General features: G+C 43.8%; 2 protein-coding genes and 1 pseudogene across 2 annotated transcripts; 2 read left to right on the top strand and 1 right to left on the bottom strand.

Moving 5' to 3' along the window:
• The first annotated feature begins 33,706 nt into the window (after positions 1-33,706).
• On the top strand, positions 33,707-39,641 carry LOC123398999 (annotated as a pseudogene).
• A 1,605-nt stretch (positions 39,642-41,246) lies between these two features.
• LOC123434384 lies at positions 41,247-42,707 on the top strand. Its single transcript, XM_045115510.1, has one exon. It carries the CDS (start codon positions 41,649-41,651, stop codon positions 42,687-42,689), a length of 1,041 nt encoding a protein of 346 aa, XP_044971445.1. The 5' UTR covers positions 41,247-41,648; the 3' UTR covers positions 42,690-42,707.
• Positions 42,708-44,003: 1,296 nt separating this feature from the next.
• LOC123434368 (protein ROOT PRIMORDIUM DEFECTIVE 1) lies at positions 44,004-45,664 on the bottom strand. The gene has a single exon (XM_045115509.1). The coding sequence runs from the start codon at positions 45,647-45,649 to the stop codon at positions 44,411-44,413; it is 1,239 nt and encodes a 412-aa protein (XP_044971444.1). The 5' UTR covers positions 45,650-45,664; the 3' UTR covers positions 44,004-44,410.
• Positions 45,665-72,089: the final 26,425 nt, after the last annotated feature.

The raw sequence follows: 72,089 nt of genomic DNA, 5'->3' as shown, positions 1-72,089 counted from the left end.
TACCTCCATGGGACGAATCTTGCCAATAGATAAATATTGGATGGCTTTCAAAGATTCCTTATCTCCTACATCATTTGGCAATTGTTCAACTTGCGAATCATTAGTCTCATCAAACTTCACATCTACCGTCCCTTCAACTTTTCGAGTGAAGTTGTTGTAGACACGATAAGTGCGAGAGTTCAATCTGTAACCGAGTAACAAACCTTCATAAGATTTAGGAGCAAATTTAGAGCAACGATGCTTGTGAAGAATGTAGCACTTAGAGCCGCATACTCGAAAATATCCAACTAGGGGTTTGTTACTGGTGAGTAGCTCGGATGATGTTTTACCAAGAAGCTTGTGTAAGTAGAGTTGGTTTATGGCGTGACAAGATGTTTCCACGGCTTCTGCCCAAAAGTGTCTTGGCATCTTGTATTCACCAAGCATCGTTCTGGCCATCTCAATGAGAGTCGGTTCTTCCTCTCAACAACTCCATTTTGTTGACGTGTGTATGTCGCCGAAAACTCATGTGAGATACCTTCTTTGTCAAGAAAAGTATCCACATTTGTGTTCTTGAACTCCGTTCGTTCTCGCTTCAAACTTTTTTTATCTTCCCTTCAAACTAATTTTGAGATTTTGAGCGAAGTTCTTGAGGATCTTTTGTACCTGTGACTTATCATCAAGAAAGAATACCCACGTAAATCTGGAAAAATCATCAACAATGACTAGACCATAAGAATTTCCACCGAGGCTCTTGTAATCATTGGGACCAAAGAGATCCATGTGAAGCACCTCGAGTGGGCTTCTTGTAGTCATGATGTTCTTCACGGGATGACTTCGGCCGACTTGCTTTCGTGCTTGAAAAGCACTACAAAGTCTATCTTTGTCAAAGATAACATCTTTAACACCAAGAATATGATCACCTTTGATAAGTTTGTCAAGATTACGCATACCTACATGTCCTAACCTTCTACGCCACAACCAACCTTTAGAAGATTTTGCAATAAGACATGTGCGGGGTCTGGATTTTTTAGTGAAATCGACAATGTATAGATCACCTCTACGAAAACCATTAAAGACAATGTTATGGTCGCTACAAAACACTCGGCAGTCAACTTTCATAAATAGCACATCGAAACTGAAGTCCGCTAATCTAGGTACGGAAATAAGATTGTAACCAAGGGATTCAACAAGAATGCGATTTTTGATGGAACTATCATGAGATACGGCCACCTTACCAAAATCAAGTACCTTACCCATGGAGTTATCTCCGAAGGTCACATAACTTTGAGGTCCACGGTTTGGTGTGAGCTCATGGAACATGTCTTTAACTCCGGTCATGTGATCAGTGCATCCACTGTCAAGTATTCACTCTTTTCCTCTGACCATGTAGTCTCTAAGGTTCACCATAAGACTAAGGTTCCCCATGGTCTTCTCAGACTCAGTGTCAAACTCCTCATCTTCATCGTAGTAGCCATGATCCACATAGTCATCATCGGATGAAGTTCCCTCGTCATAAGAAACAAGAATTTCATCAGAAATTTGACTATGACAATGTTCATATTTATGCATGGAAATGGCTTGAAGAATGATATTATTAATATTAATGACATCTCCTTTAGCACGCATGAGGTCATGAAGCTCATACAGACATTTATCAAAATTAGGATCATTTGGCTTCACTTTGTGAAATTCAATGCATTTGTGGATAATGATATCAAGATTTTTCAAGGAATTATTTGGATAACTTTCCTCTAAGTCTTTTCACAAAGTATGAACACACTCAAAGTTTTGCAATTGATTAAGCACATATCTTGACAGCCCTCTAATTATTAGATTAACAGTGTTAAGGTTACCAAGCATATCAATTTCATCACCATGATAAGGATGTATAGGATCAATGGGAGGCGCATAAGGATATTCAACATACTTGCACAAATGAAATTCATCAAATATATCAAGCATTTCATATTTCCATTGTCTATAGTACTCACCATTGAGAATGGCCACTCTACAACCAAAAATTCCCGAACTAGTCACATTCATCTTCCTCCAATGGTTATTAAACCCAAGGTTTTGGAGACCTTGGTATGATACCAATTGAGGGATCGATAGAAGGTGTTTCTAGAGGGGCTGAATAGACTACTTGACAGGATTAAAATCGTAGACTTTTCCCGATATTATGGTTGGCACATTTTAGCAATTCTAACGAGTCTAGTGCACCCTACACATGCTAGTCAACAAGTATGACAGCGAAAAAGTAAATACTTTGCACATGTAGTAAGGAGTAGAGTTTAGGAAGATCAAAGGCGAAGAAGTTGACACGGTGATTTTTGGCATGGTTCTGATAGGTGGCGCTATCGTACGTCCATGTTAGTGGAGACTTCAACCCAAGGAGTGTAACGACTGCGAGAGTCCATGGAGGGCTCCACCCACAAGGGGTCCACAAAGCAGCGGACTTGTATATTCCACCACGGCTTCCACCCACGACGGACTAGCCTCACTCATGGCAGATCTTCACGAAGTACGCGATCTCCTTGCCCTTACAAACATCTTGGTTCAACTCCACAACACGAAGTAGGAGGCTCCCAAGCAACACCTAACCAATCTAGGAGGCACCACCCTCCAAAAGGTAATAGATGTGGTAGAATGATGAACTCCTTGCTCTTGTGTTTCTAAATATAGTCTCCTCAACACTCAATCACTCTCTCATAGATTTGTCATGGCTAGGAGAGATTGATTCGGTGGAAAGCAACTTGAGGAGGCTAGAGGTCAAGTTTCAAATGAATGGATTGGAATATCTTGATCTCAACACATGAGTAGTTGGCTTTCTCTCAGAATAATGAATCTGGTGATGAAGTGTGTATTCTGAGTGCTTTCTCTACGAATGAGAGGTAGGTGCAGGGGTATATATAGGTGATAACCCACAAGTGTAGGGGATCGCAACAGTTTTCGAGGATAGAGTATTCGACCCAAATTTTTTGATTCGTCAAAAGGGGAAGCGAAAGAATATTCTCAAGTATTAGTAGCTGAGATTGTCAGATTCAACCACACCTGAAAGATTAGTGTCTGCAAGCAAAGTATCAGTAGCAAAGTAGTATGATAGCAACGGTGTCAGAAAAGATCTGTTGACGGCAGACTATTCCTAACTATTGTATCAATGGCGCCAGTAAGTTGCACGTGGACGGGGAACTATTCTTCCCTGGCAACGGTGTCAGAAAAGGGTCTTGCAACAAGTAATAGCAAAGTAGCAAGGAACAGCATTAGCAGCAGCAGTAGAGTAACAGCAGTAGCAACAGTAGTAGCAAAGTGGCCCAATCCCTTTTGTAGCAAGGGACAAGCCTGGACAAGGTAACGTAGCAAGAACCAGTAGTAAAAGACTCGTAGGCAGTGGATCGGTGATGGATGAGTATGACGGATGTGATTCATCATGTAACAGCTATAACACGGAGCGATAAGTAACTAGCTCTCGTTCGTCAATCTAATGTAGGCATGTATTCTGTATGTAGTCATACATGCTTAGGGAAAAGAACTTGCATGACATCTATTGTCCATCCCTCCCGTGGCAGCGGGGTCCTAATGGAAACTATGGGATATTAAGGTTCTCCTTTTAATAAAGAACCGGACCAACGCATTAACACTTGGTGAATACATGAACTCCTCATACTATGGTCATCTCCGGGAGTGGTTCCGGCTATTGTCACTCCGGGGTTGCCGGATCATAACACATAGTAGGTGACTACAACTTGCAAGATAGGATCTAAAAGACACATATATTGGCGACAACATAATAGGTGCAGATCTGAAATCATGGCACTCGGGCCCTAGTGACAAGCATTAAGCATGGCAAAGTAGTAGCAACATCAATCTCAGAACATAGTGGATACTAGGAATCAATCCCCGTCAAAACTAACTCGATTACATGATAGATCTCATCCAACTCAGCACCATCCAGCAAGCCTACGATGAGATTACTCACGAACCATGAAGAGCATCATGGAATTGGCGATGGAGGAAGGTTGATGACGACGATGGCGACGATTTCCCCTCTCTAGAGCCCAAAACAGACTCCATATCTGCCGTCGAGATGAAGAACGGGAGGTGGCGGCGCCTCCGTATCATAAAACGCGATGAATCCTTCTCTCCGATTTTTTTTCCGGGCGAGACGGAAGATATAGAGCTGAGTTTGGGGGCGGCGGTGCCACGTGGGCCCCACAAGCCCTCACGGTGCGGCCTAGGGGGGTGGCCGCGGCCTGTGGGCCTGTGGCCCACTAGCACGCCCCCTCAAGTGGATCTTTGCGCAGGTATTTTTCTTTTATTCCAGAAAAATTCTCCGTAAATTTTCAGGACATTCCGAGAACTTTTATTTCTGGACAAAAACAACACCATGGCAATTGTGCTGAAAACAGCGTCAGTCCGGGTTAGTTCCATTCAAATCATGCAAATTAGAGTCCAAAACAAGGGAAAAAGAGTTCAGAAAAGTAGATACGACGGAGACGTATCAACTCCCCCAAGCTTAAAGCCTTGTTTGTCCTCAAGCAATTCAGTTGACAAACTGAAAGATACAAAAGAAAAACTTTGATGAACTCTGTTTGATCTTGTTGTTGCAACTATGTCTAACTCATATCCATAGTTTCAGCAAGATCACAAGCAAACCACATAAGCAAATGACATCTAGGTCTCACGGTAAACTCATATCAATGGCATAATCAACTAGCGAGCAAATAATAATAAGCCTCAAATGTCAACACTTCAATCAAAACAACATGAAGTTGTACGAACAGATGGTATCTCGCTAGCTCTTTCTGAGACCGCAAAACATAAATGCACAACACCTTCAAAGACCAATGGTTGACTAAACATTGTAATTCAAGGCAATGAAGATCCAGTCACAGTCATACTCAACACAGTTAAAAGCAAAGCATAAAAATGACAGAGGTGCTCTCTAATTGGTGCTTTTGTAAGAGGAGGATGACTCAACAGGAACATAAATAGACAGGTCCTTCGCAGAGGGAAGCATTGATTTGCATACGTGCCAGAGCTCAAGCTTTGAAAACAGAGATAATAATTTTGGGTGGCATGCTTTCATTGTCAACGCAATGACTAAGAGTTATCAACATCTTCCACGCTACACATGCTATAGGCGGTTCCCAAACAGAAAAGTAAAGTTTTGACTCCCACACCACCAATCAATCACACTCCATGGCTAGTCGAATCCTCGGGTACCGTCCATACCAACATCAATCCTGGGGGAGTTTTGTTTGCAATTATCTTTTCGATTTGAGCATGGAACTGGGAATTCTAATTACCGGCCCCTTTCTCGTGAATGATAGTGAATAAACACATATCCAGGATAACACGCCTAGCATGGAAGATACCAATAGCCCCCTGTCACCACATGAGCGGTTTGGGCATGCAAAACAGATTATTTCTTGAAGATTTAGAGAATGGCACATGCAAATTTACTTGGAACGGTAGGTAGATACTGCACATAGGTAGGTATGGTGGACTCATATGGCACAACTTTGGGTTTATGGAGGTGGATGCCCAAGCAGTATTCCCGCTTAGTACAAGTGAAGGCTAGCAAAAGACTGGGAAGCGACCTACTAGAGAGCGACAACAGTCATCAAAATGCATTGAGATTAACCAACATTGAGTGCAAGCATGAATAGGACATAAATCACCATGAACATGAACATCATAGAGGCTATGTTGATTTTGTTTCAACTACATGCGTGAACATGCGCCAAGTCAAGCTACTTGAATCATTCGAAGGAGGATACCATCCTATCATACTACATCATAGTCATCTCAACATTCATGTGGGCAACCAAGACAAACCATTATAAGCTCCTAGCTAATTAAGCATGGAATCGGCAACTATGATCTCTAAGTTGTCATTGCAAACATGTTCCTCTCACAACAAAGTTGAACTAGGAATAGTGAGCTAGTCATATTTACACAAACAAAATAGATCGAGTTCATACCAGCTTTTCCAGGCTCAGCCACTTCATGATATATCGTCATTATTGCCTTTCACTTGCACGACCGAACGATGTGAACAATAATAAGAGTGCTCGTGCATTGGACTACGGTGGAATCTGCACGCAAACACAAAGGAGAAGACAAAGTAATATGGCTCTTTGAAAGCTAAACAGGTATGCATGCAAGAGCCACTAAACATTGTAACCATTATCTTCTACCCTGACCCAAAGAAAAAGAAAACTATTTACACGGGAAAGCTCCCAACAAGCAAAAGAAGAAGAAAAAAAGAAAATCTTTTTGGTTTTTCTCAAACTAGACAGACACACAAAAAGAAAGAAAAAAACTAACATGGATGATATAGTGCCAAAGTGTGAACACCGATGAAGAAAGTGAAAGCATAAGCAAGAATGTAAAGTCGGTGAGAACACGTACTCCCCCAAGATTAGGCTTTTGGCCTAAGTTGGTCTACTCCCAAGGATGGTCATCGCGAAACCCAAAATCATAATGGGGGTTATACGGGAGCGCTGCAGCCACTGCCTGAATAGCTGCCTCACGGAGACGAGCAGCCTTTGAATCCCTCTCATACTCCTCTGCCTCTCCTCTGATTATGTAATATCTTCGTTTTACCTGAAAGTCAAAGAAAGCAGGAGCAGGAAGGGTAATATGGAAAACACGCTGCCGGTTAAATATCAGATGGCATAGGAGGGATTCGTCATCCCTCTCAAGGAACTGGTAGCGTGTCAAAGCAAAGCGGTCAAGGAAAGTTGTAAGGAGCGGGGGATCTCCTTCGCGGATGGGTACTCCAAGAAAATTTGCTATGCGAGTGGCATAGATGCCACCAAAGAAATCTCCTTCATTAGCATTCTTATTCAGCCTCCTTGCTATTATAGCTCCCATGTTGAAGCTTTTGTCACCCGTCACTGCGCTCTTAAGGATACTAGGGTCGGGTGCGCAGAGGTGACAATGCTCAATCTTGCCATTAATGCATCTGCCTATGAAGAGGGCAAAATAATGCAAGGCAGGAAAATGAATACTCCCCATGGTAGCTTGCGTAATGTCTCTAGTTTCTCCAACCGTAATACCAGCGCAAAAATCTCTAACCGAAGATTTAGGAGGATCATTGAGGCTACCCCAAATAGGTATTTTGCAAATTCGATTGAAATCCTCTAAATCCATGGTATAAGATTTATCACACAGATCAAACAGTATCGATGTTTCACGGCCAGCTGAATATTTGAATCTACGAACAGAAGAGGCAATGAGAGCAACATACTGTTCACATTTATCGGAGATGAATTCTTCGAGTCCGACGTTGTGAACAAGTGCATCAAACTCATCTTTGAACCCTGCCTCAATATTAGGTTCATTAGAAGGCCATTCAGATGGTTGTACCTGCGCGTCCCTTCGTTGGTAAGGATCAGGCTCCCGAATCGCAAGACGGGGACCTCTCTTGCTTGAGGAACCACCATGAAAGTTTCTCCTGAACATCTTCCTTTTTTGGAATTTTCAGTGACCCAAAGGAAAAGTGAACAAGGCTCAACTAAACTAGTAGCAACTACTCCCACAAGTGCCTAGAGGCCATATTATGCATCAAAACTACTTGGGGCCAGCTAAAATAAGCATGCAAAGCTCAAGAACATGGTCATCAAGGCAGCAAAAATACGCGGAGTATAAGGCACTAGAGCAAAAACTAATTGGACCAATGGAGGAGTAATTTCCCCAAAATAGTTCGGAGAATGGTGATTTGAGCAAAGAGATCAAAAATCCCAGCAAGAGGAGCAAGAACACGGGTTTGAGCTGCGAAACGATTTTTTCTAGAGGTAGGAGAACCAGATGAGAGGAAGAATGAGTGGAGGGGGTGCCTGTGGGCCCCCACAAGCCTGGGTGGCGCGGCCAGGGGGTGCCCGTGCCGTCAGGGCTTGTGGCCCACTGGTACAGCCCCCAGACAAACTCTTCGTCTCAGAATTTTTCAAAAATTCCAGAAAAAATCATACTAGATTTTCAAGACGTTCGGAGAACTTTTATTTTCGGGGTATTGTTCTACCGGACGCTAAGACAAAAAACAGGGAAAACTAAACCAAATCTATTATTTTTCTTCTAAGCAACCTAAATTGAAAGCTTGGAAGAGAGGTTTGTGACTCCTCGATTCATCCATCTCATGGTCATCGAAAGAAAATCCGCCAATGAGGTTGATCAAGTCTCCTTGACAAACCTTTTCGAATCGCAAAAGAGAACGGAGAATTTTCGAATAGTCACTAGGTCACCTCAATGGGGATGTGTATCTCCCCAACAAGCAAATCATACTTCATCTTGACACGAGGAATAGGGCATTCAAAGCTCCCAATAAGAATCGATGAAGTTTTTTCGATAGCATTGATGCAATGTACTCGATATTGTTTCTTTGGAAAGTGCACCATATGCTCATTACCGTTGACATGGAAATTGACATTGCCTTTGTTGCAATCTATAACAGCCCCTGCAGTGTTTAAAAAGTGTCTTCCGAGGATGACAGCCATGGAATCGTCCTCGGGAATATCCAAGATAACAAAGTATGTTAAGATAGTGACGTTAGCAACCACAACAGGCACGTCCTCGCAAATGCTGATAGGGAAAGCAGTTGATTTGTCGGCCATTTGCAGAGAGATTTTAGTGGGTTTCAACTTATCCAGTTCAAGTCTACGATAAAGAGAGAGAGGCATAACACTAACACTGGCTCCAAGATCGTGTAACGCAGTTCTAACTTAGTTGCCTTTAATGGAACAAGGTATAGTGGGCACACCGGGATCACCTAGTTTCTTAGGAGTTCCACGCTTGAAAGTGTAATTGGCAAGCATGGCGGAGATCTCAAGATTAGGTATCCTCCTCTTATTAGTCACAATATCTTTCATGTACTTAGCATACGGAGACATCTTGAGCATATCCATCAAACGCATTTGCAGAAAGACAGGTTGGATCATTTCAATGAATCGCTCAAAATCCTCATCATCCTTTTTCTTGGATGGTTTGGGAGGAAAGGGCATAGGTTTCTGAACCCATGGTTCCCTTTCTTTACCGTGCTTCCTAGCAGTGAATTCGTTCTTATCATATCTCTTAGTCTTAGGATGTGGGTTATCAAGATCAACAGGTTCAATCTCCACATCCTTTTCATTACTAGGTTGAGCATCATCATGAACATCACTATTGATATTATCATTAGGCTCATGTTCATCACCAGATTGCATTTCAGCATCACAGACAGAGGCATCGTTTTGAATCTCAGGTGTAGCAGCAACAGGGTTGCTAGCGTGCAGGTTCCTATCATCTTTCTTCTTCTTTCTAGGATGACTAGGTGTATCAGTGCTAACTCCTCCGGAATCTTGTTAAATTCTCTTAGGATGACCCTCAGGTTACAAAGGTTCCTGAGTCATTCTACCGCCTCTAGTGACGACTCTGACGGAATTGTCATTCAACTCATTGAGCAAGTCATTCTGAGCTTTAAGTACTTGTTGTACCTGAGTAGTAACCATAGAGGCATGTTTACTCAGGAGCTTAAGATCATTGACATTTCTATCCACACAAGCACTTAAATGACTAAGCATACGCGCATTTTGTTCCAATTGTCTGCTAACATAATCATTGAAACTCTGTTGTTTGGCAACGAAGTTATCAAATTCATCCATGCATAAGCTAGCAGGTTTATCAAAAGGAATATCACTCTTATCAAACCTACACAGAGAATTTACTTCTACTACCTGTATCGGGTTGTCGAGACTATGGATATCTTCGATAGCTGGTAGATTTTTGACATCTTCAGATTTAATGCCTTTCTCTCGCACAGATTTCTTAGCTTCTTGCATATCTTCAGGACTGAGGAATAGAATACCTCTTTTCTTCGGAGTTGGCTTACCAGGTGGTTCGGGAATAGTCCAAGCATTCTCATTGCACAAGATGTTATTCAATAGAATTTCAGCTTGTTCTACAGTTCGTTCCCTAAAAACACTACCAGCACAACTATCTAGGTGGTCTTTGGAAGCATCAGTAAGTCCATTATAGAAGATATCAAGTATTTCATTCTTCTCAAGAGGGTGATCACGCAAAGCATTCAGTAGCTGGATGAGCCTCCCCCAAGCTTGTGGGAGACTCTCTTCTTCAGCTTGAGCAAAGTTGTATATTTCCTGCAAGGCAGCATGCTTCTTATGGGCAGGGAAATATTTTTCAGAGAAGTAGTAGACCATATCCTGGGGGCTACGCACACAACCAGGAGCAAGAGAAGTGAACCAGGTCTTAGCATCATCCTTTAGCAAGAAAGGAAACGGCTTGATCATGTAGTAGTGGTGGATCATTTCCTCACTAGTGAATAGGGTGGCTATATCGTGCAATTTGGTAAGATGGGCTACAACCATTTCAGACTCATAACTGTGAAAAGGATCAGATTCGACCAGAGTGATTAACTCAGGGTCGACAGAGAATTCATAATCCTTATCGGTCACAAAGATAGGCGAAGTGGCAAAATTCGGGTCGTATTTCATCCTAGCGTTCAGAGATTTTTCTTTCCACTTGCGCAGTAATTTCTCAACATCATATCTATCCTTACACGCAAGAAAATCCTCAGCTATCTCTCCCTCCATAACATAACGTGTATCAGGCATAACAGGCAATTCAGGCATAGTAGCAGGTTCTACTTCAATAGTATCAGCAGTTTCAGAAGTATCATCACATCTATCAGCAACTCTAGCAATATGTGCATCAAGGAATGCACCTAGTGGCAAAGCAGTATCTAGCATAGCATCATCAGGCATAGTATCAAGCATAGCATCATCAGGCATAGTATCAAGCATAGCATCATCAGGCATAGTATCAAGCATAGCATCATCATAAGCATCATGGGCAGCAGAAGTAGCATCATCAAGCACAGGCGACATATCAAGATTTCTAGCAGGAGGTGATGTCGCAAACTTACTCATAACTGAAGGTGAATGAAGTGCAGAGTTAGATGGCAGTTCCTTACCTGTCCTTGTAGTGGAAGGCAAGATTTCAGTTCTTGGATCTTTTGGATTCTTCATAGTGATCAGCAGACGTAAATCCCAAGTGACTCACAGAATATAGTTGTGCCTCCCCGGCAACGGCGCCAGAAAAGGGTCTTCATAACCCACAAGTGTAGGGGATCGCAACAGTTTTTTAGGGTAGAGTATTCGACCCAAATTTGTTGATTCACCAAAAGGGGAAGCAAAAGAATATTCTCAAGTATTAGCAGCTGAGTTTATCAGATTCAACCACACCTGAAAGATTAGTGTCTGCAAGCAAAGTATCACTAGCAAAGTAGTATGATAGCAACGGTGTCAGAAAAGATCTGTTGACGGCAGACTATTCCTAACTATTGTATCAATGGCGCCAGTAAGTTGCACATGGACGGGGAAATATTCTTCCCCGGCAACGGTGTCGGAAAAGGGTCTTGCAACAAGTAAAATCAAAGTAGCAAGCAACAGCAGTAGCAGCAGAAGCAGAGCAACAGCAGTAGCAAAAGTAGTAGCAAAGTGGCCCAATCCCTTTTGTAGCAAAGGACAAGCCTTGACAAGGTAACGTAGCAAGGATCAGTAGTAAAAGACTTGTAGGCAGTGGATCGGTGATGGATGAGTATGACGGATGTGATTCATCATGTAACATCTATAACACGGAGAGATAAGTAACTAGCTCCCGTTCGTCAATCTAATGTAGGCATGTATTACGTATGTAGTCATACGTGCTTAGGGAAAAGAACTTGCATGACATCTATTGTCCATCCCTCCCGTGGCAGCGGGGTCCTAATGGAAACTACGGGATATTAAGGTTCTCCTTTTAATAAAGAACCGGACCAACGCATTAACACTTGGTGAATACATGAACTCCTCATACTATGGTCATCTCCGGGAGTGGTTCCGGCTATTGTCACTCCGGGGTTGCCGGGTCATAACACATAGTAGGTGACTACAACTTGCAAGATAGGATCTAAAACACACATATATTGGCGACAACATAATAGTTTCAGATCTGAAATCATGGCACTCGGGCCCTAGTGACAAGCATTAAGCATGGCAAAGTAGTAGCAACATCAATCTCAGAACATAGGTAACACTAGGGATCAATCCCCGTCAAAACTAGCTCGATTACATGATAAATCTCATCCAACTCATCACCGTCCAGCAAGCCTACAATGAGATTACTCACGAACGATGAAGAGCATCATGGAATTGGCGATGGAGGAAGGTTGATGATGACGATGGCGACGATTTTACTCTCCGGAGCCCAAAACGGACTCCAGATCTGCCCTCCAGATGAAGAACAGGAGGTGGCGGCGCCTCCGTATCGTAAAACACGATGAATCCTTCTCTCCGATTTTTTCCCGAGCGAGAGGAAGATATAGAGCTGAGTTTGGGGGCGGTGGTGCCACGTGGGCCCCAAAAGCCCTCACGGCGCGGCCTAGGGGGTGGCCGCGGCCTGTGGGCTTGTGGCCCACTGCCACGCCCCCTCCGGTGGATCTTTGCGCAGGTATTTTTCTTTTATTCCAGAAAAATTCTCCGTAAATTTTTAGGACATTCCGAGAACTTTTATTTATGCACAAAAAAAACACCATGGCAATTCTGCTGAAAACAGCGTCAGTCCGGGTTAGTTCCATTCAAATCATGCAAATTAGAGTCCGAAACAAGGGCAAAAGAGTTCGAAAAACTAGATACGACGGAGACGTATCAATAGGCAGCACCCAAAACCCAACCGTTACACCTAAAGTAACAAACTCGGTGACACCGAAGTCATAAACTCGGTGGTACTGACTTGCACAAAAGGGGAAACATTTGAATCTCAGTGAGACCGCTATACACAACTCGGTGGAACCGAAAAGGTGGCTAACGGTCATATGATCCAACTCGGCGACATCGATACTCAAACTCGGAAATTCCGATTTTGTGTACCGAGGCAACAGAATGTTGGTGACCTAAACTCGGTAGCAACGATGCAGAATTGGTTGTACCGAAATGGTAGGTTTGGCTAGGGTTCTGTCTGAGTGTAAAATCGAAATGGCCGGAATGGGAATGTTGGTGGCACTGATTTTTCTTGTGTGGCTTGGGATAGAAATGTTATGTGGTAGAATGACTGAGTATTTTGAGTGGCTATCTCTGAGCACTTGAGGAACCAGTTCATTTTAATACCTCACCCCCTTTTAATAGTATTGGATTTCCTATGGACTCAAAAGTGATTATCACAAATATAAAATGAAGAATCTTCTTGCTTTAAGCTTGAGACAATCTTATTCCTTTCTTGCATCAAGGGGCATCTCCACATAAACTTTTAGCCAATGCTCTCTATGGACTAAACCTGAAATATATTAGATAAAAGTGTTAGTCCAAGAGACAATGTATGTTGTCATGAATTATCAAAACCACCAAGGGAGCATATGTGCTTTCATATCTCTATTGTGCTGCATCTTCCCTCCTCTTTGGGAGAAAATCCCAACGCAGTTTACAAGCAGCACTCACTGTTTCGCTCGATGTCACTCGTCTCACTCCTAGAAACCCGCATGGCTAAGCCATTCGACCTCTTGAGCTAAAATTCCTCCCAATGTTCGTCATGTAGTTGTCTCGGCCTCAGCTCGAATTAGAGTAGTCTTGAGCTCCCTCTCTCCCCATGGCCACCCAGCGCCTCTTCGAGCGACATTGAAGCCCCCCAACACTGCAATTCTTTTCCGGGGATGTCATGCGATCAAGACCAATGGTGGCTGACGGCCTCCTCCATGGTCACCGATGGCATCGGCACAATGGTCCTCCCCGACAGATGTGCAACACTTACGCAGATGCAGCTCATCGCCCCAAGCACGTTGGTGGCGGGATCATTGAAAACGGTGGTCGGTAGCAACGGTAGACGTCGTCGGTGCCTCCCCTTCCCCTGCTCTATTCGAGTGGGAGGTGGGAGAAGGGCCTACCAGCTGGCCCCGCTAGTCGGGCGACCAGCGAGGCTGAGCTGCTGACGGGTGGGCCTTGTCCCCTTAAGTAGATATGTGCATAGCTAAAAGTCGCCTTCGCTCGGAGAAGACATATTTCCCCGAGTGAGCCTTTGACGTAGCCCGACCTCCCGCGCGGCCGAGCAGCTGGGCCGGCCCAGTTATTGTTCCACATCGGTGCGCTGTCCTACGCAGAGATTTCGGCCCATTTAGGTATTATTTTTCTTTTCTTTTTCCAAAGAGATAAAATAATTCCTAGAGAATTCAAATACACTCCATTGATTCAAGTTCCCAGAGACTCCAAAAATCGTGTTCTATCCATTACAGTAGCTTGCATGTATCTCGAATGGGTTCTCATGTACATTTAATTAATTAAACCCGATATTTTTAATTATGCACTCGACTTTGGAAATTCATAGAGAGACTCCTAAATGCATCTAAGTTCATGACTTACTTTATGAACATTTTCCATGTACGTTCTCTGCAACATTAATTGTTGAACCATTTCTTCATGTATGGTCGACTTTGCTAATCCTAGAAAATTCATCTCAACTCCAAATCTAATGAAACCAATTTCTAAATGTTTCTAAAAGCATGCTTGATTTAATGAGTGCCTTCACTCATTCTATAAATATGTATTTTCTAAACTTCTTGTAGAATCATTATTGCCTTGATTCCACCTTATTGAAATGTTCAAAAATCCTTACTAATTTAAATCCAGTAGAACCACTTTGGTTATTTTTATTATAACCAAAGGTGTCCAAGAAAAATGAAATTCATATTTTGGAACACTTTTATTTCCCACCTTGTTGTATTGCTCATTCTGATTGCTTTCGGCATTAGTTGACGAAGTACTTGGAGAAGGACCAGAAGAATTGAAGAGTTTGTTGAGATAGACAAGCACCCCTTTACCCTGATGCTGAAACTATTTTGTGCATGGCATTATAGCATTTTCTTTATGCATTAAAGGCATGATATTGTTTTGGAAACCTTGCTCGGTTCATCTCTGTTGCATGAACCGTTCATACTTGCATTGTTCATGACTCTATCTCCATTTAGAGTTATGTCGGTGGTAAGTAGATAGATACTATAGTAGTTGGATACGCAAGTGGGACGGATATGTGCCTTCAGATGAAAACAAAAGTTTTTATCGGAATCTTCTGAAAACCCCAACGGGTGCCACTAATGCCCTTGGGATATGTTGAGCTAGGTAACCTCTTGATAAAGAAGTGGTGTACTAAGGCAAGTTGAGTGTGTTGTTTTCGAAAACGGATTAGATTTAAGATTTGCCAATCATCCCAACCTTATATGTATAAGCACTCTACCCCTTATGGGATGGGGATTTATTGAGTACCTTACTCATTACTGACAAAGAGTCTGCATTACTAGTGGCGGGAGTGAAGTGTTCAGTCTCGATACGGGGTTGTGCCTGAATGGGCGGTTATCGTTGTCTTTACAAACAACGGGGAAAACCGTTGTGTCCCCTCGTTCCATTGTGATCTTGGTGTTGATAAAATGTATTTATCCTCTCTCTTGAGGTATGTATTTGTCCTCTCGTATGGATTTTTGACACGACGGCCAGGTACCAACGAGGGGACTCAATGCTAGTACCATCTCGGGAAAGGTATTGTTCGTGTGCTTATCTCAGGTACCTAAAGTACCACGAGTCATGGATGACACGGAAGTTTCCTGAGTGTGTTGGGTAAAGTGTGCAACCTCTATAGAGTGTCAAACTATTCGAATAGCCATGTCCACGGTCAAAGACAGTTGGATGGTGCTGCTTAAACTATGTCTAGTGTTTTACAAAAATTGGGTATGAAAAGTCATCCTTGGACTAAGTCAGATGACTTGATGAGATGATTAAACTATAGTCGTCCATATTGTGTTCATATTGATATGGTAACCTCATGATGCATGATTTACAAAATGATAGGACATGATGTTGCACTCAAAACTAACTTTCCACAAAATACCTACTTAGTGTATACCATGAATGTTTATTATGTTACCAATCATGGGTTGCTTACGAGTACATTCAAATGTACTCATTGGCTTGTCCTTGGCTATTTACTTGGATAGACATGAAAGAACATAAATTTTATGAATAGTACCTTGATGAAAAACATACGAACTAGGTCGTTTTCCCAGTCAGAATGCCTATAGGGTTAAGGAAGATGGCATGAGTCCAAGTTATCATTGAAGATATCCGTTGTGCGTGTTTATTTGATGTTTGGCCTTCATGGTCCTATCTATGTAAGACTTGACCATGATGGTCATATTTGTGTAAGACGTTATGTAATGGATGTAAGGGTCTTGTTATTCAGTTATGTGTGTCCGGTGAGCACTCATCTTGGGATCAGTGTGCAGGCATAATCGAAGACTTCGACTTATGAGTCAAGGTCCCCACATTAACAGCGGGAATATAACGGCTAGGAAGTAACAGGAAAACTGATTGCTTAATAGTACCATACAAAATAGAGCCATTGCATGATTGAGAAATCTGCAGAAAAATGCCAATTCACATCTCACAACTTCCTTACCAAAGGTACGAAACTTACCTTGTAATGAGATAAATACACGCATGGTCACTATAGTTGCAACGAAAGCACAATACGGTCACTAAACTTATCAATATGCTTAATACAGTCACCGAATATGATTTGATGTAAAAATACGATCATTGTAGCATGTACACGGTGGATAGAGCGCTATTGAACACGTGTTGAACGGTCCTCCAGGCCAGGTGGCGAACCACGGAGGCGTGGCTGTTATTTTTTTGTGTGAAGCCCCCTAGCCATCATGGAATTCACCCATTCACCCCTGCTCCACTCACGTCGCATCTTCGTCTTCCATTGGAAACAAGGGAGCGGCTGCAAAGGCGACGCCGTCCCCCGGTGATCGTCGATGGTGCAGGAAAGTTGAGGCGCAGAGGCCCTCCATGATTTCATAGGCGGTGGCGCTGCGCGTGTTCTGCTTGTGGGAGGTGTCGGTGATGGCCATTGTTCATCGCGCAGAAGGGGCGCCACCTCCTGTCTATATTAAGTATCCGGCCCCCTATTCTTCTCGTCGGGTTTGTGCATTTTGATCGTCAAAGAACCTCCTTTTATGGCCGCATTTCCATCTAAGATGTGTTGTAGTTGCAAGATTGGGCCGAATGTTCTAGGGTTTTCAGTCATGATTTGGGGCTTAAGGGAATTGGGGCTTAGGCTTTTTGAGAGTTAAACAAAGAGATTGTGATGCATGTAGTGCTTTTGTTGTTGTGTCAGGTTGTCGAAGCGGCAATTTTTCGGTGGAGATCAACCATGATGGGTTTTTTTCTTGGCCATGGCAAGAACCATTCTTATGTGAATGGTCGTTCCATTTGGTATGATCAAGTGGAAAGGGTCACTTGGTCACCTATAATGATTGAAAATCTTGTGGAAGAAATAGGTTATGAGATGGCAGGGAGGCTTAAGGTTTTCTACTTTGTCCCTATCCTTGCGCTTAGCACAAATGGTATCAGGGTAATAACTGATGATGAACAGGCTGGCAGAATACTCATTTCTTGATATTGGTCACCACTTTTTCAGCCTTTATTTGGAACATGATTATATCTTCAGAGCTAACCTTAGTGAGGATGATGTTCTGAATCATCCAAGAGCTAGTCTGCCCCATGTTTTCAGCCCAACAAGGAGAGTGCATAGCAATGCAGATAATGCAGATGCAGATGAAGGAGAAGCTGAGGCAGAATTAGAGCATAGAGAAGCTGAGGCAGAAGCAGAGCATGGAGAATTTCAGGCAGAAGCAGATTTTGGAAGAGGAGAGGAAGCACCTATTCCTATTCAGGTTGTTTATCATGATTGTGATGCAGATGATGATGTCAACTAGTTTGAGTTTGTTAAGAGGGCATATGTCTACAGATGTGGGTAATGAAAGACATGAAGAACATGCAAATGGTGTGCAAGAAGGTGATGCATGTGGAAACATTAGAATGAGGAGGAGTGACAGGCAGAACTAGTTTAACTATGCACTTGAAGAAGAGGATGTAGCAAGTGATACAGAAGATGAAGATTATGAGCCTGGTCTGCTTGTGGAGAGTGACAATGAGATAGGAGATGGCGACGATGATCTGTATGCAGATAATGTAGATGAAGATGAAGTAGAGCAAAAAACATGAAAAGAGATCAAATGAGAAAGCAAAGCAAAAAGGGAAAGAGCAAGCATTTCCTACCAATCAAGAGAAAGGGAAATAACATACCGTTCTAATGAAGACATATCTGAGACTGATGATTCGTGGGATCCTGATTCAGATGATGAAGAGCTCAATTTGAAGTTCAAATTCTTTAGAGGAGAGGATCTTCATAGGACAAAGTTTCATGTTGGACGGGTATTTGAGAGTGTAGAGTTGTTGAGGACTACCATCAAAGAGTACTCATGTCAGAACAGAGTTGATATCAAGTTGTCTATGAATGAGAGGAAGAGATTGAAAGCAAAGTGTGATGAAGACTGCACATGGTATTTGTGGGCATCATATGATAATAGTACTATGGCTTTCATGGTGAAAAGATATGTGAGTGAGAACACATGCAGCAAGAAGTGGAAGATTAGGGATTTCACTGCTAAATTCCAAGCACAAAAGTACATAGAGAGCTTCAGGGCTGATCAAGACATGACCCTTATGAATTTTTCTAGGGTTGTTCACAAACAATGGCACATGACACCAGACGAGATGAAGTTGCAGAGAGCAAGAAGGATGGAAATGAAGATAGTATATGGTGATGAAGAAGGGCTTTGGAATTATGATAATGAAGTTAGGAGAAGCAACCCTGGCTCATCATTTTATATGTCACTTGATGAGAATGCAAGGTTTATAAGGCTATACATGTGTCTGGATGCTTGCAAGAGAGGATTCCTTCAGGGTTGTAGGCCAGTGATCTTTGTTGATGGTTGCCACATAAAAGCAAGGTATAGAGGTCAACTACTTGAAGTTGTTGGTGTAGATCCAAATAAATGTATCTTTCCAATAGCAATTGTTGTCGTTGAAGTGGAGGACACCACTAACTGGATGTGGTTCCTTGACACACTGAAAAGGGATCTTGGCATTGTCAACACTAAACCCTGGACTATCATGTCACACAAGAAAAAGGGTCTCATAAGTGCAGTTGAACAACTATTCCCTGAGTCAGAACACAAATTTTGTGTGAGGCACATGTGGTAGAACTTCAAACAGTCTTTCAAAGGGGATATTTTGAAGAACCAACTGTGGAACATAGCAAGGAGCGACACAGTTCAGTTATATGAGAAGGGGATGTAGGAAATGAAGCTACTTAATGCAGATGCCCACAAGTGGATGCATGAACTGGAACTTAACACTTGGATGAAAGCTTTTCAGAGTGATTTGCCAAAATGTGATATACTACTGAAAAACATATGTGAAGTTTTTAACACGTTAGGTCAAAATATTTTCATGCTTTGGTTATTTGCTACCATTTAAGAAATATTTTCGTGTTGAGGTTCTTGTATAAGATTTCAAAAATCAGGGGTGCCATGTTCTCATGTGGTAGCATGTTGTAGGGATGATAGAATTGATCCTCTTGAACTAGTAGACCCTTGCTACTCAAAGCAAATGTTCAAGAAGGCATATGAAAACATTATATATCCTTGCAAAGATAGGAGAGAGTGGGAGGACATTTGTGGGCCCACAATATTGCCACCATTGTACAAGAAGCATGTAGGAAGGCCTTCCACTTCAAGGAGACAAGCACCTCGAGAGGTTGAACATAGAAAGGGAGGGAAGAAAATCACAAGACATGGTGTGATCATGCACTGTTCATATTGTGGTGAGCCAGATCACAACAGGGTTGGATGCAAACATTTGAAGGCTGGACTTCCACCACCAAGTGCAAATAGTAGGGGCAATGTGGTGGTTGCTGATGAAGCCAATGATGCTTCCAATGTGGCAGGTTCTCATGAAGCCAATGGTGCTTCCAATGTGGCAGCTCCAGATGAAGGCAATGCTGCTTCCAATGTGACAACTGAAGATGATCCAGTCTTAACTCGGGTAATAAAGAGTTCCAACTCCTAAAAATCAAATGAATTATCTTCATGCTTGCCATATAACTAGCATAAGTTGTTCCTGTGTAATTGTAGGGACAACAAGAACCAAGTGTTGTGTTTGAAGATCGTATGGTCGATAACATGATTGCCCAAATGCCAACAGCAAGGGTTGTTCAACATAGGCCATACCTACTTCTGGGTTTCTCGGTACTGCCCAAATGATGCTCAACCAGACTAATGGTAGTCAGTCAAGTCAAGCTAGCTCAAGCACCATTAGGCTAGGTGAGTTAGCACAGAAGATGGAGGCAATGAAAAATCAGAAAGATAGGGGGCTTGAGGAGAGGAAGCAGGCCATCCTTGCATCTAGGAGGGGAGAATAAATGAAAAAACTTGAAGACATAGCAAGGAAGAAACGTGAAGTAGAACAGAAGAAAGCACAACTAGCTGAGAGAAGAAGATTGGCTGCATTGGATAGGAGTGCCAAAAGAAAAGAAGAAGCACATATAAACAAGAAAGCTCAGGCTGAGACCAGACAAATTATTGCACAATCAATGAAGACTATAGCTGAACAGAAAAAGACAAAGCAAGAAGCTGAGAGAAGAGCTGCCGCTGAGAAGGAGGAGGCACAAAAGAAAGCAGACACGGAAGCAGCTGCTCCAAAGAAAGAAGAGGAGAAGAGAGAAGCTGCTGCTAGGAAAGAAGAAGAGAAAAAGCTTGCTGCTGCTAGGAAAGAAGAAGAGAAGAAGCTTGCTGCTGCTAGGAAAGAAGAAGTGAATAAGCTTGTTGTTGCATAGAATGAAGAAGATAAGAAGCTTGCTGCTACTAAGAAATAGGAGGAGAAGAGGCATGTTACAAAAAGAAAGCCAACCTGGTTTGGCAATGAACCTGACCATCCAACAAATATGCAAGATCATCAATGTTTGATATCTTTAGGTAGTTTCAAATACATAGAGTGTTTGGTCTGCTTATGATCATGTAGTAAGAGCTGTTGAAATGATCACGTATTCATGAATGAACTTATTTAGTTATTTTGGTGGATGCTGATGTTGACTACTCTTCATGAATGTTACTTAGCAATGCTTGTTAACTAATTTTGGTGGATGCTGATGTTGACTACTCTTCATGAATGAACTTATTTAGTTATTTTGGTGGATGATGATGTTTGCTATTCCTTGGTATTCTTCTCATGCCAATTTTATTCCAATTGATCAGTTTAATGACATTTTTGGCTTAAGAGAACATTTTGGGCAGAAACTTATCATCAAACATTGAAAATATCAAGCATTGCTAATTCTGGGAAGAAACAAGAACAACACAAAGTATGACCATTGGCACTTAACATTCCATTGCATCTGGCTGAAACAAAAGGTAGGACAGCCACATAACATTCGATTACATCAGCTAAAAGCAGAGTTCACCACCACCATTACATTGCATCAGGCTGAAACAAAAGCAACACCTAGCACCAAGAACTAGCAACATCACCTAGCATTAAGAACTAGCAGCAGCACCACTACACCAACATGCATCTTCACTTCTTCAGCATGATCCGCACCAATGCAGCAACCCCTAGCAGAACCACAACAGCAACCAGCATCTTCATGAGCATCACGAGCTCTTTCCCAAGCATCATTAGTGAGGCAGCTTGCCGCCAGCTCATCAGGTTGCCACTGTCATTCTTCAAAACCTTCTTACCCAAGCTCACAGATCCATTCATATAGAACAACTCTTGTGCTTTAAGAAGTTCCTCCCTGTGTTCCTCGGCCGCACCAATAGCATCCACACCCGCTTCGCCGCTCAGATAATGCTTGTCAACAAGGAACTCAACATACTCCAGCTCCCACCGCCAAAAATCACAAGTCACCTATCCCAAATAAGAGACGAATGTGCTCATCAAAAAAGCTTCAATCTTTGGATCCAGCACAGAAGCTAAATCATGCTTACCCCATGGTTCTGGCACTTGTAGAAGACCCGTCGGTCGTGCTTCTCTGTTTTGGAGACATACATTCGCACCTTCTCCTTGCAGGTCTGGCAGTGGGCCAACCGCAACGCCAGTGCCTGGCGACGGATAGCAGAGACGGACGAGCTGGATGCAGACATGAGTACCAGTGGGGAAGGAACTTCCTCGATAAGAATGGACAACGGCAGCGACGGGAGGCACGACAGAGTGAGGGGAGGTGGAGCAGAGCGACGGGAGGGAGAGGGTTAGGGATTTGACGGGGAGGGACAGGGTTAGGGATTTGAGAATGGGGATTTTTGGAAATATTTTTCAGAAAACCCCTCCATGTAAGATTGGCCGAATAAAGACGAACTACGTGGCGGTCAAGAGTTGGTCAAACCCACCGTGTACGTGCTAGAGTGATCGTAGTTTCATGTCAAATCATATTCGGTGACCGTATTGAGTGTATTGTTAAGTTCAATGATCGTATTGTGCTTTCTTCACAACTATAGTGACCATGAGTGTATTTATCTCTATTGTAACCTTCAAAGAAGCAAACTGAGCGCAAGTGCCCATCAAGTGTGATACTCGAAAGTGCGTACAAAATAGGAAATATGTTAAAGTCGAATACGAGGGTCAGCAGTTCCAGAATACAACCAACAGAACTGTTGAGTTTGGATTTGACCTCTAAGCATGAATAACCCTTATTTGTGTCAGTTGTACCAAAAGAAAATCTTTGGAAGTACCGGGGCTTAGAGAAATTCATAAAGGGGTTGGCTATAGGTGGATTTTGGATAACGTTGGCTTATGATTTGTCGTAGGAATTCAAACCAAATAATTTGCTTGTGCCCCTATTTGTAGTGTACTTGTCTTATACTCAATGTGAATCTTGGACCTCAATCTGAAAAATAGTACATAGCCCTAAAATGAAGTCATTAAAATAATCAGTCCTCTCCAATGGTTTTCCATAAATCATCAAAATATTTAGGGTAATATGGAGATTCTCTTTCACCTTCAAAAGGATATATTTTTTGCATGGCTTGCTACTCAAAATAGGTTGTGGACCGTCGAGCAATTGGAGAAGCAGAGTTCGCAACTATGATACGCCCATTTTTGCAAGAGCGCGCAACAGTTCACCACACATCTCTTCGTCAAATGCTATTTTTGGAGAAATATTAAGGGATGACTAGGCTTAGAGGCTCTTTACTTACCACGGGCAATGGAGCAATCAACCTTAAATCGGTGGATCAACATGTCAAGCAACAAGTGATGGCTTCTCTCACTATGCTTACTAGTTAGGTCATGTGGAACACAACAAACACATAGATCTTTCATAACTACTATCGCCACCCTTCACTTTGGCCGGGATCAAGTGGGAGACCAAGCTTTAGGAAAGTGTGGGTGCTAAGAAACAATGTCAAGTGATCTTGTACAAATACAGATTGCTCATACATTCCAACAAACATAATGCTGAGAAAACACTGGCCTTTGTATCTTTGTCCTATTCTTTTAATAAACATTTTTCACTCATTTTATCAATTATTGGATGGTGCAATTTTTCTGCCTGCATTTTATAACATCAAAACACTGAACCAACAAGATATCAAAATAATATTTGATGGAACATGAAGTATACTCAAAATGCTAATGGACAACCCGTTTAAATTCTGCTTAAGTGGAAAAAATGTGGTACATCTTCTCTTTTAGTATCATGAAATGCTATTGCCACCAGACTACTCGTTGGCAAATAATGAAAAGGAAGAGCTCTAATATAAAATAAAATGAAAGAAATGGTCTCGACCCAAACGGATATGCGCTACTCCCTCCGATCGAAAAAAGTGTCACAACTTTGATCTAAGGTTAGTTCAACCTTAGTTCAAATCTGGCGACACTTTTTTTCATCTGAGGGAGTATAAAATAAGTACCAATCATTTTTTTTGGAAAAGGAGGGTTACCTCCGGCCTGTGCATCAGTAGGATGCATACGGCCCCTTTATTAAAATAAACAAACGGATCTCGGTTCAACATAGTCTTCGACATAGCAGTATAGAAGTAAAAGTAAAGCAAAAAGTGCCACAACCCGCAAAACATGCCTAGATGCCTAACCATCTATCCTATTAGTGGATCGCCATCCAAACCGGTTGAAGATATCCCGCGCTACCATCTCCCATCGGGTAGACCCAGTAACCAAAGGTTCCCTGGTTTCCGCAGGAGTGACTAATGACCATGTACGAATCAATGCCGCAGCTCTGTGAAGTACGTGCAAAAAATGTATATGCGTATGTCTGCCAAAAACCACATCATTCCTACAGTTCCATATAGCCCAAAGAAGTGCACAAACTCCAATACGAATGTGTCTAGCAATAATCATATCAACTCCATCTAGCCACGTTCCAAATAACGTGTCAATGCTATCCGGAGGTACAATGTTGAAGGCTATACGCATTGTGTGCCAAAGAACTCTCGCAAGTGGACATTGGAGAAAGAGGTGTGTAATGTTCTCTTCGTTATCACAAAAGCTACATCGAGTACTCCCCCCCCCCCAATTACGTTTAGCCGAATTATCCTTAGTTAGAATCACCTTCTTGTGCACAAACCACATGAAGACTTGATCCTTAAGGGTACCTTGACTATCCAAATATTAATGGATTTTGGGATATTAGTCGTGTCAATAAGATTCAGATACATCGATTTGACCATAAATATTCCGTTATTTGTAAGCTTCCAATGCACCCTATCAGGTTCCTCTGATAACTGGATATCCATGAGCCTCCTGACAAGGTGTAGCCAATCCGCCCAGCGATGGCCTACCAATGACCGTCTGAATTGGATATTTAAAGGATTTAACTGAAGTACTGTGGCTACGTACGCATCCTTGTGTTGCACAATATTATAGAGAGCTGGATATTGAACGGATAGAGGCATCTCCCCCAACCATGAATTCTCCCAGAATCTCGTACCCTCACCGTTTCCAATAATAAATTTGGTTCTATGGAAGAAGGTTGACCTTACTCTCATCAATCCCTTCCAGAATGGTGAATCATTGGGTCTGACTTTTACCTGGGATAAGGTTTTAGAATGTAGGTACTTATTAAGCAAAATTTGTATCCACGTGCCTTGCTCTACCAAAAGTCTAAACAGCCACTTACTTAGCAGGCATCTATTATTTACCTCTAAATTCTCAATTCCCAAACCTCCTTGGTCTTTGGGCCTACAAATAATATCCCATTTAGTTAATCTGTATTTCTTCCTGTCATCATCACTCTGCCAAAAGAATCTAGATCGATAAAAATCCAACCTTTTGCCTACCCCTACGAGCACCTCAAAGAAGGATGGAAGGAACATCGGCATACTCGTAAGGACCAAGTTTATCAGAATTAATCTTCCCCCATATGAGAGGAGCTTGCCCTTCCAGCAGCTTAGCTTTTTCTCAAATCGATCCTCGATGCTTTTCCACTCACTATTGGAAAGCTTGCGATGATGAATAGGTATGCCTAGATAACTGAACGGTAGGCTTCCCAGTTCAGAGCCGAACAATTGTTTCTAAGTGTTTTCTTCACCTTTGCCTTTTCCAAAACAAAATAGCTCACTCTTATGAAAATTGATTTTCAAGCCTGACAATTGTTCGAAGAGGCAGAGTATAAGCTTCATATTCCTGGCTTTTGCTACATCATGTTCCATAAACAAGATAGTATCATCAGCATATTGCACGATAGACACGCCACCATCCACCAGATGCGGCACCAGTCCACCTACCTAGCCTCCTAGTTTAGCCCTTCCTATTAGAATTGGCAACATGTCTGCAACTATGTTAAATAGGATGGGTGACATTGGATCTCCCTGCCTGAGACTTTTGAAAGTTTGGAAAAAAGGGCCAATGTCATCATTGACTTTAATTCCAACACTCCCTTTTTGTACGAATGATTCAACATGTTTCCTCCATATTTCATCGAATCCCTTCATACGTAATGCATGTTGTTGTTGTTGTTTTTGGAAAAGGAGGAACAAAGCCCCCGGCCTCTGCATCAATCGATGCATGCGGCCATTTTATTAAAGGATAAAAAACAAAGTCTTAAGTCCACAAAAGTCTCAGGAATTGAGCAATAAAAACAAAAGGTAAAGGTAAGTAAAATCTGCCATTTGCAGCAACACTAAAAGAAGGCTACGATGCCTATACACCTAGCCTATTATTAGATTGCCATCCAAATCGGCTGAAGATAACTCGTGCGACCGTCTCCCACCGGTTGCACCCAATAGCCATAAGCTCCCTGGAGCCCGCATGACTGAGTAACGACCACGTACGGATCCAAGACGTGGCTCTGTAGATAACCTGCGAAAGATTAGTAAAGTTCTTGCCATTAAAGATCATATCACTTCTAGTGTTCCATATAACCCAAAAAACATCACTTATCCCAATCCAAATATGATTCGCTATGTACGTCTACTCCACTCAGCCACGTCCCAAATAGTGTATTAATGCTCGTTGGTGGATTAATGTTAAAGGCTATATGAACAGTGCGCCATAGTAATTTTGCAAGTGGGCAATCAAGAAAGATGTGTCTTATAGTTTCATTCTGATCACATTAGCAACAAGTAGACCTGCCTATCCAACTCCATTTTAGCAAATTATCCTTGGTTAGCACAACTCCCTTGTGTACAAACCACATGAAAAATTTAATTCAAAATGGCACTTTAATTTTCCAAATATGTAATGATCTCGAAAGGGGCCTAGAATTAATTAGATCCATGTACATCGACTTCACTGAAAACTACCATTCATAGCTAATTCCAATGAATATTGTCTTCCTGGTCAAAGAGTTGAACATCCAGCAATCGTCTGACCAAAGGTAACAAAGAATTCCAGTGTTCTCCCACTAGAGCTCGCCTGAAATGGATATTCAGAGGTACCGAGTGTAATATTGTGGCAACATAATCTTCCTTATGTTGTGCAATATTATATAAAGAATGATATTGTAGAGCTAGAGGAGTGTCCCCAAGCCAAGTATCCTCCCAGAACCTAGTTGTGGTACCGTTACCAACTAAAAACTTCACCCACTAAAAGAAGGTTACCTTGGCCTTCATTAGCCCCTTCCAAAAAGGTGAGTCGTTAGGTCTAACTTTAACCTGGGCCAATGTCTTAGACTATAGGTATTTATTCCTCAAAATTTGTACCAACATCCCTTCGGTTTCAGTAGAAAGCTTGTAAAGACATTTGCTAAGTAACCATTTATTTTTCACTTCTAAGTTCTCAATACCGAGACCCCCTTGATCTTTGGGTCTGCAAATAATGTCCCATCTTGCCAATTGGTATTTCTTCTTGGCATCATCACATTGCCAGAAGAAACAAGATCTATAAAAGTCTAGTCTTTTCCGTACCAAGACCGGTACTTCAAAGAAAGATAGAAGGAACATGGGCAAACTGGTCAATACCGAATTGATCAACACAAGCCTACCACCATATGACATAAGCTTGCCCTTCCAGCAACTTAGTCTTTTTTCAAATCTATCTTCAATACATTTCCATTCCGCATCCGTCAAACGTCTATGATGAATGGGAATCCCTAGGTAACTAAACGGCAATGATCCCATTTCACATCCGAATAGTTGTCTATAAGAATCTTGTTCCTCCTTTGCTTTCCCAAAGCAGAACAATTCGCTTTTATTAAAATTAATTTTTAATCCAGATAGTTGTTCGAATAGGCAAAGAACAAGTTCCATATTCCTAGCTTTTGCGATATCGCCTTCCATGAAGATGACCGTGTCATCCGTGTATTGTAGTACAGACACTCCCCCCTCTAGAAGGTGTGGGATGAGTCCACCTACTTGGCCATTCTCTTTAGCCCTACCGATAAGGACTCCCAACATATCCGCTACTATGTTGAATAACACGGGAGACATGGAATCTCCCTGTCTCAGTCCCTTATGGGTTTGAAAGTAATGACTTGCGTCATCATTAACTTTAATTCCAACACTACATTTCTGAATGAAAGCATCCACCTGGTCTCTCCAAGATTGGTTGAACCCCTTCATACGCAAGGCCTGTTGAAGGAATGGCCATTTGACCTTATCACACGCCTTCTCAAAATCCACTTTAAAGATAACCCCATTAAGTTTCTTTGTGTGAATTTCGTGCAGCGTTTCATGCAAGACCTCGACCCCTTCTAGGATGTGTCTCCCGGGCATGAATGCAGTCTGTGTCAGTTGGACTACTGAATGGGTAATCTGCGTCAGCCTATTAGTGCCAACCTTTGTAAATATTTTCAAACTGACATTGAACAAATAGATCAGTCTGAACTGCTCAATGCGAATGGCTTCCACCTTCTTTGGAAACAATGTTATTGTTCCAAAGTTTAGGTGAAAAGTTGTAGGTGTCCATTAAATAAATCATGGAACATAGGCAAAAAATCACCCTTTATAATATGCCAGCATTTTTTATACAATTCGGCCGGAAACCCATCCGGTCCCGGGGCCTTGTTATTTTTCATTTGTGCTATTGCGTCCAACACCTCTTTCTCAGTAAACAATGCTGACAGTATCTCGTTCTCACCGGTGCTGAGCTGAGATATGTCATATGTTGTGTTCTCGTCCAAAGAGACAAAATTCTCTTCGGGTGAACCAAAAAGTTTCTTATAATATTCAGAGATGTACAACTTGAGATTCTCATGTCCTACGATTGTACCCTCATCCTGTTTGAGTTGAATAATTTTCTTCTTCCTATGCCTGCCATTCGCAATCATGTGAAAGAATTGTGTGTTATCATCTTCATGGACCACCCTCATCACCTTTGCTCGAAGGGCCCATTTCATATCCTCCTCTCTCAAAAGAATTTGTAACTGCTTCTAAGCCTCAATCTTAATATTCTGCTCTGACATATTAAGAAGTGTAGACTCTGCTCTCACATCTAAGTCATTAATGAGCTGAATTAGCCTCTCTTTTTCTACTTTGTAAATGCCACTTTGATTCTTGGCCGAGCCCCTCAAGAACTGGCGCAAGTGCCTAATTTTGTTTTGCCACCTATCTATATTAGATGACCCGCCAGCTTCCCTGGCCCATTCAGTAGCGATGATATCCATGATGCCTTCTCTCTCGAACCAGCTCAATTCGAAAGAGAAAATATTTCTATTACCTACATGAATCGCTTCCCCAGAATCGACCAGTGGTGGTGTGTGGTCCGGAATTGCCCTTTGTAATGCATGGACTGTGACCAGCGGGAACTTCTGCTCCCAATCCACACTGGTTAGAACCCGATCCAGCTTCTCATAAGTTGGAACCGGTAGTGAGTTAGCCCATGTGAATTGTCTACCCGTGAGGTCAATCTCCCTTAGGTTAAGACTCTCGATAATCATGTTAAACATGAATGACCATCTTCCATCAAAATTTTCATTATTTTTTTCTTCTTGTCTTCTAATAATATTAAAGTCTCCCCCAATCAGAATGGGGAGTCTTTCATCCCCACACATTCTCACTAAGTCGGCGAGAAAGTCAGATTTAAGCTCAGGCTGCGCTGCCCCATATACAGCCACCAGAGCCCATGTGAAGCCATCAACTTTTTATCTGAAATGAAATTTGACGGCAAAATCTCCATATACCACATTCAACACCTCTAGTGTTTCGCACTTTACCCCAAGTAAGACCCCCCCCCCCCCGGATTTGCCTCTTGGTGGTAAACAATGCCAGTCAAAATCAACCCCCCTGAAACGGTGTTTAGAAATTGTGGCGTGAAGTTATCTCTACTCATCTCTTGTAGAGCCATAAAATCAAGCTTATGCTCTAAAGATGTATATCTAAGGAATCTTCTTTTAGCCAAGTCCGCTAGACCTGTGTTATTCCAAAAAATTCTTTTCACATTTCATCATGGAATTTTTTTTCTTTTGCTTAATCCTAGCACTCCTCCGTATCGTTGATACAGGATAAACCTTCCTTTTCCAAGATCTTTTAGGCTTATCATGTATGCATCCTGTATCGCTATTGTGGGATGTCACGTGAGGAAGACTGTCGAGCATCGAAGGAGCCATATACCCCTTCAATGCCATGTCTTCCTCTCCCATCTCACCCCTGTGTGTAGGAATTAAATCCTCACATAAGCTCTGAAATGTTGTGACTCCAAGATTATTAATATCCGTCTCATTCATCGGTTTTACTGCTGCTAAATTTGTAATGATCTCCATGGCTCTATCCGCTTCTAAGTCTAGAAGGTCATTAATTGATTTAACTATTTCTTTCCCATTACCACCAAGTGAAACCCCTAAGTCGCTAGCATTCTCTATAATTTCACTGTCTGAAAAATGTAGAATGGAACAACTAGAATTAACCAACATACCTGTGTTGGCCTCGATATCACGGAGCTCAACAGCCCTCATAGCGCGCCCCAACTGTATGTCGCCGGCATCCGGCTGTCCCTGGATGCGGTGACTGAATCGTCGACCTCCGGAAGTAGGGTCTAGAATTCCTCCAAAGCTGATGACATCCTCCCTAGAGAACCCTGTTGGTTTTGGGCCTCCTGCCTCATTCCCGACAGTACCCAGGTTGTGAACCGGAGACGTCCCAGTAACCGTAGATACGACCGCAACCTCTGTATGAGCTTCCTCCTCCATCGTCCATATGTGTGCCAGTTGTCCCTCCATTACCGATCGAGAAGTAATCGGAGTGGATGTAGGTGTACGGGCCTCCTGCCCGCGGCCCTCAGATATCGCCCCTGTGGACTGTGATCGAGGCATAGGCGAAACAGAGTTCCTGGCCTCCTGCCCGAAACTATTAGCCCCTATCCTCATGTCGGGAGCGGGGGTAACAGTCCCCCTCTGTGAAGATACGAGGGTTTGTCGGACCTCCTGCCCAACGTTGCCCTCCGCATCACCCTACAACGTTAGCCGTGGAGATATCTGGCCCTGGTGATCCTGCATCTCTCGTAGCGTCGGTGTTGAACTGTCAGACACATGAGAAATAGCCGCAAAATCTTGTTCCTCAACCTCAGACTCAACTCGATCTCCCCACAAACGACTCGAAGCAGAAGCAGCCTGGAAAGAACCAAACCGGAGTGATGCCATCGGAGACGATGAGACGCACTGTCTCCTTGGCCACGGTTCCATCAAGCCCCTGAGCCCCATTCCCATCTCCATCGCCTGTCATGTCCATATCTTTTAATCCATCAGTATTGTCATCCTCAGGAAGTTTCTCTCTCACCACCTCAAGATCATATAGCATCCCGTCATAACACCATGGCACATAGTCAGGAACGTACTCAACATCATGTATACTCACAAGTAATCTAGCCATCCCATTCACACGTGTAAACGACATTTCTACTTTCTTTGTTTTTCCGATGAGTGAACCGAGACTCCAAACAATCAGGAAATCATCAAGCAAAGTTTCCGGTATCCCCGAGAATCTAAATCAGAATTTATCTAACGTCGTACCTTTGGCTTCAGGATTTTTGCACTCATCAAATGCGAGCATGCAGTTACTACCAGTAACTTTACTGAATCCAAACTTAAGCAGACGATCAAGATCCTCCCTCCTCGGAAATTCCACACGAAATACCTGATCCTCCACCTGGACCGGCGTCCAGTTCAACGAGTCTGAAACGAGGCGTTTGAGCTGTTGCACGACCTGTTCCATTGTCAGTACCCCGTGTGTGACCTTGACCAAGCCGAACCTAGAGCACTCCAAGCGTGGTGTAACAGAAATCGTGTGTGGTGTCTCGAAAAACATGAGCTTGTCGCTGCAAACTCCATATATCGTGATCACTGGCTTGGGGGCCAAGAGCAGTGGACATGGCTCCGATAAGTGCCCCGGTTTCCTGCAAATCTCACAAAGTTCAGCCATGCAGTCTATCGCGAAGTGTCCAGGCTCACCACAACGATAGCAACTAAGCTTCTCCTTCTTGCGAGCTGCCTTGTTGGCTCCAGTAATCTCAGATTTCTCGCTACCTTTATCACTGGCCGTATTTTTGTTTTCCTCTGTCACCGGTGTTGGAATTTTCACTTTTGCCAAGGCTTTAACCGTTGTGGCTGCCTCCTCTCTTAGACTAGGTGTCGCTGCCGGTGGTGTGATTGTCATATCGATCTTAGGGTCATCCATGTGATCCTGCTGATTACGCCTTGGTGGAGGCTTCCGGCCGAACTTACCAGCACCATCACAACCGTCGTGTTGCCGGTAAGGTGGTCCTGATGGCCCCTCAACAAACTGACCCTCCGGTGGATAAAAATCACGTTTGAAGTCATCTCTAAACCTGTCTGAAATGTACCCTCGTCCTCCACCAGATGAGGATACATAGTACCCACCATCAGCACGATGGTCAAACCGACGGGAATTGAATCCATCACCATCGCGCCATCCGTTGAAGCCGTCGCGACCCTCGAAACCTGCAGCGCCGTCGCGAGCATGATCAAAGTTCCGGTCTGCACCATGTTGTCCACGCCCAGCGCCATCGAACCTCCGGCCATCATCCGGTTTGACGGCGTTCGGTTCCTGTCGTCGTGGTGGTGGACCTCTGCTGCCCCTGCCCGCCATGCAGTCCGGCGACGATGGCGGCAGTGCAGGGACGACACGAGCGGCGCGTCCTCTGAAGATAGGAAACCCCGGCGATGCTTTTCGTGGACGATGTCGATCTGACGTAATGCATGTTGTAGGAATGTCCATTTGATCTTATCATATGCCTTCTCGAAATCCACCTTGAAGTACCAATCATAGTTCATCTTTCTTTAAAAAGAACTTGCGGTTGCATTGTGGGTGTGTTTGGATTGTGACTAGAGCCTGCCCTACCAATATTTCGGCGTGATCAAAATATTGGCCATTGTTTGGATAGATACCAGCCTTTTAGCATGCCAATTCTATACTAACTCTTGTTCATTTGTCTAGCCAATATTGACCAATCCACTTGCAAGCAAGACATCAACCAAATTTCTGGCCAGCCAATTTTTAGCAAGGCAATCTTGGGCACAAACCAAACATGTGCCATAATTGAACATTTTGAATACAGTAATGCTAAACTGATATCTGCAATATAAAAGAGCTCACACGAACGAAAGTTGTCCCGAGTGACAGGATTGGCAGTGGTCTAAATTCTCGCGGCGATTTACATACTCTACCTAGCAGCGGCAGCAAGTGCGAGAGATTAGAATACATCTTCTGCACGTAGGAATATAGAGTAAGATACATTGGGCTTGTAGTTTTATGCTAATGGTAGGAGTAGGTACATACAGTATCCTAAAATGCACCAACGGCTGGCATCTTGGAAGCTGGTTCTGTTGCCGCTGTATCAAGCCAAACATCATCCGCACAGAGTTGTGTGGTTCCATCTTGGCCTAGAATGTGTATACTTGCTTAGATTAGTGCAAATGGTTCGCTTAGCTTATGGGATCTTGCTTTTGGTGGATGAGCTTATTGTATTGTTCCCAACCAAAAAAACCTCATTTCAGAAGCCTGGTTTTGGCTCTCGTGAAAACACAGGCCCCAGCAAAACCGGACGCACCTCCTCTGACTTTTGTGATCTCTACTATTAAAGGGGGATCTGCCGTCGTCGTGATGGTTCGACCAGCAGGAATCCCCCTTCTATCATTAGAGAGAAGAGAAGTCCACCCACGTCCACCCAACCCGTCAAAAGGCAAAAAAAAAAAAAAAGATGCGACCCACGCACGCACCTGCCTCCCCACGCTCTCACGATCCCCTCCTCTCGGCCTCCGTGGTCTCCCCCAACCGCGGCCTCCACTCCACCGCCGGCGCCGCCTCCCCTCCTTTCCCTGCTCGTAGATCCGCTCAAGCAGCGAAGCCCACGGTTAGATCCTCCATCTCTCCTCCCGACGGGAACCCTAGCCGCCGGCCATGCCGACCGACCGACTGACCGCCACGGGAGGGAGCACCGCGGGCGCCTCGGTCGGTGCGGCCGCCGGCGGGGGCGTCGTCGTGGGCGGAGGCGCGGTGACCGGTGGTGGCGTCACGGGAGGAGGCGCCTTCACGGGCGGTGGTGACACGGGAGGAGGCGTCACGACGGGCGGCGGCGCGGACACGGGCGCGACAACTGGAGGCGGCTTGACCGGCGCGACTGCGGGTGGCGGCTTAGCGGGCGCGACAGGGGTGGCGGTGGGCGCGGGCGTTGCCGGCGCGGGAGGTGACTCGGCGGGCGCCGTCGGCACGCCGGGTGCTTTTCTCCCCCAATTGGTGCCCACATGGCCATATCGATTCAAGCGCCAGGTGAAGACACCTCTCACTGTCCAAATGTGCTTCTCTACATGGGCGGCGTCACCGTGACCAGTTTGACTGCTCAAGCCAGGGTGAAAATATTGACCTCCCTTTATTTCTCAGTTGTGTGAGATCCGATTTTATTCAGAATTTGTGTGGAGCTTGAAGCACATGAACATGTTTCGCCCTTCCTCTGTTCTTTGCCATTTCTCTGTAGAAGCCCACCACCTCCGCGGCGAGGCCATTCTATGCCAGCCCGGCCATCAACGTCGTCCAGATGATCATGTTTGGCTCCGAGATGCCGTCGAAGGCTGCGACAGCTGAGCGCATCCCTCCTCCGCGTTTCAGGTACATGGTGATGAGGACGCTGCAGGCAGCCGTCTCCGCGTCAGACCCAGCCTTGGATGCGCACGCATGGAGCTGCGCGCCGAGGCACGAGCCCTCCTCGCACGAACATGCCTTCAAGACGCTCGGCAGCGCCAAGCCGTCGGCGACGCCTCCAGCCCTTTGTACAGTCTTGATCTGCAGCATGAGGAAGGAGGAACAAGCAATGCGGGTCAATAGCAGTCAGCAATCAGCAACACTGCCTCCCAGTCCCAGGTGCTGAGGTGCACAATTCTGCGATACAGCTTCTGGAGCTGGAATCTGAAGCACTTGTTATACTCAACAGTTCGACTGCAGGTAGAGTATCCTTACCTAAGAAGACAGAAGAGCACCATGGCTGGCTCGTGTGCTATGTTTTCCTAGCTTGGAGTCGGCTTCTTCGGCATCAACATCACTCATCAAGAGGAACGTTAAGGCGCCCTGATTCACGGGAGATTCTCCTGCGGCAGTTGGGAAGTTTATAGTGGGTGCGACTGTGTCAAACACAAGTGTCATTTAGACTAATTAGTTTCAGTCATGTTAGAATAATGCAAAGGGTTCCAGATTCAGAAGTTATATTTCGGTAGTGCCATCAAGTGATGGTCGTTTCAGAACATTGTTAAGATGAAGCATTTTTACGTAGGTTGTAAAAGGGTCATAACAGTGAAGTTATAATGGTCGGGTTGAAACTTACCATTTCACCAATCACCAAGCTATCAAATGAAATGAAAATTTCTACCAGTTTGGGGTCAATGCATAAATTAAATAAAATTGCATATCTGGATTCAGTATGACTACCTTAAACATGCACCGTTTTGAATTATAAATTATAATGTCCCATGATGATCTCATCTTCAGTGGAACATGCTATCTTTGTCACTTGTTCATGTCTGCAAAGAGAAGTACTGGGTAAAATTATATGATTGTAGGTCAAAAATTACAGAAGAAGAGATGCTAAATCACTTTTTATATTAACTGATAAACCATTTACGAGTATGAACTTGTTAGGCTGTGATAAATTAACCTAGAAGCAGATGCAGTACATCTTCTGTCCGATCACACTCGTACCTTGGCCTGAGGATATAGATCTTATGTTTCTACTATTTTTTTAACAACAAGGGGCTTCAAGGTGGTTTGATTTGTTAACCAATTAATAAGAACTTCTGTGTAACATTGGGTCAGCAGCATTCTCTTATCAGGCAATGTCTTTGGATACGTATCTCTCTGAAGCTTGGACATACCTTGGAAATGTACTACTATTAATGCAATAGTTGATTGTATGGTTGGCTCTTTTAGTATCATGGATATAACTAATAGTTTGGCTTTTAAATTTAGAAAATGACCTTAGTTCACTAAGGTTAGTTTCTGTTTACATTGCTCTACATATAAAAAACCAAATTGTTGTGCTAACAAGGCGTATGACATATTATGTTCAGGCAAAACATTGTTTAGGAAAAATGCAGAGCGGAGTTTATGGATATGCATTGTCCCCTGAACGAGGAGACAACTATTCAGGGTGCTGCAGAAATTTTTGGTGGACCGATCGATATCTCAGAAAGTATTATTGACCTCTACATTCCCTTTGGCATGCAGGTTGAACAAGTAAATACCCACCAACTCTCAATTATCTTCCGTTTCTAATCTTTGTCCTAAGTCTTCAGGACATAGGAGAACTTGATTATCTGATTAGGTACCGTGACTAGATTATTTTTGTCTACTATAGTGAGATGTTGATTATGCCAATGTAAGTTTCTTAAGTGACAAGGAGAAAAATAACTTCTCATGGAAGTACTCTCACTTTTCTGACATGCTCAGATGTTGCCAATTTAGGTTTATTAAGTGAAGTCAAGTTTGCTTAGTGGTATGCATATTAACCTTTGTCAGTGAAGAGCAGTCCCAAAAAATATAAGAGTCAAGATCAGATTTAGTCAGTGACAAACAACGTGAAATTATACATGGCAAATTAACAAACGTGTCCCAGTCCTACTGTTCATTATCTGTTACACTGTTTTTTTGACAATCAAAGCTCATATTTTACATTAAAACTGGTTAAATATTCCTATCAGTTCTGCATAGATGCCCTTCTCTTCTGATAAATAGGCCGTCCACTTTAAAAGTAAGATTTCCTTGCTAGCTCCAATTCAGTTCGTATCTCCAGTTCTGTATATACATGAATGTTTCTCCCTTCTGTTTACATGAGAGCAAAATAAGACATGTTGGGTTAAATCATTGAAACATTGTACATGTTAACTGAAAGAGAAATTCCAGATGTGTACTCCTGACCCTTTGTATGATTGTTCAACGGTGAGGCTGCACCTCTTCTGTTATCTTAAGTGAGATGTACTTGATGATGTGACAACTCTTAGTTTTTCGAATATACTTGATGATGTGACAACTCTTAGTTTTTCGAATATAGCGTTTGTTGTTGTTTCATATTACTGGTTGTTTCTTTTGGTAATTCTTTGAATTTTTTCCTATATTGGTTCTCCCTTAATATAGCAAGCTTCCCTTGAGTATCTTTGAGGATTTTTTTAAACACCACAAGTGTTATTTGGTTTATTATACTTTGTGCTCATGTCCTAGCAATCAAGGGATTCAACAGTTCGATTCTACATGTCGCTCCTCACCACATCAGGCCGTCGTAGACACCATCAGCTTAAATCTTGTGGATGGCGACGTAATTCTTCCTAACACTTATTCATCTTTGGTCAAATGCTGCCACCCAGCTCTTTAGGCAATAGCCATAGTAATGTTTATTTAGATCCATTCGCTGTGTTTCTGCCATTTCAAAACTATTACCTGCAGATGTGTGTGTGCATATGTGTGTGTGTGAAAAGAAACCAGTAAGTTTGCATATGTTGTTAATATCCAACTTTTTACCATCGATGAGTCAATCGTACTGGTTCTTGCTATTAGTTGGTGAGACCTTTGCAATTTCTTATGTAGCATACATCTCCTACGTAACAGATGGGAATATAAAACCATAAATAACATCTGCAAATGAACCAACACCTAGGCTATAGAAGAACATCAGAATCAAAACCTTCTGATAAAAGTACGGGGGGTGCGTGGGTCGGGAGGTCAAATGTCATGGCAGTAGAGGCGGCGACATATGTCAATGAAGAGGAAAGGTACGAGGGGTGCGTGGGTCGGGAGGTCAAGGAGGAGGAGGAGAGGTATATGCTCGGCGGGAACTGGATCGCCGAGGTACCGAGCACAACCGGATGCAGAACAATCTCACGCTCTTTTTGGTGTGATATACATAACCTGCAGTCTCTCGGTTGATGATCATTGCCATGCTATTGATAAGGAAACTAAGTGGAAAACATTAAGGCTTGCGTTCAAGTGCAAATGGCTACGAGCATCGCATCCAGAAAAGGAAAATGCCATGTACCCAGCAATGGCGTCAGTCGACCGCCTTTCTCTTGGCAATCAGAATCCTCTTCAGAATGTTGTGAACCAAAACCAGCAAATGCATACTTCGGTTAGAACTGCACTGGATGTAACCCCGACTGTCAGTGCACCAAGAGCATTCCCTGTGACAAGAGCTGAAGGTAGCACAAGCAATGCTCACACCTCTCAAGTTACTTATCATGTAGCTCCAACTGTCAGTGCACCAAGAGCATTCCCTGCGACAAGAGCTGAAGGTAGCATAAGCAATGCTCATACTTCTCAAGTTACTCACCCTGTAGAGCCAACTATTGGTGTACCAAGAGCATACGGTGCGACAAGGGATGCTGGTAATAGAAGCAATGTTCACACTTCTCAAGTTACTTATCCTGTAGTGCAAACTGGCGGTGTACCAGGGCCACACCCTGCGGCAAGAACTTGAAGAGGTTCAAACAACGCTCACACTTATCAAGCTACTTATCCTGTGGCTCCAACAGTCAGTGCACCAAGGCCAGGAAGAGGTTCAAACAACTCTCATAAAGCACAAATTACTCACCCAGTAGAACCAACTGTAAGTGCACCAAAAGTTTACACTGCGGCAATGGCTAAAAGAGGCAATGCTCACACAACTCAAATTACTTACCCGACCAATACCAGCAACTACCTGCCGGAGCCAGAGCCGGACCAGTATGAAGATTATGGGGAGGACACACCAACAGAATATGCATCAGAGGGGTCCACAGTGTATGTGGGAAACCTACCCTACCACATTGACGACGAGTCCCTCACACTGAGCTTCGACCATGCCGGAGTAGTGGTGTTCTCGGAGGTTAGCCTTTTCAGCTCTTCATCATCCTTGTTCTTTCTATGATATATGGCAAATATATGACAAATATGGCCCAAATCCATCATCGGCAAGAATGGACTGTTTGTTTGGCAATCTGTTTCCTCAGTACTGTTTTTTTTAGAATGTCATCAGTACTGCTGAGATGCAGCTAGCAGGATGTATATATGTATATATATTTTGTCTCTCCATGTTCTAAAATGCAGATTGTGCAGGTCATTTACGATGACAAAACGGGCCAGAGCCGTGGATTTGGGTATGTTACCATGATTACTATTGAGGAGGCTGAGAAGGCTCTTAGAACGTACCATGTATATGTGAGTACTTTCTGTAGCTTCATGGGGGCTTGTATATACTTTAATACGAGCCAAGTTAATCAGTCCCTTCATTCTGTCAAGTGTTAATCCTGCTCAATAGCTTATTCATTCATGGGTGGTATGAAGTACGTGCACCTGAATGTTCTTTAATCTCTTTCATTTTTGGTAGCTTTTGGAAATGTTTGTTTCATATGCTAAAGGCAGGCTGTGGAAACCTTATGCTTTAGGCTTCGCTGATTAACTTTTCATGTGGACATTAAAGGTGATATATGGCAGTGTCAGACCTCTGACAGTATATATCACAACTCCCCGTCAATCTGGGTGTCCATTCGAAATCTTCGTGTGCTATCTGCCGTGGCAAGTGGACGACTCGTGGTTGGAGAAGCTGTTCAGCACGCACGGCAAAGTGGTTGATGCTAGAGTAGTTTACTATGAGTGCAGAGGAGGGGCCAGGCATTCAAGGGGATTTTTATTGTCACAATGGCGACAGAGGAGCAATCCTACTGCGCGATAAATTCTCTCAACAAGCAGGTCAGTGTAACAACTGGTTCGTTTCAGTGTCAGCTAAAAAAAATCTGATTTTCACTTTGAATCTCTGCAGATTCTGGAGGGACGTACCCTTCGAGTGAAGGTTTCAAGGGAGAAGCCACAACAAGGCTACTGAAGATATATGTAGCATGCCTGATACTGCTCAAGGCCTCCTCTGAAATGCATGAATTGAAAACCAAAGTTTAGGGAAAATGCAGGAACTATAGTGCCATGCCTTGTGCAATGATACAGGAAAGTGAAGTACGTACATGAATTTTCAATATTGTTCATCTAGGAAGTTCTATAAAAACTCCGCAGGTGTTAGGACAGAGAAGTTCCCAAGAGACCAGAGAAAACTTCCATGAGACTGAGACCTCATGTTTCTTCTCCGAAACTGATTTTAATTAGACCATTTCATTTCATAGGAAAATGTCATATCAATACTGAAGTGTGATTTCTTCATTTGAAAGTTGAATGGCATTGCAAAGGTAAAAAGAAATTCATAGGTTTCAAATTGTTCAGCTTTTTCTCCACTTTTCCCTCGTATTAAAACTATTTTCATATCTGGTTACTTCACAGACCTCAATTTGTGAAACAACTCAATTGTTTTGTGTTGATGATGGCGCCAAAAGAAAAACTAAAAGAAATGCCACAATTGTAACTTTAAAAAGGCTTGTTTGGTCATAGTTCGTTGGCAAATGTAAGATTGTGAAAATATTGTTTCTTTTGAGAAACCTTGCAGCGACTGGGTGGCCACTCGTTAATTTTATAACATACACAAAGTTTGTCGTCTTTACAAGGAATCAGCCAAAAGACATTTAAGTCTCTAAAAATTGAATTTTTGGAGCATGTTTTTTGTATTGATATGAAATATTCCAATTATAAGAATTGAATTGTTTTATCTAATAATTATCTTATATGCTCATCTATTCCAATGCGGAAACTGCAGCTAAGTATGAACCTATACTCATTAACGGATTTTCTAAGTTATGTTTGCGCATTTGGCAATATGAAAAAGTCTGGCCACAATGACGACACATAGTGTGGGAGAGGAAGAGAAGCTTGTATCTTCCCCTTTATTATTTTTATGTAATCATCATCACGGTTGTCACCCACACCCACCCAAAAAAGATTAATATGTGGCAGGGTTCATCCGACATGCATGTCATGCGCAGGTTAGTTGCATGGTCCGCAAAACTGCGCTGAAAGGCTGAAACGACCATGACCTACTCGCCGATAGCACCGAAGCAAGCCATAGGATCGTTTGCCACAACAGCAGGGTGGCCAAACCCGCTGCATTTGGAAGCAGCCAACAACCATCCTTATTAATATTGACGCTCTTGTGGCTCAACAAACCAGCGTGAAAGAGTCGGGTGATGATGATTCTTCAAGAGGAAAATGGACAAACACAAGAGAGTGATGTTTATTACAAAACATTCACTATTGTCGTGTCTGGCATGTGTTTTTACTATATTTAAATACACTTTGATCTAATTTATTTATTTCAATATATTTTGTCTTCTATGAACGCATCAGCAACTTCTATATTTAGTGGAAGCCTCACCGGAAAAATCATCGGGTTCGGGGTGCTATGTGGAGCTATGTTTGATCAACGTGTGTGTCTAATTTTATTATTCCATGGTAACGCACGGGCATTAAGCTAGTCTTTCTAACGACTGCATGAAGAGTTGAAGACGCAGACAGCCTGGATCAGGGAAGGGTGAATTTGTCTTCATACTCTCCACCCCAGTTCATACAAAGAGGTTATGAATTTGAACGTGTACATAGTTTCCAAAATAAACAGGCTGGGAACATGAGTATTACCTCTGTATCAAAATATAGGACGTTTTTGTAGTTTAAATAAAATCCAAAAGTGTCTTATATTTTGGTTCGGAGGGAGTATCTCAACAAGTAACTTGATAGTACCAAATAATAAAGGGCCTCAGTTTAAGGCCGGGTAAGCGTCTATTTACTAAAAAAATAAAGTACCAAATAATGGTGACGGTAATCACATTCCAAGACTACTGACGCTTATTTGTCAGCGGAGGGAGTAAGAGTTCAACGTGTTGTTGATAGGCACGTCTACAGGGATAAGTTGTCTTGAATTAAACTTATCCAAAAGTCCAACCAGCAGTTTGCCGTCATGCCGGAATACAGAAAACAGCAGCGCCGCACCAACTCACAAGTGGCAGCGATTTCTTTCCTATTTTCTTCGAGCGACCCACCACCTCGGCCACGTACTACAGTACTCCCATTTATAGGCTGCCCCGTTCCTACTGGAGCTCCACTCACAAAAGCATCGAGAAACCGACGAGACAAGCAGCCGCAGCATACCAATCGCAGAGCAGCATTCATCGCAAGACACAGGATGCATCCAGCAATCAGAGCAGCGGGGAAGACGACGGCTGCCACGGCGCACGCCCGGTCGGCCAGCTTGCCGCACGAACACCCGCACCCCGTCCTGGCGCACCTAGACGACAGCATCCACGCGCTCCGGTCATGGTTGGCCAGAGGGGCTGCCGGTCAGTCATCCGGCATCGCCCTCGTCGATGCCACCCTGGCAGCACTCGGTGAGCTCCTGGCGCTGCCGCAGGCTGTGGCAGCACTCCACGCCGCCGCGGCCACCGCCTGTGACCAAATCCTCGAAATGCTCCTTGTGCTCGCTGACGCCTACAGCACATTCCTGTCAGCGCTTGTCACGCTCAAGCAGAGTGCCGCGGAGCTGCAGGTCGGCACTAGGCGCGGGGACGGCGCGATGGTCGCTGCATCGCTCCGTGCACACAGGCGGACAGAGAAGGAGCTGTGCCGCCTCGTCACTACGATGCGGCATGCCGCCAGGGGCACGTTGAGGACATTGGATGCCAAGAACAGTGAGGTGATCGGCATTGTGGCAGACGTAGCTGCGGCCACTGTGGAAGCATCGGCGTCCATCGTCATGGGGTGTGCAGCGATGTCAGCGGACATGCCAGATTTATTTCAGAAAGTGCCTTCAAACAAGTGGCTGGCCAGGCTGAGCGTCAGGCCGCCCGCGAAGAAGGCAGCACCAGAGACAGCGATGGCGGCATTGGAGAGGTTGGAGAAGTTAGTGGAATGCATTGACGGGCCGGAGACCGGGAGCGAGAAGGTCTTCAGAAGACTGCTGCAGTCTAGAGTTTCACTTCTGAACATCATTACTCCCTTCTAACCTGCAGCCATGCTGCCCCTGTATAGATAGTTAAGATTTTAGAAGAGGGAATAGGAAACATGTTAATAGTAGCAGTGACGAAAGTAAAAGAAACATAATATTGGATAACAGTGGCGTACTGTATGTAGTTTCAGTTGGAGCAGACTTCTAAGTACCTGTTTTTGCACAGAATTGCCTCCCTTCATGTCACATTAACCTTGAGCCACCAAAAGATAGTATGTTGTTACAAACTGGAGAAGGCTGGTTGAATTCTTCCTGTCGGCTTAAATGCAGATACCACCAAGATAACCCGATCATAACCCGACACTAAAGCTCAGCGGTAATAGCCTGGCTAAAATCCAAATTTATAAGTTGGGTTAATGAACTGGTAGACTGACAACTGAAAACACAGCAAATTGTGCAAAACTACAACTTTCGTCTCTTCAAGAATAGCTGCATTTTGTTCGTAGCCCTCTCGGAAGCATCAGGGATACCATGATTTGCATCCCTGTTGAGCTCCTTCAGCTCAGAACTGTCAGTATCAGTAACACTGGCGAACTCATTGGTTTCTGTAAACTGGCTTCAATTCAGACCATCCCCAGAGAAACCAGGATATATTTGACAATTCATATAAGAGTCAAGGCCCTTCATATCTAAAGCTTTCTTCGGAGTTACAGCATAAACCTGTTTGATGACAACTTGACATGTTAAATTAAATATAAACTTTGACATGAAGAAAAAATCATCAAGCTAGAAGGATAAGGGAAAGTATATGCAAGGGTGTATTAAGCACTTGTCAGTAACAAGAAGGCGAGCAGAACAGATTGAAGAGCATGAAAATCCGGGACCTAACAGCAATTAGATGCACCAGGCTTCCTTAGAACAATACAGAATATTCTATCGGAGCACTTGAGTGTATATCATACTTGCCAATGCCAACTATGATATTCTTCAATGGTCCATCGATAAGCCAGAATACAAAAGACCTCCAACTACATGTAGTATACAATTGCATAAGCACATGCACCATATAATGCAAATCAGGTTCCATCTCAAGTATTTACAGGTGCCTATCAACTTAATCAGGACTTTCAAATTTCAGAATAAACTAGGAAAAACATGAAGTGGATTTCAGAAAAGCCCAAATAAACATCATACCAGCAACAATTCAATGATTTCCTTACCTGCATCTACACAATTATCCCACAGAAAGAACAATCTGGTGGATAAACTGAAAATAACTGTAGTTGTTGATCTAGGTTAGCATATTGCACAACTGAGGTCCTTCAGGTAGGCATGTCACAATCAAAACAACAATAAACAACACCAAGGTACTGAAATAAAACTCATCACTTAAAGAGATATTAATTATCAACTAAGTGCTCATTCTTGACTTATAAAACTTAATTGACACAACATGAACTTCCAAAACTTCTCGTCAGGATAAAGATATATTACCGTTCAACTAAGTGCTACTGAACTTCAGTCTTGACCTACCAACATGCCTAGCTCAGGGAAACATAATTAGAGTTTTGAGTATACTGACTAGCATGTTATGCCAATCGACTACCATCCCTGAAGAAACATCCATCGTCATCATCATATGGATCTGCACCACTAACATATTTGCCATCCAAGTTGAGCCAAACACCTGCTTAACAGGTTACACTAAACAAGGATATCAATGAATTGCACAACTTCCGTGTTGTCCTGTCATGCAGCTTCACAGATACATCACACTACTAGAGCTCTAGTTCCTGTAAATCGGCATCGCTCTCTTTGGCATCGGCACTGGCACTTGAAGACATGTTGGCATTAGAATTAGCATTCCCAAGGCCATGGCGGCGCAAGAGCATGAGCTCAACAAGCTTTCTTCGGGCCTCAGAAACATCATTAGGCTCAACAAGCTTGCCACGATCATATCCTTCCCGCAGGAACACTGTATGCCGCTTTCCCTTGGCCGAGAGGTAAAATATCCCAGGGTGATCCAAGAATACGTCCCTGACATTAACATCGATCCCAAACCACTTCCGGAATTGGCTGAACTTCTCCACCTCCACCATCTTCTCCACGGTCAAGCTCAGAAACTCGTGTGCAATTCCGACTGCCCTCTTCTCCATCTTCCTCCTCGCCATCTTCGATACTCTCTTGCTCGCGCCAACCTTCCGATCCACTACCTCGTACGGCCCAACATATGGCAGCAGCTGCCAATCCTTCACCTTCTTCCGGTACTCCTTGGTCAGCCTGAACCCTGGCGGGAACTGCAGCTGGAAAGCGTACTTCTCCGGCCGGTTCTTATCCACCGCCGGAGTGAACTCCTCCTTCGCCGGATCCGCGACGAGGTGTAGAACGTGGGTTCTGGGCTCGGCGGGGTTGGGGGCGAGGCGGAAGAGGTGGGGATGCTGCGCGACGACGGAGTCCTCAAAGTCGTCGGGCAGAGCGAGCTCGCGCCAGACGCGGAACACGGCGCGAAGAGGGACGGAGCGGGATGCGGACATGGCGAGGAGGCGGTGGAGCGTCCGCGCGGCGGCGTCGGGGGAGGATGCGACGGCGAGGAGTGAGGCGGCAGGCGCGGTGAGCGATAGGGAGAGCGGGAGAGGGGGGCGGAGGTCGAAGATGCGCGGGAAGAGGCGGAGGAAGTGGAGCGGGCCGCGGCGGTGGAGGCGGAGAGGGAGGCGGCGGGCGAGGTCCGGGAGCGCGAGCGGCTCGGGCGTCGCCCGGAGCGCGTCGAGCAGCGGCGACGCCGCCACGAGCGGGAGGCTGGAGGCCACGAGCTTCTCGAATGTGTGGTCGAGGTGCCGCGCCGCGACGTGCTGCGCCGCGGTGGTCTTGCTGCGCGCGTGCAGCAGACGCGCCGGCAGCAGCGTCATCGGCATCGGGGGCCTCGGCGGCGGTGCGCGGCGCGGCGTGAAGCCGCTAAAATGATGGGCCCAAATGGGCTGCAAATGGACACGGCGTCTTTCTCCAACCAAGGGCTCCATCGCCAAACCCCAAGGAAAACTAAATGTTCACTGTTTCTAATTTCATTCATGAATTTAGAAGCTGAAATTTCAGAGATTTTCTATTTAGCACTTATGCACCGGTTCACAAACGGGCGCCTGTAGGCATCCGTTCACCTGTATGAAATGGGCCGGCTCATCTTTATTCGCCAAAGTTCAGAAAAAAAAGGCTGCTACGTGTTACAAACATTTTATTCGTATTTTTATTTAACTTCAAGTGTCGCAGAAATCCTTCAATTTTCTTGAAGCTTCCAGAACCTTCCCAACCGTTTTAACCGATTCGCTGGCCATTTGGGAGGCTATTTTATTCAAGTTTCAAATGGATCTTTAAGAGGAAGACGGACGCTGACGGCAATGTGACCGTTTATAAAGCTCGACTTGTGGCAAAGGGTTTTTCACAAGTTCAAGGAGTTGACTACGATGAGACATTCTCACCCGTAGCGATGCTTAAGTCCGTCAGAATCATGTTAGCAATAGCTGCGTTTTTCGATTATGAAATCTGGCAGATGGATGTCAAAACGGTGTTCCTTAACGGTTTCCTTAAGGAAGAGTTGTATATGATACAACCCGAAGGTTTTGTCGATCCTAAGAATGCTAACAAGGTGTGCAAGCTCCAGCGGTCCATTTATGGACTGATGCAAGCATCTCGGAGTTGGAACAAACGCTTTGATGAGGTGATCAAAGCATTTGGGTTTATACAAGTGGTTGGAGAATCTTGTATTTACAAGAAAGTGAGTGGGAGCTCTGTGGCGTTTCTAATATTATATGTGGATGACATATTACTGATTGGAAACAACGTAGAGTTTTTAGAGAGCATAAAGGATTACTTGAATAAAAGTTTCTCTATGAAGGACCTAGGAGAAGCTGCTTACATTCTAGGCATTAAGATCTATAGGGATAGATCAAAACGCCTGATAGGACTTTCACAAAGCACATACCTTGATAAAGTTTTGAAGAGGTTCAAAATGGAACAGTCCAAGAAAGGGTTCTTGCCAGTTCTACAAGGTACGAGATTGAGTAAGACTCAGTGCCCAGCAACTGATGAAGATAGAGAGCATATGTGCTCCGTCCCCTATGCTTCAGCCATAGGTTCTATCATGTATGCGATGCTGTGCACTAGACCGGATGTTAGCATGGCCATAAGTATGGCAGGTAGGTTCCAGAGTAATGCAGGAGTGGATCACTGGACAGCGGTCAAGAATATCCTGAAGTACCTGAAAAGGACTAAGGAGATGTTTCTCGTGTATGGAGGTGACGAAGAGCTCGCCGTAAAAGGTTACGTCGATGCAAGCTTTGACACAGATCCGGACGACTCTAAGTCGCAAACCGGATACGTATTTATTCTTAATGGGGGTGCAGTAAGCTGGTGCAGTTCCAAGCAGAGCGTCGTAGCAGATTCTACATGTGAAGCGGAGTACATGGCTGCCTCGGAGGCGGCTAAGGAGGGTGTCTGGATGAAGCAATTCATGACGGATCTTGGAGTGGTGCCAAGCGCACTGAATCCAATAACCTTGTTCTGTGACAACACTGGTGCCATTGCCTTAGCAAAGGAACCACGGTTTCACAAGAAGACCAGACACATCAAACGACGCTTCAACCTCATCCGCGACTACGTCGAGGGAGAGGACGTGAATATATGCAAAGTGCACACGGATCTGAATGTAGCGGACCCGCTGACTAAACCTCTTCCACGGCCAAAGCATGATCAACACCAGAACTGTATGGGTGTTAGATTTATTACAATGTAATTCACATGGTGATGTGAGGGCTAGATTATTGACTCTAGTGCAAGTGGGAGACTGTTGGAATTATGCCCTAGAGGCAATAATAAATATAGTTATTATTATAATTCCTGTATCAAGATAATCGTTTATTATCCATGCTATAATTGTATTGAATGAAGACCCATTTACATGTGTGGATACATAGACAAAACACCGTCCCTAGCAAGCCTCTAGTTGGCTAGCCAGTTGATCAAAGATAGTCAGTGTCTTCTGATTATGAACAAGGTGTTGTTGCTTGATAACTGGATCACGTCATCAGGAGAATCACGTGATGGACTAGACCCAAACTAATAGACGTAGCATGTTGATCGTGTCATTTTGTTGCTACTGTTTTCTGCGTGTCAAGTATTTATTCCTATGACCATGAGATCATATAACTCACTGACACCGGAGGAATGCTTTGTGTGTATCAAACGTCGCAACGTAACTGGGTGACTATAAAGATGCTCTACAGGTATCTCCGAAGGTGTTAGTTGAGTTAGTATGGATCAAGACTGGGATTTGTCACTCCGTGTGACGGAGAGGTATCTCGGGGCCCACTCGGTAATACAACATCACACACAAGCCTTGCAAGCAATGTGACTTAGTGTAAGTTACGGGATCTTGTATTACGGAACGAGTAAAGAGACTTGCCGGTAAACGAGATTGAAATAGGTATACGGATACTGACGATCGAATCTCGGGCAAGTAACATACCGAAGGACAAAGGGAATGACATACGGGATTATATGAATCCTTGGCACTGAGGTTCAAACGATAAGATCTTCGTAGAATATGTAGGATCCAATATGGGCATCCAGGTCCCGCTATTGGATATTGACCGAGGAGTATCTCGGGTCATGTCTACATAGTTCTCGAACCCGCAGGGTCTGCACACTTAAGGTTCGACGTTGTTTTATGCGTATTTGAGTTATATGGTTGGTTACCGAATGTTGTTCGGAGTCCCGGATGAGATCACGGACGTCACGAGGGTTTCCGGAATAGTCCGGAAATGAAGATTGATATATAGGATGACCTCATTTGATTACCGGAAGGTTTTCGGAGTTACCGGGAATGTACTGGGAATGACGAATGGGTTCCGGGAGTTCACCGGGGGGGGGGGGGGGCAACCCACCCCGGGGAAGCCCATAGGCCTTGAGGGTGGCACACCAGCCCTTAGTGGGCTGGTGGGACAGCCCAAAAGGGCTCTATGCGCCAAGAAGAAAAAAATCAAGAGAGAAAAGAAAAAAAAGGGAGGAGGTGGGAAGGAAGGGGGACTCCCTCCCACCAAACCAAGTCCAACTCGGGGGGGGGAGTCCTCCCCCCTTGGACTCGGCCGACCCCCTTGGGGCTCCTTGAGCCCCAAGGCAAGGTCCCCTCCCTCCCACCTATATATACGGAGGTTTTATGGCTGATTTGAGACGACTTTTCCACGGCAGCCCGACCACATACCTCCACGGTTTTTCCTCTAGATCGCGTTTCTGCGGAGCTCGGGCGGAGCCCTGCTGAGACAAAGGTCATCACCAACCTCCGGAGCGCCGTCACGCTGCCGGAGAACTCTTCTACCTCTCCGTCTCTCTTGCTGGATCAAGAAGGCCGAGATCATCGTCGAGCTGTACGTGTGCTGAACGCGGAGGTGCCGTCCGTTCGGTACTAGATCGTGGGACTGATCGCGGGATTGTTCGCAGGGCGGATCGAGGGACGTGAGGACGTTCCACTACATCAACCGCGTTCACTAACGCTTCTGCTGTACGATCTACAAGGGTACGTAGATCACTCATCCCCTCTCGTAGATGGACATCACCATGATAGGTCTTCGTGCGCGTAGGAAAATTTTTGTTTCCCATGCGACGTTCCCCAACAAAAAGGTAGGTCCAACGCATTGATTTAAACGAGCGCACATCCGTTTTTCGTCCGCTCACGAACCATTTTGGACATAAATTTGGACGTCATTTGAATCGCTGCACACACATGCCATGCATGCGTTTTCCTTCCTTGGCCCGTTAGTCGGCGTCATAGTCTCTCCTTCTTATCCCCTCCCCCCCCCGCCCCCTTCCCTCACCCGTAGCCCGCAAGCACACAAACCCTAGGCAGGCGAACTCGGGTGCCTCTTTCGTCCCAGTGCGGAAGGCCTATTGGTGGATCTACGGCGGCGGTGGAATTTGGCAAAATTTTGCACATCCTGCCGGCGATTTGTCGAATCGGGTCGTCGACGGATTGCGCTTGCCATGGACTGGCCGGGTGCCGGTCCACCAGGTCTGGGCAATCCCTCGGTGCCACATGCACACGCTCAGTCTTCTTCTAGCCGCCCGGGTCTGACCCGTTGCACGTTCATCGGCAAGGCGACGGCCGACCGGCACCCTCGCTCGGCGTTGGCCCAAAAGCTTGTCGGCTCATCTTTGTCGTTCATACAGTGTGAGGACTGCTCGTTGTAGGTCGGCCGACGAGTTTTTTGGATGCCGGAACATCCCGGTTGGGCGTTCGTGAAGTGCAAAAATGATGTCGTACGATTTTTGTTCGACCATTTGCTCTTTGCTTGATGCAATTTCGGTAGCTTATATTTGCTCAATATTGTTTGAATTAATGGGCTTGGCCCATCTACAAATTCTGAAATCTCAAATTGATCCCATGTGTAAAATGGCAAGTGGTGGTGTGGTGGTGCTAAAGATTAGTCCCATACCGCTAGTTGAGGAAGAGTTGGACCTCTTTATAGAGTGAGTACTCCCCACCACTTGTCCGGAAAGTATACGACTTGGAAACCAAGTCAGTTAGCGACGTGATCACGACACAGTACCGACCTTGGTCCTTCTACATAAACTGCTTACCGTGGTCGGTCAAAGAAACACCGAAAACACCTAGGGTTTTGCCTCGTCTCACAACTTGCACTATCGTCGTAGTCTACCTCATCTCGAACGCCGGCGTGCATCGGCATGCGAGAGAGCAGGTCTCCGGAGCCGTTCGTCTTTGCGATCCTGCATCGGGAGAGGACAAATTAGGTTTTTGGGAAATTCTTTGCGCGACTGCTCAAATTCTTCACACGGGTTGTCTACCGTCCAAGTCGGGCGGTGCTACTCATCGTCGTCTTCATCGCCATAAACATAAGATCATCGCTAACATCATCATCAACACAGTCGCTCGTGTTGCAACTAACGAACAATACGTTATTCGTAATCTGTTATTTTTCCTCATTGTAGTTGTTGCCTCCTACGCGGTAATGATCTGCATGTTCGGTTGCTCTTCTAGATTGCTAGAATATTGCATGCTATCTTCTGTTTTGGTCATGAATTATTTATTGGAATTAATCATGAACTTGCCTAATCTTCCAACAATCCAAAAACCTAATTGTAGGCAATTTCCTGAGTTAACTATGGCTGGATTTGCTCATGCACTGAGGCCGGAGAAGTTTACTGGTGTGCAATTTAAGAGGTGGGAAGTGAGATCCACGCTCTAGCTTACTGTTGTGAAAGTTTTCCATGTTAGTGCTGGCATGCCAAAGGGAGCTTCTGATGAAGATGAGAGAAAGTTCTAGGAAGCCAACACTATGTTTGTGGGAAGCTCGGACACTTTTCCAAGGAATGCCCAGAACGTGCAGACCGTAGAGGTAAAACGAGCTTCAAGACTGTCAACATAGTGACCGCTAGCAATACTGATGGGTATGGTAATTTACCTATTGTGCTTTCAGTATTTCAATCATCTTCTTGGTGGATTGATTCAGGTGCTAATGTTCATGTGTGTGCTGACGTCTCTTCGTTTACTTCTTATCAGGTCGCAAGGGATTCTTCCGTCCTAATGGGGAATGGGTCGCAAGGAAATATGCCCTAGAGGCAATGATAAATAGTTATTATTATATTTCTTGTTTAAAGATAATCATTTGTTATCCATGCTATAATTGTATTGTATTGAATGAAAACATAGATACATGTGTGGATACATAGACACAACAATGTCCCTAGCAAGCCTCTAGTTGGCTAGCCAGTTGATCAAGGATAGTCAAGGTTTTCTGGCTATGTGCAAAGTGTTTTTTTAAAGTGGAACACCTTGCATTCCAATCTTACGGTAGACCAGACAAATCGGCGGCCACAGCACGAGTTACATCATTCGAGAAGTTAGACTGCCACACTTGGCTATCATAGTCTCCCACCATTCCACTTGCCGCAAGCACATGTGCGGTGGTGTTACACATACAAGGAGAGTACACCACCTGCCACTCCAGGAAGCCGAATTGTAGACGAAACTTAGCCTCACGGAAGAGGATCCCCAGCGGTCCCCGATCCTGCGCCGATGATGAGATCACCTGCTGGAGGTTGGTGCAGTCCGTCTCAAAGATGACCCGACCCATCCCGTGATCCTCGGCAAAGGCTATCGCATGCATCAACGCTTCTGTTTCAGCCTGGAGTGGGTCCTTCATGTAGGCAAGTCGCCCTGCCGCCATGCCAACCAAGGCTCCCTCATGGTCTCGGGTTACGGCACCCCAGCCATCATCGCCAGTGCTAGCCGTAAAGGCGGCATCCAGGTTGATCTTAATAACATCATCAGGGGGAGGCTTCCATCGCTGGAGGCGCTTCGGCTCAGGTTGTTTTTTTCCCAGGCACTCCACCCATTCCCTGACCGTGGAATTGATTAGTGCTCCCAACACCTCTGCTGATCATCGCCCCTTTTTATGATTGACACTATTTCTCTCCGCCCACCACCTCCATAGTAGGCAGATCACCCACAATTTCTGCGTCTCCTGCAATCTAAAGATGGTCATCAGCATGTTCTATGGACTATGGCACTTCAAAAGTTCTCGCCGTATTCGTTCCATTCTTCCCTCCTTCCAGACTTGTTTCACGTGTTTACACTTTAGAAAGAGATGTGCTCCATCCTCAGGCAGGCGGCAACACATGAGGCATGTCGTATCCAGCTCCACTCCCAGGCGTTCAACATTTCAGAGTAAAGGATGACTATTGTGTGCTAAGCGCCACATGAAATGATGGACACGGGCTGGGCACCGGGTTTTCCACAATTGCTTCCAAAATCTCTGCTTTTGCCCCTGGTCTACTGACGGTTCCCCCAGCTGTCTGCCATTCGCTCTGCGTTGAAGCTCCCAAACTATGACGGTTTTCCACAATGTGCAAAGTGTTATTGCTTGATAACTCGATCACATCATTAGGAGAATCATGTGGTGGACTATACCCAAACTATGAACGTAGCATATTGATCGTGTCGTTTTATTGATATAGTTTTCTGCGTGTCAAGTATTTGTTCCTATGACCATGAGATCATATAACTCACTGGCACTGGAGGAATGCCTTGTGTGTATCAAACGTCACAACGTAACTGGGTCACTATAAAGGTGCTCTACAGGTATCTCCGAAGGTGTCCGTTGAGTTAGTATGGATCAAGACTGGTATTTGTCACTCCGTGTGACGGAGAGATATCTCGGGGCCCACTCGGTAATACAACATCACACACAAGCCTTGCAAGCAATGTGACTAAGTGTAAGTCACAGGATCTTGTATTATGGAACGAGTAAAGAGACTTGTTGGTAACGAGATTGAAATAGGTATGCGGATACCGACGATCGAATCTCGGGCAAGTAACATACCGAAGGACAAAGGGAATGACATGCGGGATTGCCTGAATCCTTGACACTAAGGTTCAACCGATAAGTTATTCGGAGGATATGTAGGATCCAATATGGGCATCCAGGTCCCTCTATTGGATATTGACCGAGGAGTACCTCGGGGCATGTCTACATAGTTCTCGAACCCGCAGGGTCTGCACACTTAAGGTTCAGCGATATTTTAGTATAGTTGAGTTATATGTGTGGTTAGCGAATGTTGTTCGGAGTCCCGGATGAGATCACGGACGTCACGACGGTTTCCGGAATGGTCCGTGGACGAAGATTGATATATAGGATGACCTCATTTGGTTACCGGAAAGTTTTCGGGCATTACCGGGAATGTACCGGGAGTGACGAATGGGTTCCGGATGTTCACCGGGAGGGGGCCAACCCACCCGGGGAAGCCCATAGGCCCTAGGGGTGGCGCACCAGCCTTGGTGGGCTGGTGGGACAGCCCAATAAGGCCTATGCGCCAAGGATAAGAAAATCAAAGAGAAAAGAAAAAAAGAGGTGGGAAGGAAGGGAAGGACTCCACCTTCCAATCCTAGTTGGACTAGGATTGGAGGTGGACTCCTACACCTCCTTGGCCGACGCACCCTTGAGGACTTGGTCCTTAAGGCAAGCCTCCTCCCCCTCCCTCCTATATATACTGGTGTTTTGGGGCTGATTTGAGACAACTTTTGCCACGGCAGCCCGACCACAAACACCACGGTGTTTCCTCTAGATCGTATTTCTGCGGAGCTCGGGCGGAGCCCTGCAGGAGTAGATCCTTCACCACCACCGGAGCACCGTCACGCTGCCGGAGAACTCATCTACTTCTCCGTCTTGCTTGCTGGATCAAGAAGGCCGAGATCATCGTCGAGCTGTACGTGTGCTGAATGCGGAGGTGTCGTCCGTTCGGCACTAGATCGGAGCGGATCGTGGGACGGATCGCGGGACGGTTTGTGGGACGGTTAGTGGGGCGGATCGAGGGACGTGAGGACGTTCCACTACATCAACCGCGTTTCTTAACGCTTCCTGCTGTGCGATCTACAAGGGTACGTAGATCCAAATCTCCTCTCGTAGATGGACATCACCATGATAGGTATTCGTGCGCGTAGGAAAATTTTTGTTTCCCATGCGACGTTCCCCAACAGTGGCATCATGAGCTAGGTTCATGCGTAGATGTAATCTCGAGTAGAACACAAAGGGTTTTGTGGACGGTGATGTTCGATTTTCTGCCCTCCTTAGTCTTTTCTCGATTCGGTGGTATTCTTGGCTTGAAGCGGCCCGGACCGACATTATTCATACACTTACGAAAGACTGGTTTCATCGCTTGACATGCAACCTCGTTGCATAAAGATGACTAGCGGGTGTTGGTTTCTTCAACTTTAATTGAATTGGTTTTGACCGAGGCGGTCCTTGGAGAGGTTAAATAGCAATTTGCACATCTCCGTTGTGGTTTTTGCGTAAGTAAGATGTGATCTACTAGATACCCATAGCAGCCACATAAAACTTGCAACAACAATTAGAGGACGTCTAACTTGTTTTTGCAGGGTATGCTTGTGATATGATATGGCCAATGACGTCATGTGATATATTGGATGTATGAGATGATCATGTTGTAATAGTTAATATTGACTTGCGCGTCGATGATACGGCAACCGGAGGAGCCATAGGGTTGTCTTAAAACTAACATTTGTGCTTGCAGATGTGTTTACTATATTGCTAGGACATAGCTTTAGTAGTAATAGCATGAGTAGCATGACAACCCCGATGGTGACACGTTGATGGAGATCATGGTGCGGCACCGGTGACAAGAAGATCGTGCCGGTGCTTTGGTGATGGAGATCAAGAAGCACATGATGATGGCCATATCATGTCACTTATGAATTGCATGTGATGTTAATCCTTTTATGCACCTTATTTTGCTTAGAACGACGGTAGCATTATGAGGTGATCTCTGACTGAAATTTCAAGACGAAATTGTGTTCTCCCCGACTGTGCACCGTTGCTACAGTTCGTCGTTTTCAGACACCACGTGATGATCGGGTGTGATAGACTCAACGTTCACATACAACGGGTGCAAAACAGTTGCACACGCGGAACACTCGGGTTAAGCTTGACGAGCCTAGAATGTGCAGACATGGCCTCGGAACACATGAGACCGAAAGGTCGAGCATGAATCATATAGTTGATATGATTAGCATAGGGATGCTTACCACTGAAACTATCCTCAACTCACGTGATGATCGGACTTCAGCTAGTGGAATTGGATCATGTACCACTCAAATGACTAGAGAGATGTACTTTTTGAGTGGGAGTTTAGCAAGTAATTTGATTAGTTAAACTCTAATTATCTTGAACATAGTCTAAGTCCACTTTGAAAATATTTGTGTTGCAGATCAATGGCTCACGCGACAGTCACCCTGAATTTTAATACGTTCCTTGAGAAAGCTAAGTTGAAATATGATGGAAGCAACTTTGTAGACTGGGCTCGTAATCTTAAGTTGCTCCTGCAAGCTGGGAAGAATGATTATGTCCTTAATGATGCGCTAGGAGATGAACCACCCGCCGTGGCTGACTAAGTAGTCCAATGTGCGGTCTTGTATGGCTTAGAGCCGGGACTTCAACGTTGCTTTGAGCGTCATGGAGAATATGAGATGTTCCAGGAGTTGAAGTTTATCTTTCAGAAGAACGCCCGAATCAAGAGGTATGAGACCTCCGATAAATTCTATGCTTGCAAGATGGAGGAGAATTCGTCTGTCAGTGAACATGTGCTCAAAATGTCTGGGTACTCAAACCGTCTAGCTGAGCTGGGGATTGAACTCCCGCAAGAGGCTATCACTGACAGAATCCTTCAATCACTGCCGCCAAGCTATAAAGGCTTTGTGTTGAACTACAACATGCAAGGGATGAACAAGTGTCCCGGCGAGTTGTTTGCGATGCTGAAAGTCGCAGAGTCTGAACTCCGTAAAGAGCATCAAGTGTTGATGGTGAATAAGACCACTAGTTTCAAGAGAAACGGCAAAGGCAAGAAGGGTAATTCAAAGAAGAGCGGCAAGCCTGTTGCCAATCCGACGAAGAAACCCAAAGCTGGACCTAAGCCTGAAACAGAGTGTTACTATTGCAAGGGTATGGGTCACTGGAAGCGCAATTGCCCCAAGTATTTGGCAGATAAGAAGGCGGCCAAAGGAAAAACAGGTATATTTGATATACATGTTATTGATGTGTACTTAACCAGCTCTCGTAGTAGTGCCTGGGTATTCGATACCGGTTCTGTTGCTCATATTTGCAACTCGAAACAGGAACTGCGGAATAGACGAAGGCTGGCGAAAGATGAAGTGACGATGCGCGTAGGAAATGGTTCCAAGGTTGATGCAATCGCCGTCGGCACAGTTTCACTTCAGTTACCATCAGGATTAGTTATGAACTTGAATCATTGTTATTTAGTGCCTGCGTTGAGCATGAACATTATATCTGGATCTTGTTTATTACGAGACGGTTACTCTTTTAAAGTCAGAGAATAATGGTTGTTCTATTTCTATGAGTAACATCTTTTATGGTCATGCACCCAATGTGAGAGGATTGTTCATATTGAATCTTGATAGTGATAATACACATATACATAACATTGAGACCAAAAGAGTTAGAGTTAACAATGATAGCGCCATGTTTTTATGGCACTGCCGCTTAGGTCATATTGGTGTAAAGCGCATGAAGAAACTCCATACCGATGGACTTTTGGAGTCACTTGACTTTGATTCACTTGACACGTGCGAACCATGCCTCATGGGAAAGATGACTAAGACTCCGTTCTCCGGAACAATGGAGCGTGCAAGTGACTTGTTCGAAATCATACATACCGATGTGTGTGGTCCGATGAGTGTGGAGGCGCGCAACGAATATCGTTATTTTCTCACCTTCACTTACGATTTGAGTAGATATGGTTATGTCTAATTAATGAAGCACAAGTCTGAGACGTTTGAAAAGTTCAAGAAATTTCAGAGTGAAGTAGAAAATCATCGTAACAAGAAGATCAAGTTCCTACGGTCTGATCGTGGGGGTGAATATCTGAGTTTCGAGTTTGGTGCTCACTTAAGACAATGTGGAATTGTTTCACAGTTAACACCACCTGGAACACCACAGCGTAATGGTGTGTCCCGACGTCGTAATCTTACTTTATTAGATATGATGCGATCTATGATGTCTCTTACCGATTTGCCGTTATCGTTTTGGAGTTATGCATTAGAGACAGCTGCATTAACTTTAAATAGGGCACCATCAAAATCTATTGAGACGACGCCATACGAACTATGGTATGGTAAAAGACCAAAGTTGTCGTTTCTTAAAGTTTGGGGATGTGATGCTTATGTCAAAAAGCTTCATCCTGAAAAGCTGGAACCCAAAGCGGCAAAGTGCGTCTTCATAGGTTACCCAAAAGAGATAGTTTGGTATACCTTCTATCTCAAATCCGAGGGCAAATTGTTTGTTGCTAAAAATGGAGCTTTTCTTGAGAAGGAGTTTCTCTCGAAAGAATTGAGTGGGAGGAAGATAGAACTTGATGAGGTTGTCGAACCTCTAATTCCTCTTGATGGTGGCGCAGGGCAAGGGGAACCCCTGTTGCTGCGGTGCCGGTTGAGGAACAAGTTGATGATGATCATCATGAAACTTCGGATCAAGTTACTGTCGGACCTCACAGGTCGACAAGATCACGTACTGCTCCCAAGTGGTACGGTAATCCTGTCTTAACGATTATGTTGTTGGACAACAATGAACCTGCGAATTATGAAGAAGCAATGGTGGGCCCGGATTCCAACAAATGGATGGAGGCCATGAAGTCCGAGATAGGATCCATGTACGAGAACAAAGTGTGGACTTTAGAAGTACTACATGAAGGCCGCAAGGATATTCAGAACAAATGGATCTATAAGAAGAAGACAGACGCAGACGGTAATGTGACCATTTGTAAAGGTCGACTTGTGGCAAAGGGTTTTTCACAAGTTCAAGGAATTGACTACGATGAGACTTTCTCACTGGTAGCGATTCTTAAGTCTGTCCAAATCATGTTAGCAATAGCTGCCTTTTACGATTATGAAATCTGGCACATGGATGTGAAAACGGCGTTCTTGAACGGTTTTCTTAGGGAAGAGTTGTATATGATGCAACCCGAAGGTTTTGTCAATCCTAAGAATGCTAACAAAGTGTGCAAGCTCCAGCGATCCATTTATGGACTGGTGCAAGCATCTCGGAGTTGGAATAAGTGTTTTGATCAGGTGATCAAAGCATTTGGGTTTATAGAAGTGGTTGGAGAATCTTGTATTTACAAGAAAGTGAGTGGGAGCTCTGTGGCGTTTCTAATATTATATGTGGACGACATATTGCTGATTGGAAACAACGTGGAGCTTTTGGCGAGCATAAAAGTTTACTTGAATAAAAGTTTCTCTATGAAGGACCTAGGAGAAGCTTCTTACATTCTAGGCATTAAGATCTATAGGGATAGATCGAAACGCATGATAGGACTTTCACAAAGCACATACCTTGATAAAGTTTTGAAGAAGTTCAAAATGGATCAGTCCAAGAAAGGGTTCTTGCCAGTGTTACAAGGTATAAAACTGAGTGAGACTCAGTGCCCAGCAACTGCGGAAGATAGAAAGACAATGAGTTCCGTCCCCTACGCTTCAGCCGTAGGTTCTATCATGTATGCAATGTTGTGCACTAGACCAGACGTTAGCTTGGCCATAAGTATGACAGGCAGGTGATACGTCTCCAACGTATCTATAATTTTTGATGGTTCCATGCTATTATCTTGTCAACTTTGGATGTTTTATATCCATGAATATGCTATTTTATATCTTTTTTGGGACTAACCTATTAACTCGGTGCCAAGTGCCACTTTCTGTTTTTTCCGTGTTTTTGACCCTTTTTCAGACGGAGTCCAAATGGAATGAAACTTTACGATGATTTTTTTGGACCAAAAGAGACCCCCGAAGCTTTGGAAGAAGGCCACAAGAACCAGGAGGGAGTCATAAGCCCATGGGGCGCGGCCTACCCCCCAGTTCGCACCGTGCAGGCTTGTGACCTCCTCGTGGGCCCGACTCACGCAATTCCACCGCCATAAATTCCTATAAATTCAGAAACCCCCAGAAAGAAACCTAGATCGGGAGTTCCGCCGCCGCAAGCCTCTGTAGCCACCAAAAACCAATCTAGAGCCCATTCCGGCACCCTGACAAAGGGGGAATCCATCTCCGGTGGCCATCTTCATCATCCCGGCGATCTCCATGACGAGGAGGGAGTATTTCACCCTCGGGGCTGAGGGTATGTACTAGTAGCTATGTGTTTGATCTCTCTCTCTCGTGTTCTTGAGATGTCTTGATCTCGATGTACCGTGGGCTTTGCTACTATAGTTGGATCTTATGATGTTCTACCCCCTCTCCCTTCTTGTAATGAATTGAGTTTCCACTTTTAAGTTATCTTATCAGATTGAGTCTTTGAGAACACTTGATGTATGTCTTGCACGTGTCTATCTGTTGTGATCAACTTGCGGGTTTGTGACAATTGGGAACCTATGCATATGGGTTGGCACACGTGGATTCATGTGAGTACTCGATGTATGTTTTGGTGATCAACTTGCGGGTTCGTAACATTGGGAACCTATGCATAGGGGTTGGCACACGTTTTGACTCTCCGGTAGAAACTTTGGGGCACTCTTTGAAGTTCTATGTGTTGGTTGAATAGATGATTCTGAGATTGTGTGATGCATATAGTATAATCATGCCCACGAATACTTGAGGTGACAATGGAGTATCTAGGTTACATTAGGGTCTTGGTTGATATGTATCTTAAGGTGTTATTGTAGTACGAACTCTTGAATATATCGATCAGAAAGAATAACTTTATGGTGGTTTCGTACCCGACAATAATCTCTTCGTTTGTTCTCCGCTATTAGTGACTTTGGAATGACTCTTTGTTGCATGTTGAGGGCTAATTATATGATCCAATTATGTTATCATTGTTGAGAGAACTTCGCTAGTGAAAGTATGAACCCTAGGCCTTGTTTCCACGCATTGCAATACCGTTCGTGCTCACTTTTGTTACTTGTTACCTTGCTATTTTTGTAATTTCAGATTACAAAAACCTATATCTACCATCCATATTGCACTTGTTTCACCATCTCTTCGCCGAACTAGTGCACCTATACAACTTACCATTGTATTGGGTGTGTTGGGGACACAAGAGACTCTTTGCTATTTGGTTGCAGGGTTGCTTGAGAGAGACCATGTTCATCCTACGCCTCCCGCGGATTGATAAACCTTAGGTCACCCATTTGAGGGAAAATTGCTACTGTCCTACAAACCTCTGCACTTGGAGGCCCAACAACGTCTACAAGGAGAAGGTTGCGTAGTAGACATCAAGCATTTTTCTCGCGTCGTTGCTGGGGGGGCTAGGTAAGCGGCGCTAACATCCCGTCAACGAAGCATTTTTATGGCGCCGTTGCCCGGGAGGTTAGCGCTTGAAGGTATATCTTTAGATCTTGCAATCGAATCTTTTTTTTTCTTGTTCTTTCGCTAGAAAACTACAAAAAAATGGAATTGAGGATGTCTCATATGCTCCATCTTTTCAATGTCTTTCGTGAGCATGATGGGAAGGAAAATTGTGCTCAAGTGCTGAAAGAAGAATTACATAGAATGCTTGGCATAGAATATGTGAAGGATGAGCATGATTGCAATGTTTTTAGCATGAATTCTTTGAATACCCATGATGCTAATGATATGCAAAGCCACCAGCTTGGGGATGCTATATTTGATGAAGATGATCTTTTTAGTTCTTCCACTTTGAATGATCAAAATCTTTTTGATGAAAGCATGCCCCCTATCTATGATGATTATTGTGGGGATACTTATGCTTTGAAGAAGAGGGATGATAAAACTTGTCATACTTTCGAAAACCCCTTTGCTAAACCTTGCTTTTTCATTGTGGACACAATTTTTAGTGCTCAAGTCTTTTACGATACTCCCACTACTATTCTTGAGAATAAATTTCCTTATGTGGAGAGTAGTAAAATTCCTATGCTTGTAGATCATGAAAATAAAGCCTTAGGTGTTGGTTATATTGTTGAATTCATTCATGATGCTACTAAAAATTACTATGAGGGAGGATCATATGCTTCTACTTATTGCAATAGTATCAAGCTTCCTCTCCATGTGTTGAAATTTTTGAAGCTATGCTTGTTTTGCCTTCCTATGCTAGTTGATTCTTGTTCCAATAAATTGTTTGATCACAAAATCCCTATGCATATGAAGTGGGTTAGACTTAAATGTGCTAGCCATATGCTCCATGGTGCTCTCATTGTGTTTCAATCCTTACCTTTTATGTGAGCATCATTGAAATCAATGCCTAGCTAAGGGCGTTAAACAATAGCGCTTGTTGGGAGGCAACCCAATGAATTTATTTTTTATTTATTTTTATTTCTGTTTTTATTTTTCCACACCATAATAATTCTGTTATGATTGTGTTTTTTGTGTTTCTTTTAGCGTTTGTGCCAAGTAAAGCCTTTATGATAGCTTGGGTGATAGTTGTTTGATCATGCTGGAAAAAGACAGAAACTTTCTGCTCACAAGATTATTTTTTATTTTTATTCAGAAAGAGATTTTGAGTTGATTATTTTGCTGATGATTCATATGCGTTTTTCCAAGGCCGTCATAATTTTTCAGATTTTTTGAGATACCAGAAGTATACGAAGTATACATATTGCTACAGACTGGTCTGTTTTTGACAGATTCTGTTTTTGTTGAGTTGGTTGCTTGTTTTGATGAAACTATGGTTAGTATCAGGGGATAGTAGCCATGTAAAAGTGAGAATATAGTAGCCCATCATCAATTTAGATAGAATTCAAGTTTGCTACAGTACCAAAAGAAGTGGTAGTTTGTTTTCTTGTGCTAATGTTATCACGAGTTTTTGTTAAGTTTTGTGTTGTGAAGTTTTCAAGTTTTGGGTGATGTTCTCATGGACGATGAGATAAGGAGTGGAAAGAGCTCAAGCTTGGGGATGCCCAAGGCATCCCAAGCCAAATTCAAGGACACCAAAAAGCCTAAGCTTGGGGATGCCCCGGGAAGGCATCCCCTCTTTCGGCTTCAATCCATCGATAACATTACTTTGAGCTATATTTTTATTCACCACATGATATGTGTTTTGCTTGGAGCGTCTTGTATCTTAGGAGTCTTTTCTTTTTGTTTGGTCACAATAATCCTTGCTGCACAGCTTTTTGGAGAGAGAGATACATGCACTCATCGTGATTTTGCTAGAATGCTCATTGTGCTTCACTTATATCTTTTGAGCTAGATACTTTTGCTCTTGTGCTTCACTTATATCTTTTAGAGCACGGCGGTGCATGATTTGGTAGTTGGCTTATGCTATGAAAGTAGTCCCAAATGTGATTGGTACCCAAAGAGGATGAAAAAACCTCCATCTTCATGTGCATTGAATAGAAAGAGAAGTTTTGATTCCTCTCAATTAGTTTTGAGACGTGGATTCGGTAATATTAAGAGTTATGTTAGTAGGGTGTTGTGAATCTAGAAATACTTGTGTTGAAGTTGGTGATTCCCGTAGCATGCACGTATGGTGAACTGCTATGTTAGGAAGTCGGAGCATAATTTATCTATTGATTGTCATCCTTTGTGTTGAGGTCGGGATCGCGCGATGGTTTACACCTACCAACCCTTCCCCTCGGAGTATGCGTTTAGCACTTTGTTTCGATTACTAATAAAAACTTTCGCAATAAGTATGTGAGTTCTTCATGACTAATGTGAGCCCATGGTATAGATGAACTTTCACCTTCCACCATTGCCAGCCTCTCTAGTGCCGCGCAATTCTCGCCGGTGCACAAACCCACCAAATGCCTTCCTCAAAACAGCCACCATACCTACTTACTATGGCATTTTCATAGCCATTCCGAGATATATTGCCATGCAACTCCCACCCTTCCGTCTCATGACTTGTGCCGTCACTCTCATATTGCCATTGCATGATCGTAAGATAGCTAGCGAGATGTTTCAACGTCATACGCCATGCTAGATCGTTGCACATCCCGGTACACTGTCGGAGGCATTTCCTATGGAGTCATCATCATTGTGATCTTTGAGGTGTGAGTAAATAAAAGTGTGATGATCATCATTATTAGAGCATTGTCCCATGTGAGGAAATAAAAGAGAAGAGGACGAAGAGCCCAAAAACAAAAAAAAATGAGAAAAGGAAAAAAGAAAAAAAGAGGCCTAAGAGCCCAAATAAAAAAAAGAGAAAAAGAGAGAAGGGACAATGCTACTATCTTTTTCCACACTTGTGCTTCATGATAGCACCATGTTCTTCATGATTGAGAGCTTCTTGCTTTGTCACCACCATATACATTAGTGGGAATCTTCATTATATAACTTGGCTTGTATATTCCAATGATGGGCTTCCTCAAAATTGCCCTAGGTCTTCGTGAGCAAGCAAGTTGGATGCACACCCACTAGTTTTCCTTTTGAGCTTTCACATACTTATAGCTCTAGTTCACCCTTTGTATGGAAATCCCTACTCATTCACATTGATATGTATTAATGGGCATCTCCATGGCCTATTGATACACCGAGTCAATTTGACCATCTCCTCCTTTTTGTCTCACAACCACCACCACACTCTATTCCACCTATAGTGCTATATCCATGGCTCGCGCTCATGTATTGCGTGATAGTTATAAAAAGTTTGAGAATGTAAGAGTGCGAAAGCAATTGCTTGGCCAATTCCGGGGTTGTGCATGATTTACATTAGTTGTGTGAGGATGATGGAGCATAGCCAGACTATATGATTTTGTAGGGATAACTTTCATTGGCCTTGTTATTTTGAAAGTTCATGATTACCTTGCTAGTTTGCTTGAAGTATTACTGTTTTCATGTCAATAGCAAACTATTGTTTTGAATATTACGGATCTGAACATTCATGTCACGTGAAATAAGTTGCAAAGGACAACTATGTTAGGTAGCATTCCACATCAAAAATTCATTCTTTTTCACTTCCCTACTCGAGGACGAGCATGAGTTAAACTTGGGGATGCTTGATACGTCTCCAACGTATCTATAATTTTTTATGGTTCCATGCTATTATATTGTCAACTTTGGATGTTTTATATGCATGAATATGCTATTTTATATCTTTTTTGGGACTAACCTATTAACTCAGTGCCAAGTCCCAGTTTCTGTTTTTTCCGTGTTTTTGACCCTTTTTCAAACGAAGTCCAAATGGAATGAAACTTTAAGATGATTTTTTTGGACCAAAAGAGACCCCCGAATCTTTGGAAGGCCACAAGAGCCAAGATAGTGTCACAAGACCATGGGGCCTGGCCTACCCCCCAGGTTGCACCGTGCAGGCTTGTGACCTCCTCGTGGGCCCAACTGACGCAATTCCACAGCCATAAATTCCTATAAATTCAGAAACCCCCAGAAAGAAACCTAGATCGGGAGTTCCGCCACCGCAAGCCTCTATAGCCACAAAAACCAATCTGGAGCCCGTTCTGGCACCCTGTCGGAGGGGGAATCCATCTTCGGTGGACATCTTCATCATCCCGGCGATCTCCATGACGAGGAGGGAGTAGTTCACCCTCGGGGCTAAGGGTATGTACCAGTAGCTATGTGTTTGATCCCTCTCTTTCTCTCGTGTTCTTGAGATGTCTTGATATTGATGTACCGTGGGCTTTGCTACTATAGTTTGATCTTATGATGTTCTACCCCCTCTCCCTTCTTGTAATGAATTGAGTTTCCCCTTCGAAGTTATCTTATTGGATTGAGTCTTTGAGAACACTTGATGTATGTCTTGCACGTGTCTATCTACTGTGGTCAACTTGCGGGTTTGTGACAATTGGGAACCTATGCATATGGGTTGGCACACGTGGATTCATGTGAGTACTTGATGTATGTTTTGGTGATCAACTTGCGGGTTTGTGACACTGGGAACCTATGCATAGGGGTTGGCACACGTTTTGACTCTCCGGTAGAAACTTTGGGGCACTCGTTGAAGTTCTATGTGTTGGTTGAATAGATGATTCTGAGATTGTGTGATGCATATCGTATAATCATGCCCACAGATACTTGAGGTGACAATGGAGTATCTAGGTGACATTAGGGTCTTGGTTGTTATGTATCTTAAGGTGTTATTCTAGTACGAACTCTTGAATAGATCGATCAGAAAGAATAACTTTATGGTGGTTTCGTACCCGACAATAATCTCTTCGTTTGTTCTCCGCTATTAGTGACTTTGGAGTGACTATTTGTTGCATGTTGAGGGCTATTTATATGATCCAATTATGTTATCATTGTTGAGAGAACTTCGCTAGTGAAACTATGAACCCTAGGCCTTGTTTCCACGCATTGCAATACCATTCGTGCTCACTTTTGTTACTTGTTACCTTGCTATTTTTGTAATTTCAGATTACAAAAACCTATATCTACTATCCATATTGCACTTGTTTCACCATCTCTTCGCCGAACTAGTGCACCTATACAACTTACCATTGTATTGGGTGTGTTGGGGACACAAGAGACTCTTTGCTATTTGGTTGCAGGGTTGCTTGAGAGAGACCATCTTCATCCTACGCCTCCCACGGATTGATAAACCCTAGGTCACCCACTTGAGGGAAAATTTCTACTGTCCTACAAACCTCTGCACTTGGAGGCCCAACAACGTCTACAAGGAGAAGGTTGCGTAGTAGACATCAGCAGGTTTTAGAGTAATCCAGGAGTGGATCACTCGATGGCGGTCAAGAATATTCTGAAGTACCTGAAAACGACTAAGGAAATGTTTCTCGTGTATGGAGGTGACAAAAAGCTCGCCGTAAAAGGTTACATCAACGCAAGTTTTGACACCGATCCGGATGACTCTAAGTATCAAACCGAATACGTATTTATTATTAATGGGGGTGCGCTAAGCTGGTGCAGTTCCAAGCAAAGTGTCATAGCAGGTTCTACATGTGAAGCGGAGTACATGGCTGCCTCGAAGGCCACAAATGAGGGTGTCTGGATGAAGCAATTCATGACAGATCTTGGAGTTGTGCCAAGCGGACTAGATCCATTGACTCTTTTATGTGACAACAGTGGTGCCATTGCCTTAGCAACGGAATCAAGGTTTCACAAGAAGACCAGACACATCAAACGATGCTTCAACCTCATCCGCGACTACGTCGAAGAAGAGGACGTGAATATTTGCAAAGTGCACACGGATCTGAATGTAGCCCGCTGACTAAACCTCTTCCACGGGCAAAACATGATCAACACCAGAACTGTATGGGTGTCCGATTTATTACAATGTTAATCGCATGGCGATGTGAGGACTAGATTATTGACTCTAGTGCAAGTGGGAGACTATTGGAAATATGCCCTAGAGGCAATGATAAATAGTCATTATTATATTTCCTGTTTAAAGATAATCATTTGTTATCCATGCTATAATTGTATTGAATGAAAACATAGATACATGTGTGGATACATAGACACAACAATGTCCCTAGCAAGCCTCTAGTTGGCTAGACAGTTGATCAAGGATAGTCAAGGTTTTCTGGCTATGTGCAAAGTGTTGTTGCTTGATAACTCGATCACGTCATTAGGAGAATCGTGTGGTGGACTAGACCCAAACTATGAACGTAGCATATTGATCGTCTCGTTTTATTGCTATAGTTTTCTGCGTGTCAAGTATTTGTTCGTATGACCATGAGATCATATAACTCACTGGCACCGGAGGAATGCCTTGTGTGTATCAAACGTCACAACGTAACTAGGTGACTATAAAGGTTCTCTACAGGTATCTCCGAAGGTGTCCGTTGAGTTAGTATGGATCAAGAGTGGTATTTGTCACTCCGTGTGACGGAGAGGTATCTCAGGGCCCACTCGGTAATACAACATCACACACAAGCCTTGCAAGCAATGTGACTAAATGTAAGTCACGGGATCTTGTATTACGAAACGAGTAAAGAGACTTGCTGGTAACGAGATTGAAATAGGTATGCGGATACCGATGATCGAATCTCGGGCAAGTAACATACCGAAGGACAAAGGGAATGACATACATGATTGCGTGAATCCTTGACACTGAGGTTCAACCGATAAGTTATTCGAAGGATATGTAGGATCCAATATGGGCATCCAGGTCCCGCTATTGGATATTGACCGAGGAGTACCTCGGGGCATGTCTACATAGTTCTCGAACCCGCAGGGTCTGCACACTTAAGGTTCGGCGATGTTTTAGCATAGTTGAGTTATATGTGTGGCTACCGAATGTTGTTCAGAGTCACGGATGAGATCACAGATGTCACGAGGGTTTCCGGAATGGTCCGGAGATGAAGATTGATATATAGGATGACCTCATTTGGTTACCAGAAAGTTTTCGGGCATTACCGGAAATGTACCGGGAGTGACGAATGGGTTCCGGATGTTCACCGGGAGGGGCCCAACCCACCCGGGGAAGCCCATAGGCCCTAGGGGTGGCGCACCAGCCCTTGGTGGGCTGGTGGGACAGCCCAATAAGGCCTATGCGCCAAGGATAAGAAAATCAAAGAGAAAAGAAAAAAAAAGAGGTGGGAAGGAAGGGAAGGACTCCACCTTCCAATCCTAGTTGGACTAGGATTGGAGGTGGACTCCTCCACCTCCTTGGTCGGCGCACCCTTGAGGACTTGGTCCTTAAGGCAAGCCTCCTCCCCCTCCCTCCTATATATACTGGTGTTTTGGGGCTGATTTGAGACAACTTTTGCCACGGCAGCCCGACCACAAACACCACGGTTTTTCCTCTAGATCGTATTTCTGCGGAGCTCGGGCGGAGCCCTGCAGGAGTAGATCCTTCACCAACACCGGAGCGCCGTCACGCTACCGGAGAACTCATCTACTTATCCGTCTTGCTTGCTGGATCAAGAAGGTCGAGATCATTGTCGAGTTGTACGCGTGCTGAACACGGAGGTGTCGTCCGTTCGGCACTAGATCAGAGCAGATCGTGGGACGGATCGCGGGACGGATCGAGGGACGTGAGGACGTTCCACTACATCAACCGCGTTTCTTAACGCTTCATGCTGTGTGATCTACAAGGGTACATAGATCCAAATCTCCTCTCGTAGATGGACATCACCATGATAGGTCTTCGTGCGCGTAGGAATTTTTTTGTTTCCCATGGGATGTTCCCCAACAGAACCCACAATCATGCATAACGCTCCCTCTTGGAGTTACAATCTACTACTCGGCAGAAGCCATAAATAGCAATGGAGAACATGCATGAATCACTACAGAACATAATTTAAAAGGATAATCAAATATATAACTCATAACAATTTGAACATAATCTCATAGTCCATCGGATCCCAACAAACCGAGCATAGCAATAGCAAGAGAATTACATAGATGCCTTGATCATGTAGGGCAGCTCACAAGGACTAACCATTGAAGCACAAGATTGGAGAGAAGACATTACATAGCTACTGGTCATGGATCCATGGTCCAAGGAGGACTACTCATGGCACATCCGGGAAGCGTCCATGGCGGTGGAGAAATTCGCGATTCTGGAAGCTCCTGACGCTCCCAATCAGGGAAGCGCTGCGGCGGCGGAACGATGGAGAAATTCGTGATTCTAGTAGTTGTGGAAGGGTTTCCTCTCGGGACTCTAAATATTGGCCAAAGGAGGGCACCGAAGGAGGTGGGGCCCACCCAGGCGGCCTCTTGGCGCGGCCTAGGGCCTGGTCGCGCCAGCAGGTCGCTTGGGCAGCCCGTGGCCCATTTTCGGTGATCCAGAAGCTTCTGTTTCGCTGGGTTTTTATATATTTTTCCTGGAATTTTTCGGGCTTCGGAAAATTGGGTAAAATCCCCTGCAAAATAGACATGAGTAGACAAAAATTGGCACTGGGTGCACTGAGTTAGTAGGATAGTTCAAATATGTGTAAAATGATATAAAAGTGTGGCAAAACATATAACAATCTCACCCAAAAGATCATGGAACAAGTAGAAATTATAGATACGTTTGGGACGTATCAACATCCCCAAGCTTAATTTCTACTCGTCCTCGAGTAGATAAATGATAACACAATAATTTATGTGGTGACATGCTAACACACATATAAGAACTTCAAAGTAAAGCAAGTAAAATATGCAATTCAAGTCAAGACAATAACAAGCAAGAATCTATATCTAGTATTGTAATTAGCAAAGTAAGAACATAAAGGTGCAAGAGCTCTCGCTGTCCGTGACTCGAATGTCTGCAAATGGTGTTTATGTGCAAGAAGTGGGAGATGGGTTGAGATCATAAAATATTTTTTTAATTGAGAACTCAATCTACTAAAATTTCACACTCGGTCTCCTTCAGAATCTTTTTTGACTCATCCCCAGACCACTAGTCTGGCACAAGTCAAAATGATCCTCTCCCTTTCAACTTTGAGCACTCATCCAATGGATGAGCATAAGCAAGATATGTTGGCACTTAGGATGGCAAAATACAATAATGATGGGGAAGAAAGACAAAAAGGTGTGAAAGGCTCACATCAATAAGGACAACCATAGGCGAGAGAAAGCCAAATGATAGATATGATGTGAGGAGTAGGGATTGCCATGTAACGGATGCACATATGAGCTAAGGTAAGCTCTCCAATGGAACTAGTGTGGGTGCATCCAACTTGTTTTCTCATGAAGACCTAGAGCTCATTTGAGGAGGCTCATCATTGGAATATGCAAACCAAGTTCTATAGTGTAAGGGTCCCCACATAGTTATGCATGAATGATAATCTCTATGTAGTACAAATATAGCAATGGAGTACGAGTGTGGATCTTTCAAAAGGAATAGTAGTGTTGCCCCCTTCTCTCTTTTTATTTATTTTTATTTTTATTTTTTTGTGGCCTCTTTGGCTCTTTCTTTTTATCTCTCACTTGTCCTCTTTGGGATCTTTTGTTTTGTCCTCTTTGGGATCTTTTCCTCTCTTAAGGGCAACACTCTATGTTTTACAAGAATAAAATAAAAATCATCACACTTTATAAGAAGTACTCAACATAAAGACAAGTGAAAACTATCATGACGTATGCAAGTGTATGTCTCTGCCAGTGTAGCAGGATATGCAATGATACTAGCGCGTCATGTAGCAGTAATAAGGGCAAGGCCCAACTATCATGCGGCTCTATGATCAAGCAAAAGCATGTATGATATGAAGATCAAGTCATGAGATGGTGGATGTTGCATGTCAATGTATCTCGGAAAGGCTATGGAAATGCCTTAATAGGTAGGTATGGTGGCTATTTTGAGGAAAGATATAATGAGGCTTATGTATGACAAAGCGTATCATGTCATGGGTTTGGATGCACCGGCGGAGTTTGCACCAACTCTCGATGTGAGAAAGGGCAATGCAGGTACCGAAGCGGCTAGCAAAATATGGATGGTGGAAGTGCCAACAATCGAATACTCACATTAGTCCGAAGAACTCATACACTTATTATCGGTAACTCTCTATCTAGTTAGGAAATTCACAAAGATACAAGTACCCCGAGGAGGAGTGTTTGGGGGTTTGGTTATCCTTGCGCATCCTCGACTCATGGTAATGTGAGGGTACTCTATATATTCCAACCCCTCCAGAGGTTAGCGATCAATTTATTAGCTAGAGTTCTCAACTATTTTTTAGTTTTTGAAAATATACGGATTTCCCGAAATACGACACCTATCACTAATAGGCTCAAGCTCTTGGCACTAATAGTCCAAACATTACTCAAATCAATACCTCAAAACTATTGCAAATTACTACTATACTTAAATAACAACCTCAATTACCTACTCATGCAAGACACACAACTCAGTGTAATGAGCCAACTCTCTAAACAAGATAAGCATGATAGCTCAAGAAAGTTCCAGAAGTAACCTAAATAAAAGCTCTTAAAAAGATAAGCATGACAACTAAGAGCTAAGCATGACAATAGCTACGAAAATATGAAGAACACACACAAAAATAAGCATGAAAACCTATGTTGTGTTCTAGAGTGGAATGGAGCATGTTTCTCTCCCAAATAAGGTAGGCTAGGTTCCGACTTGTTATAAACAGCAAGTAAAACTAAAACAAACTAAAAAGTAAAAAAGCGGAACGCTCCAAGCATAGTACATATCATATGATGTGATAAAAATATAGCATGGAGATGGACGAACTGATGATTGTTGATAGAGAAGGGGATGCACGGGGGCATCCCCAAGCTTAGACTCTTGAGTCTCCTTGAATATTTCTTGGGGTGCATGGGGGCATCCCCAAGCTTGAGCGCTTGACACTCGTGTATCTTCTTTCATCATCTCCCATCGCATACTTGAAAACTCCTTTCATATGAAATTCATCATAAGCTGATTAGAGTGGTTAGTATCATTAATAAAATAATTCATTACCTACCGGAAATAAATATTTTCATGAAAAGCTACTGCTTATAATGATAGCCAAAAGGTTTTTGCAAATAAAAAGTAAGCTTAGGATTTGCAAAACAATGAAAACGCAAAACATGGCAGAATCTGTGAAAAACAGAATAGCAGGTAGTAAATAATTTATTCGGGACACTTCTGCAACTCAAATCAAAAAACTCATAACAGATGCCAGAAAGGCAATTATATAAATCATGCTTTCAAAAAAATTCAGATCAAAAAGATGATCTGGTGATTTTTGGTGAATTGTTCCGTCAAGCAGACAAAATCTGTTTCTCGACAGCATGTCACAATTTTTGAACTTTCATGCAATCGGAGGCTATAACTTGGCACAAAGCTTAAAAATAAAGATACAATGATATTGCTACAGTAGTAACAAGCATCAAGACTACTAAAACTGAAAGTAAAAACAAATTGGGTTGCCTCCCAACAAGCGCTTTCTATTATGTCTTTGAGCTAGGCATAATGCAAGAAGGAGGATCAAGATTCTCCGAGGTCATCGGAATTATAAAAACCTTCAAACGGATCCTCAACAAGTTCATCCTTATTTTTCCTAGGGAACGGGTACATACCTTTTGCTTTCCCATGTAAGCGTATGTGTCCTTTACCTATATCAATGAAACCTCTCATTGTTCGGAGG

Source organism: Hordeum vulgare, chromosome 1H, assembly GCF_904849725.1.
Source record: "Hordeum vulgare subsp. vulgare chromosome 1H, MorexV3_pseudomolecules_assembly, whole genome shotgun sequence".
Classification (NCBI taxonomy): Eukaryota; Viridiplantae; Streptophyta; class Magnoliopsida; order Poales; family Poaceae; genus Hordeum; species Hordeum vulgare.
Note: the sequence above shows the minus strand (reverse complement) of the source record. Positions and strands in the feature narration are given on the sequence as shown.

Coding starts and splice junctions, on each gene's coding strand:
- LOC123434384 (XM_045115510.1), top strand. CDS start 41,649: ATGCCGGAATACAGAAAACAGCAGCGCCGCACCAACTCACAAGTGGCA.
- LOC123434368 (XM_045115509.1), bottom strand. CDS start 45,649: ATGGAGCCCTTGGTTGGAGAAAGACGCCGTGTCCATTTGCAGCCCATT.